The following is a 71420-nucleotide window of genomic DNA, read 5'->3' on the forward strand; positions in this document are numbered from 1 at the left end:
ATATCCACTAAGGGATCCTTTTTTTGGTCTTTTATAGGGATAGGGCATTAGACCAACTTTTCAATCACATTTTGGCATCTCAACCGTTCAGTTTTAGGTCCTAATGTGTAGATCATTTCTGCAAATTTTCAGCCAAATCGGTGATCGTTAAGGTATCAAACTAGAATAAATCAATGAACGAACCAAATCTGTCAAACTTGAACCGTTCATACTTATAATCTTAAGTTGCTGTTTCGAATGCCTTAACGATAATCAATTTGGCTGAAAATTTGCAGAAGTGATCTACACATTTGGACCTAAAATCTGAACGGTTAAGATGTTAAAATATGATCGAAAAGTTGGTCTAATGCCCTATCTCTATAAAAGACCAAAAAAATGGATCACTCACTAGAAGGGCCCTATATATATATATATAAAATTTAGCTTTATTATTCTTGAAAATTCTTCTATGCATCTATTAGGTACATAATCTCAGTTTTTTTATATTTGTAGTTAATTTTTTTAATAACTAAAAAGTGCATGCACTTGATGTTATCTAGCCGGCCATTCTAGCTTATTAGTGTAAGTACATGTCGGTGATCCGAATATCTTTCTTTCTCTCATGATCTTTCGCATGTGTTAGTTAAGTTCTCTCTTATGGTGTTCAAATTTGTTAGCATATAAATATGTATTTGGTTTAGTAACAAAACATTTTCCTCTTATCTCCTCGTTTCCAAGAGATCCTAGGTTCACTTTATTCTTAGGTGGGGTTTGCTAAAAGAAAGACGTGTGGATAGAAGTCATGCAAATGGCAAGGTATAGTGGGACACCAGCAGCATTTTCCTCGTAGCTTCTTCCATTTATTTGATCGAGAGATCAATTTCCAGATGTCATGCCGTACACCAAACAACAACAACAACAAAAATAACAATATATCACTTAGTGGCGGAGCCAGAATTTGATCTCAAATGGGACACTCGCATATTTTGAAAATGGGAAAATCGTCCAAACAGTGTCTGAACTTTTCCAGACTATTAATTTTCATACCTATACTTAAAAAAACCTCAAAATGGTACCTGAAGTTTTGGTCCCGACCCAATTTCCGTACCTAGCAACAGTAAAATCGTTAACAGAGTTAACTTTTGAAGGGTATTTTTGTCCTTTCACTATTCATCTTCTTCCTGGTTCGTGTTCTTCCTCTCCGACCTCAAATCCTCCTCATCTTTCTACCACCACAACCCGAATCGAAACCCCTCTTCTTCTTCTTACTAAGCTCCTTACTGAACTCCTCCTTCCGTGAAAATACAATGACTCTCTCTCTCTCTCTCTCTCATCTTTTCTTTGTTCTCTGTTCTCTCTGCCATCTCTCTCGTCTTCATTCAACGTTCATCAACAACTCCTCCCAATTGGAAACAACAATTGGAAACAACGAAAATCAATTTGGTTCTATATCTTTATGATATGACACAAGACAACGATAAATTGGAAACAAAAATCAAATAATTTTAAACCCAATTTCCTTCTCTTTTGCTCTATTCCCAGAAAATCTGCACAATTTCCTGCATTTTGGGTTTATGCAAGAAGATTATAGTAAAGGCTAAAGCTACCCAATTTCTTTACCACTACTACTGCACAAAAAGAGATAAGATCAGATTGGTAAAGGACTGTAATGGAGTGGACTGGGAGTGAGATTAAGAAAGAGAGGCCTAATATCGAATGGGTTTCTTCTCCGAGCACCAACAGTGAGCCAAAGAAGCTCAGGAAGAAATTGGAATGGTGGGTATCTTTTGATGAAGAGGTGGACTTTCTCAGCGACGTCATCTGCATCGAAGTCGGAGCGGACCTCGAGGTGGAAGAGGCGGGAGAGGAAGAAAAAGCGGCCGAGATGATTGAGGAGCTTGCGGATTTGGTTGGTGCGGACGGACATCAACCGCTTGTTGCCGCCATGCTGGCCATCCTCTTACTCAAAGATGATGCCGGGGACGCGGCCGGCCTTCTGCTCTTTCGCGGCGATGCTTTTGCCGGAGACTAAGCGCGGGACGGCAAGGATGGTCTGGTCGTATTTCGGGTCGAGTCTGGGGAAGGACTCCGGGTTGGAATCGTCGTCGACGAGAGCGGCTGCGGCAGATTAGGTGTAGTGGCGGAGCTGGAGGGGTGCGGAGAGGGCGGAGGCTCAACGCCACTGGAGGAGGAACATTTTGGATTTGGGGTCGGCGAGTAGGACACTGGGAGTGGGAGATAAATGTCAAATGGGGTTTAAGAGGGTAAAACCCTTTTTTCTATATGAAAAATGAAAATTGTGGATGTTAATAACGTAGTATAGGAAGAAAGATGAGGAGGATTTGAGGTCGGAGAGGAAGAACACGAACCAGGAAGAAGATGAATAGTGAAAGGACAAAAATACCCTTCAAAAGTTAACTCTGTTAACGATTTTACTGTTGCTAGGTACGGAAATTGGGTCGGGGCCAAAACTTCAGGTACCATTTTGAGGTTTTTTTTAAGTATAGATATGAAAATTAATAGTCTGGAAAAGTTCAGACACTGTTTGGACGATTTTCCCTTTGAAAAGAAAAAAAAACATTTGAAACATAAACTATATAGCAAAATTTTAATAGGGGGATGTTTTGAAAAAAAAAAAAAATTTATTTGAAACATAAACTATATACCAAAATTTTAATAAACATTAAAATATTATAATAAAATTCCAGTAAAATCATTTTTTTTTAAATTACATATTTTATTAATCAAATATTTTTAAACTTTAGAAAACTTTTCATGATGGGATATAAATTATCTTTGACTTTTAAAATTAAAAGGAAGTATAGTGTTACAAACAAATAAAAAGTATGAAATAATAAACACAAATGTTCCAGATCCAAAAAGAGAAAAAAAAAAACTTTCAATGTTGACAACGAACTTGGGACCAGCCATATAATCAAGTCTAACCGCTACCCCGGATAGGCTAGTAGGAAACACTTAGAAACTTATATGATTGTTAAGTATCGAAATTTTAAAAAAAAAAAATGAAAAATCCAATGGGGCATGGGACCCACTGGGCCCCAACGTGGCACCGCCCATATATGGAACTTTCCCTCTGGTTTCCTGATTATACTGAGTGTTTATGTGTTGGATCATCATCCCCTAACGCGTGGCCGGCCTACAGCATGCATCATATAGTACAGGATACGCCGCTCACACGGTTTTGCAGTGCGAATTGGTACTACTGCAGCTCAACAGATCGACAAGAATATTATTAGCATATAGATCAGCTGATATGGATCGAGGTCGATGATCCGATCCTCCTGCATGATTTTATTCCCAGCTCTGTCTTTTTCTACACATCTGGTATCAAAGGGCTGAAGCTCATTCCTTCCCTCGCTGCTCATAGGCGGCCGGAGAATATTCGATATCGATCTTTGAAGTCACTGTCTTACCCGGCCGGGTCAACTTCACTTTCACCTCCTCAAGTCTGAAGCCGACTGCAGCAATAGGAACTTTCTAGGAAACTTCCTCAGCCCTCACACCTCAGTTGGCTTAAAGCTTTCTCAGTAAGGTAAGCAGCATCTAATACCACTTTAAATCTGCAGATTATATAACATATATATATATATATATATATATATATATATATATATATTAAGTGATGAAGATGATAATAAAACTGAATAAGATAGCTGTACGTCGTGGATGATATCATCTTGCTAATTGGTTCCTTAATTTTTATTTACATATGCTGTCTGGTTGGATTCTTGATTACTCACTAATCCACGGGAAGATCGAATAAACTGATTTATATCCAGGTCCCAAGTCCCGACCCTTCGTATTAATTTGATTCTAGTTAGTTTAAAAAACCTAACTAGGTGGGATGTTCTATACCTATAGTCAACTGATACAGTAGTGCATATTGACTTCTCGACCATCCTCTATTTATTCGCATTCTCCTAGTGATCGATGTCGGGTGACTAAAACTCTTGGTTAGAAAAGAATTGTAGATAAACGATAAGAAAAGATCAGTATCAATTTGTTAGTTCAAAAAAGTAGATCTAAAAAAAAGCTCAAAATCAGTATCAGTTATAGGGACCCTCAAAAGAAAGTAAACTCCGAGTCGACCAACTAGCTGCAAAAGATGGAACAATGGAGTACTTTGGTGCCTACTTGAAGTGACAAAGCTGGGAAAGACGGTCAAAAATTACCTGCAAGACAAAGATCGAGAAAGTAATAGCATGCTATGTACATGCATTTGGTATGATGCCGGCTAGCCGGTCAAAAGTGTTATATGATGCGTAAACCAGGCAGTAAAAAGGAGAACTCAAATTCATCCATGATTCAAAGAGAAATGTGTCATTTGGAAGAGGTTACTATTGCAAGCTAGACAAGGCGGGGTTCAATGTAAGCTAGGAAAAGAAAAAAGAGGGATGGCGGAAATAAACACGCAAAGTAATAGGAGTGAATAAAATAGTTTAGAAAGACAGAACTCAACGAAGTTGGTGGTAGAGTTAGCAAACAGTACAATAATGATTTGTCTTATAGGGTCGTTAGAAAAGTCATTACACAGAGGACACTATACTATCACACCCCTCACACGAGCATACTACACACAACATACCCTTAGCACACCTTTTTTTTTTCTTAATTAAACTCAAAACAAGAAAACTTAGCGCTCCGAAGATGAATTAAATTAACAACAAAGCTACTTTTTTTTTTGTTGATATTCCTCATTCAAACATAAAGATAAATTGTCTAAGCTTCCTCAATTGAGGTAATCACCTCCTCAACTCGATCTGGAATCTCCTCAATTGAAACAATAATCTCTCCAACTGAACCAGGTTCAATTTTAGTTGGTTCATCCACCAGCACTTCCTTAGCAAACATCTAGTCACCCACTTCTGGGTAGGGTGGACTAAGGTTTTTTTTTTTTTTTTTTTTTTTTAAATTCTATTCATCCACTTCTACATCAAGCAGCTTCTCATCCATTGCTTTAGCACGCAATTTCTCCTCTACCAAATCTTCTTCCTCAAGTAACCTAAACAAATGTTTTCTACCCTTCAGCTTAGGGTGAGATTTCACTGCCTTAGAGTTTTTTTTTTTTTTTTTTTTTGGAGAAGCCTTAGAGTTGTTATTGATAAGGGGATATGTTGGAGATTTTGGTCAAGGCCGAGGGGATGTGTCTTAACGGTTTTCTTCAAGTTTGACATATCCTGTTAGTTAAAAAAATATGGTGATTATGAAGAAGAAGAATTTCGACTAATGAAGAGATACTTTAGCAAACTCTCTATATTGGTTACTTAGCAATTTTGGAGAGCGTATTTAGTTTTTTTTTTTAATCCATTTTTGCAACTGCACTAGACTCTTGAGTCATTCTCCAATTTAACTTTACTATCTAGCTTCTAAATATAGAAAGAGAGATGAGACTCTCTATTATTTTTATTGATTTAAAACATTCATTTTAAGTTTTTTTTTTTATTGATTGAAACTGAACATACTTTTTTTTTTTTTTTTTTTTTTTTTTTTTTTTTTTTTTTTTTTTTTTAAACCCCACCCCATTCCCACCCTTGATGGGGCTCGAACTCCTTGTTCCCACCTTGCGCAAGGTGGGAACATACTTAAACCAGATAGGAATACATCAATTAGGGAATAGTTGTTCTCAATAAAGAACCCCGTACTAGCACTATTAGCTTACATCAATAATATCATGAAGCCAAGGAGGCCCAACATCAAGACAAAACATAGCTTGCACCATTAAAGCCCTTTTAGCAAGAGTTTGAGCAATTTGGTTGTTTCTCTTGCGAACATGTTTCCAAGTAACTAGCTCAAGTTCTAACATCAACTGACGAATTGCATGAAGCACTCCCCCAATATCACTTAGGTCAAGCCCAGTTGCACATAAAGCATTAAGCACATTAGCAGCATCTCCTGCAATCACTAACCTATCCACCCCAATCTATCTACAAAACTTCAACCCATTTTGTAAAGCTAATGCCTCAATTGCATGCAGTCTGAGTGATGCAACCATAGGTGTAGCCAATGCCCCTTTCAAACCAGCATTCTCGTCTAAAATCACTGCCCCCATGCCAGTACAACTTACATTTACATCACAAAAAATAACTTTAATTACCTCTTGTGCTTGTCTCGCTTCTTCAATTGATTCGTTTTCCCATCCAAACCTGAGCTGCTCCCTGTTGATACATCATTAGTCCCAAACACTGCACCTTCATATTCATGCTGTCAATCAATGCATTTTTCAATAATGTGCTTTGGCTCCAACCCATTCTTCCCATGAAAGACCTCATTTCTATTCTTTCAGATCCACCTGCAAAGCAAAGAAAAAATCTCTCAACTTCTTTTGACTCACCCACAAGATAAAGAAAATCAGCAAAACAATACACTCTCCAATCTTTGTAATCCTACTCAACCAACTAATTTTCCATATTTTCTTAACCACATGACACTTCCACAAGCTATGAATAATAGTCTCCTTCGGGCCTCCACACTGACCACATCCCCTTTGAGAGCTAATCTTGCGTTTAAACAATTGCTCAGTGCAAGGTAGAAAGGCATGACAAGCTCTCCACAAAAAACCTTGACTTTGTTCGGAACCGAAGATTCCAAATGAGACTCCAATTATATATTGATAGAGTTTGAATTATCATGCCCACTACCACTACTTGATGCCCTCTCCAACTTCTTCAATTCCATCCCAAACCAATATCCAGACTTAACTAAATACCGGCCATCCTCATTAAAATGCCACACAGCCACATCTCCTCGACTACTATCACACAAAGATTGTCACGCCCCTGATTTTTAACACAATTAAAAATCGATATATAACCCCATAATTATACATGCGTGAACGTTCATCCATCAATACCAAATACCTGGAAAACTTTTTCCCTTTATACAATATACATGTTGATGCCCTGAACCCACTATGTCAATATTGACCCACCCACAGAGTCATATATTACATAAGCTTACGAATTAAATTGTCAACAACAAGATAAAACGTAAAAGCTCTTCAGAGTTTACTACAAAGCGGAAGTCATAGCAATGGTAAAGCCAATCAAATTTGCTTCCTACCAGTTCTGCTGCCAACAAGATACCTCAGCTTCAGCCATGATTTCCTGACCCGCAAGGTTAACCCCTACACCGTTTGAATAGTGCACCGGGTTGTCACACAACAAACCCGGTAAGCTTTTGCAAGCCCGTATGAGTAACTCAAAATAACTCACACCAATTCACGGGATAAAAGCCCGCACAACTCACGCCAAACACGAGGAAACCTTTCGACTCGAGAATAAGGAAAACATACCATGCTTCCCAAAACAATACTCTTTTCCAACAAGGAAATCACAAAAGTCACACTGTGACAAAATCATATAAATCGTTAACCTAACAATTCAAATATGATTAATCGATCCAACCTGGATAAAACACATAAGCACATCAATCATACCTATCGTTAACCTAACAATAGCATATGATTCACAAGTCCTCCCAGGACATTTAAAAGAAAGAATCCCCGAAACTCTCTTTTAAAGACACGTACTCATGAGCATCAGATAGCTCCCCGCTACCCCCATGATATACATATGTACACACATAGTCATACACTCAGAAATGTCACTAATACCATCTATAGTCACAGTTAATCCCATAACTCCAAGACAATATGGTAACTAGGCTCGTAACACAGATAAATCATTGGTCACCATCTGCAACCTATCACTATCTGTGACTCTTGGTTTTCAGACCCCGTCTGGTCTTAGAACCAACAGTTGGTCACCATCTGCGACCCATGCTTTTCAGACCCCATCTGGTCTCAAGTCAACGTTAAGTAAATCACACCTGACCTAAAAACGTTACGACCATCTAGTTCCGGCTTTCCCCATCCCTGCTCACCATCTGTGACCCTTGGTACAAGGACCAATACATTTGAAATGAGTCACGCTTGACTCCAAAATGTAACATCAAACTCAATACTTTTCAAACAATAGAAAACATCTTTTTCCACAATATCGTTTCTATGAAAAGTCCCATTCAACAATAATATGAACCCATCATGCATATTATTCATCACACATCATCCACAAGAATATATATATTTCACGTAAATATATATATACGTAGTCATTCGCTCAGGAATGCCTACTAATACCAACTATAGTTTGCAGTTAAATAATTAACGCCAAAACAATAATGGTAATTCCGTTCATAATGAACCTTGTGAGATTACTCACCTTGAAAATCCCGCTGCGTCTTCAATACAGAACAAAGTAGCCAATCACAATAGCCGTCCAAAGAATACTTTGTCAAGTACCTAAGGAAACACAACTCTGATTCAGTTAACGAATCACAAGGAATAACGTTCGAAACCCTAAATCGAACCAAAATTCCCAAGGTGACGCCAATCGAGGCGAAACCACATACGAGACCTCCCAAAGTCTCCGGAACACTTCCACGATCGATGTGTCCAAGCCACAAGTCGATCGGATACTTAAATCCTCAAGGATTTGAATAAATTCACCGATATGAAACGGTGAAAATCATAACAAATCCATACGAACTCCAAAATCTGCATATTATATATCAAAACGCTCGTATCGACGAGTAGAAGATATATAGTACCAGAAACAGTTCCTTACATGGCCGAAACACCGCAGGAACGCCGCCACAGGCGGTGGCGCACCGCCGCCGGCCAAAAACTCATTATTTCACAAAACTCCCAACATCAAAAAGCTTCATCTAAGCATGCTTGTGAATTCTCATAACTAGCTCGAAGTCAGAAAACAAGCATAAAGGGTCGAAAACTACCTCACAACCCGTGGATTACTGTTCAAACCGAGTTGAACCAAGTTCCACGTAAATCGATCCAAAAAACCACCACAGATCGATCAGGGAGCCTCCTCTGAACTCAATCAAGGAATCATGAAGCCACGAAGTCGCCGGAGCTGCATTTTCCGACCGGGTCCGAAAACACCAACTGCGCCGCCTTCTATTGCCATCACCGCCGCGAATCGCCACAAGAGGACACCACAGGAAGGAGCGGATGGCAACGACGAACCGATCTGGAAAGTTTCGTCGCCGGAGACCGCCGGATCTCGCCGGAAAAGCCGGGTCGGGTCGCCGGGTTCGGGTCGGGTCAGTCGAAAAACTCAGACAGTGAAGGTGAGGTCGAGAGAGAAGAGAGAGAGAAAATGAAAGTTTCCGGAAGAGGAAACTAAATGAAAATAGTAAGTTTCTCTTTCGGGAAACTTCTATTTATACCAAAACGGAAACTTCTTCCGCTGGTCATAACTTTCTCATTCGAACTCCGATTTCCGCGTTCCGCATGTCCACGAACTCGTATTGACGCGTTCTACAACTTTCGTGAAGGAGGTTTTCGGAGAATCTCAACGTATCAAAAGTCAACCTTTGCAACCCCCCTAAAGTCATCATTTTCAAATAAAAATTCGTCCGAAACACTTCCGCTCCGTCCACGAGCCACGAAACCTTCCAACAACCACTAATTAAATTCCGGAAAATCCTCGGAAAATAAATACGAATTTCTGGGGCATCACAAAGATACTAATAGAATTTTCTCCACATCCACAAGTAAAAAATGCTGCTTTGTAAAATCTACATTTCACATACTTGGCTCAATCATGAGTTGATTAATTGTAGCATTACCATCCATAAAGTGAGGCGTGATAACTTTGAAAGTCCAAGGAGCTGGTAGTCACTTATCCCACCAAATTTTGATCGTCTCTCCTATGCCAATTTGCCATCTAATGCCAGCACACAATAGATCTTTACCCCACACCAAGCTTCTCCACACAATGACGGGTTTGGTCCCAACCCGATTGTTGCCCAATCTCCTTCACAAACATACTTGGCATGTAGAACCTTATTAACTGTGGATTCTGGGATCAAACAATCCTCTAAATCGTCTTGGCTAGTAATGCTTGATTAAAAACTTCCAAATCTCTTAAACCCAATCGTTCCTCCTTCTTGTTTTGGCAAATTAACTCCCATTTTCACTAATGCAGACCCCTCTTGTTTTCATTCTTGCCCCACCAAAACTTAGCTAGTTTGGGTTCATAAGAGCGACATTTCCTTTAGGAAGCCTCAAAACCGACATAGACTATGAAGGGATGGCATGTGCAACAGTCTTGACAAGCACCGGTTTCCTTGCTTTAGATAACAACTTCGAATATCAGCCTTTCAGATGGTGATCAAGCCTCTCATGTATTTTCTTGAACATATCCTTCCGATTCCTACCTGCCATGGTTGGTAAGCCCAAAGATCACTTATGACACTGAGATATTGGCACCCCCCAACATCTAAGAAAGCTCAATTTTCTACTACTCTGAAATATCCAGGCCAAAAGCAATAGCTGATTTCTGGAAGTTGATTTTTTTGCCCCACAACACTCTCATAAAGCAACAACAACACTCTCATAAAGCAACAAACATTGCTTGACATGTATAACATCTTGTAGAACAGCTCTACCAAACAAAAAGGTATCATCAGCAAACAACAAGTGAGAGATATACGGTGCTCCCTTAACCGGTTGAACCTCATGAATGAAACCACGGGGATAAGCCTTTTGCAATAACCCAGTAAGTCCCTCAGATAAAAGCAAGAACAAGTACGGGGATAAAAGATCGCCTTGCCTTAACCCCCACGTAGGCTTAATCAATCCCACATTCTTTCCTTCCCACAACACACTAAAAGTCACAGATTGTATACAGCGCATTATAAGCTTCACCCATTTCTCGTCGAATCACAACCTTAATAATGAATCCCCCCCCCCCCCCTCAAAAGCAATAGATGATTTCTGGAAGTTGATTTTTTTGCCCCACAACACTCTCATAAAGCAACAAACATTGCTTGACATGTATAACATCTTGTAGAACAGCTCTACCAAACAAAAGGGTATCATCAGCAAACAACAAGTGAGAGATATACGGTGTTCCCTTAACCAATTGAACCCCATGAATGAAACCCCAGGGATAAGCCTTTTGCAATAACCCAGTAAGTCCCTCAGATAGAAGCAAGAACAAGTATGGGGATAAAAGATCGCCTTGCCTTAACCCCCAGCTAGGCTTAATCAATCCCACATTCTTTCCTTCCCACAACACACTAAAAGTCACAGATTGTACACAGCGCATTATAAGCTTCACCCATTTCTCGTCGAATCGCAACCTTAATAATCCCAAACAAACAAAAGATCATAAGCATAAATATAATGCATAAATCTATTTAAACTATTTTTTCGTTATTTAAAAAATAATGTATAATCAAAATAGCTAAACTTGAAAAAACTTATGCATATTTTAAAAGTAGCTAGCTTTTCAACTACTTTAGCTAAAATTTGACTTAAAAATAGTTAGCATTGTTAAATATGCTCTTAGTAAGGGTTTTTCAATAACTTTTTTTTTTCAAAATAAACCTTAACAAAGTGAGGAAATTTTATTAGGAAAAAGAAAGAAAAAAATAGTTGAGACATGGATGAATATCCCTCAATAAAAAAGAAAATGGCGTAAAGCCACCAAATGAGAAAAGAAAGTAATAAGGCAAATACAAAGTAAATAATCATGAAGCTTGAGAAATGTAAGCATACGTAGACCAGGAAAATTCTACAATGTGTTAACGTATGACATGCATACAATTGCCTTAAAAGTGGTAAAATGAGTCCTCAAAATAGTAATATTAGTCCTCAAAGTGGTAACATGAGTCCTTAAAGTGGTAAATTTTCTTAGTTACCACATGAGTCCTCAAAATAGTAATATTAGTTCTCAAAGTGGTAACATGAGTCCTTAAAGTGGTAAATTTTTTTAGTTTACCATATGAGTCCTCAAAATAGTAATATTAGTCCTCAAAGTGGTAACATGAGTCTTTAAAGTGGTAAAAATAGTTGATGTATGAGAAATGTTAACATACCATAGTTTTACCCCGTAGACCAAAAAATCAATACGTATAGTTGCACTCTCTTCTGGATAGGATAATGGTCTCGCATCATAGTTGTGATAGTTTTTTTTTTTTTTTTTTTTAAGTCATTCTTTTGTATTTTCCAATTGAACTCACTAAATCTTTTGTCAATGAACAACTGATCACTCTTTTTCATATAAGCACAAACAATCTCAACCTCTTGCTCTACCCGAAATATTGGTTTATCAATACTCTTAGTAGATGAGCATTCTACAGTTCCCTCAGATGACCTCTCCCTAAGACATTACATCCCAAGTACAATCGGTTTTTTTTTTGGGCCCTAACTATCATATGGACAAGGTAAGGTCGACTTGCTACATATATGTGATGTACCTAATATGTTCTAATTTATATGGAAAGTTCAACTGAAAGTTAGATTTGCGGGTTTTACTGAAATTTGATGTGTGTGTGTGTGTGTGTATTTGTTATTCAACCTATTTTCAATATTCATTCTACTTTGAAGAATGAAAAACAAGGCTAGGCTTGGGCATATATATCCATTGGCCTAGGGTGAATCATATCATGTCAAGATAGATTTCTATATGAGGGTATTAGTGTGTCTAACACTAGTACGTGCGGTGGGAGTTTTTACACAATAGAATAAGAATAAAAAAATTTCATAATAACAAGCTTCTCACTTAAATTATTTTTCGTATGCTCCTTACAAGAAGCAAGATAACAAATTCCATCCGGTAAATCAACACCATGCATATGAGTGTGAATTTCATTGTTGGACAACAGCGGAAGCGTAAATATTGAAAAACTAATTTTGGTAGGGAGATATGATGCATAAATGACCCATAATATGGGAGATGTACAATCCAAAGACATGTATAGAGCTCCTAGAGAGAGATATGGAGAAGACTCTCAAAATATCTGATAAAGGAATTCACTCTTACAATACTTCTACAAAATACTCCTCTACACCTTACTCAACTAAACTAGCCTACTTATATAAGCCTACACTAGATATTGTCATAAATATGACAATTACAACAGACATAAGTATTAGACCGTTACAATAACCTTAAACCTTCCTAACTCCCATAACCTATGAAGCCACTAACTCTCACCATTATTCTCATCATAATTCTACCGTTATTTTCACCATAACTCTCAACATAATTCTAAATTAATGTTATTTCCAACATCCTCCCTTAATTTAGAATTACTCTAACTTCAAGTTCTTCATCATGATTCTTGCCTTCACATCTTCATGGTCACCGTCAATGACTGAATCCCTTTTTTCTTCTCTCTTCAACTTGCTTCATTGTCTATTTGACATGTATCGCCATCATTCTTGTACTTGTCTTCACACAACAAGAAAATTATTGAATTCTTCTTCACACAATACCATCACCTTCATTTACTCGGCTTTAGTGACACTTTTCTAGCCACTTTTCTAGCCCTCCCTCACTACTTAGAAAACTTTCTTTCTCTCCTTTCCGTGTGAGATCATTTCATACCTCACCATTAGTTCAAGGCCTTCATGACTCTTGGAGCTTCCATGAACTCTGACTTGTCTTCGTCTTCATCGACTTTGGCCACCAGGGAGTGCTTTTCTTTGGGACTTTCACCCAATCTTCGTTGCACCATTGTGATTTTAGGGAGTCTTGTCAACTTCTTTGGACCATTGTACCTTTAGGGAGTTTTGTCAACTTGACATCATTGTGCTATCTTCATTTTCATCTTGGAACTTCTGCCAAACATTTTTCTCTTGGCACCTTTGTGACTCTTTTTCGTGGCACCATTTGTACCATGCTTCTTTCAGGGATTTATACCCTTCATTTTTTCTTTCAGAGACATTAACCATTCACCTTCTATTAGGGACATTAACCCTACATTCCTTTAGAGACTTTAACCCTTTCATCTTCTTTACCTTCTTCAGGGACTTTTACCCTTTCACCGAGGACCACATTATCAACTCTTTCTTCTTCTCCATCTACTTTTCTTCTCCCTCATTTTCTTATTTCTCCATATTTTTTACTCCCTTCTATTTTTCTTTCTTTGCTCATCTCTCTCTCCCTTTTTTTTTTTTTTTTTTTTTTTTTCTATTCCTCCCTTTCTTTCTTTCTTTTTTTCTCCCTCATTCTGACTCCCTTTCTTTCTTCTTAGCAATCTTCTCTTCTTCAATTTGTCTTCCTTCCTTTGTTCATCAGCAACAATTGATACACCACCATTTTTTTTTTCTCCACCACCTTGCAACAACATAAGCAAGTCTTGGTATGGTCGCTCACTCTAACTCTTCAACCTCTTTGCAACCTTTGAGTTTCAAGGTTGATGATCTTCATTGAGAATTTTGATTCTCAATTCTTTCAATAGATTTGGAGTAAATATTTTGCTCCAACTATCTCACCGAGACACCATCACGTCTTTCTCATCACACACGATCAACACCTAAGCCAGCACACTTGACATCATAACACTCTTACATGAACAATTTTTTACCATACCCAAAAGATCGAGCCTTGGGCTCTGATACCACTTTGTTGGATAACAGCGAAAGCGTAAATATTGAAAAACTAATTTGGATAGGGAGATATGATGCATGAATGACTCACAATATGGGAGATCTACAGTCCAAAGACATGTACAGAGCTCCTAGAGAAATATATGGAGGAGACTCTCAAAATATCTGATAAAAGAATTTACTCTTACGATACTTCTACAAAATACTCCTCTATACCTTACTCAACTAGACTAGCCTACTTATATAAGTCTACAATAGATATTGCCATAAATATGACAATTACAACAGACATAAGTATTAGACCGTTTTAATAACCTTAAACCTTCCTTAACTCCCATAACCTATGAAGCCACTAACTCTCATCATAATTCTACCGTTATTTTCACCATAACTCTCAACATAATTCTAAATTAATGTTATTTTTCCAACATTCATCACTCTTGCTAGTATTTTTCTTAACTATTACATCCACAATGCCCACATTAGCTACCACTGCTTAAGAGAGAAATGTCCCTATTGACTATAAAATCATTTAGGAGCCTCTATTCAATTATTTTATAGAAGAGCGATTTGGTTTCCGAAAGCAACATTAGTAGTTGACGTAGAACTTTGAGGAATATTTACAGGCACATCATTCTTTTGAACAACACTATTCCTTGCTAATAGTTTTCCTTTGATACTTACAACTAGGGGAGCAAGCTCTTTTTTTTTTTTTTTTTTTCCAACATATTCATCTACTTACACTAATACATAAAATGCTAAACCAAACCATATTGCGTGCAAAAGTTTTCATATATATTATTAATATGAAATTCATATCTTTCATGCTTTATCATAACTAAGGAAGGCGTAGTAAGGTCAACATCAATTAAAATATGAGCATGATATCCGAATTGTTGTTCCTTCATTGCTTGATCTAGATGTACAGGCGTAGTCAATCTTTATTAAGTGTCTTGGATGTTGATAATGCTAACTTAACCCTTATACTATAACTCAAACTTCCGCATTAGACTGAGAAAGAGTGTTACTTGAAAGATAAAATATCGCATTAGGGAGAATACACGTTCTTGTACCCTAATCTTCCACATGACTTCTCTATTTGAAAAATGAATATCTACGTAATTTTCTCAATTACAAGGCTCCAAAAGGAAGATGACTTCCATAAAGCATCTGAGGAGACTTTGAGTGACAGGACCTGCCCCGGATTTCACCCCAAAATCCGAAGTGGCCCTGCGGGGCCCACCTTAGAAGAAATTCTACCAGAAATTTGGCGGAACTTCCCCTAAAATGGACTACCCAAAACCTGTAGAAAGCATATTTAATTACACTTCTAAATCCACCATCCTTATTCTCCTGGAGCCACCCTGCTCCCCAAATCAACATCAACCAGAAATCACATAACACAAATCACAACTTAAATAACATTAATTTCCTTAGGTAATCAGAGCAATTCTAACAGCAAGGGTAATCAAGGAAAACCTAAATCAAATAAAAATGCGGAAGCCATGCTGTTGACTATGCCTCAACTCCAATGTACGCCCGACCTCAACTAATTTCGCCTGCAAACTAGGCATTTGAAACCGAAGGGCCCAGGGGAAAGTAATTGAAAAACACGTTAGAGTGAGTGGACAAAAATAAACGACTAAATAAATAATTTACATAAAGCAAGTTGTATTACTTCCCCACGAATTTAAATTCATAAAACTTCGATGCATGCAACGTTAATAAAACGTATGTCTTTAAAACTCGGAGTCCCGTGAAAACATATCAGTCCCCGCTGGCTAAGAGAATTGGACTAGCCCCGCTAGTCAAGTAACAAATAAAAGGATATGGGGAAGAGATTTCACCATACTGGTAAAGGAGCCCCTCAGGCTCTACCTACCCTCGACTGCCACTCACACATAGATTGTGTGAGGAGGAGAACTAATAACCTCGACTACCACTCACGTGAGGAGGAGAATAAATCACCTCGACTGCCACTCACAAACACAAAGTAAGTGAGGAGCAGAATAAGCTACCTCAACTGCCACTCACAAACACAAAGTAAGTGAGGAGGAGACCTAATCGAATGACCCGAGTATGGTGAGGAAAAACAATCGAAAACCAGTAAATCAGTAAGGCTTCCCCAACCTCGCAACAAAACACGAGTATGAATCCCATCCATACTCGGAAAATCTCAAGAAAATATATACTCCAATGACGTGGCCCCGCACGCCAAAATATTCTAGAATTCATAAACCATTAGGCGAGAAATAATCGATAAAATAATTCAATCGAAAATCCCATTTTCGAAAAATATTCCAAAAAATCTCAATATCGACGAATAAAATATATTAATAAATTCCGGAAATCACCTCGGAAAGTAATTCGTCGAAAATCACTTAAATCATGATTTCAAATAAAAGCCATATATCGGAGATACTTATCAAAGGCTCAAAATCCATTCCCGAATCATAATTGAAAATAAATTATAATTAATCTCCGAAAATTGAATCATATTCCGAAAACAAATCATAAAATCCAAATCTGAGCATAATAGATTCGTATCTGAAATTCATATGGAAAAACAATGCCAAAATTATAATCCAATGCAAAATATTATGCTCGATAATAAAATGATAAATAAATTATTATTTCGGGAAAAATAAATGCATGCATCATTCTTTAAAAATAAAAGTCCACTCACAGTACTATTCAGGTGATCACGCATACGAGTTCATTCGTCGAGCAATCGCTCGGTACGTCACCCTGTACACAATTATATTCCGTGAATAACTATTCAACAAATTAATATGATTCCTAAGATCAATTCCTTATAATTACATCTCCACTTCTTCTCGGATTCAACCCAAATTATACCACTAATACCAATTCGTTAATTTAAAGGTTCCAAGGCAGAACCGAGAGATATCCGACGGTCGGATTCTCGTAATTCGATAATCGAAACCCTAAACTTCAAAAATTCATAATTAATTCCAAGCTTCTCTAAAATTCACCAAATTTCATATACAAGCTCTACAACAATTATAGGATTAAATGCATAGAGTTTTGAGATGGTGCTAACCAACCAATCTAATAGAAGTGATTGTAACTAAAAACTTTCAAATGCAACATGCTTAAGACATTTTTAGGCAGTTAATAATCTTTAAACATTTTCATGTGAGGAAAACATAACATGCTTCACATGACAAGTTTTAAGAATGCATATTCAACTCTTAAACTACTATATGAATATGTTGTTAACAATAAAGCCACTCTCAAATGTAAGAGGTACAAGTTATTGAATATGTGGATCATGAAGAGGTTATTGAATCCACGAGGATTATGGCTCCTATCTCTAGTTAGGGTATGTTCCTAGAGACAAATTATAATGCATATGAAAATATACAATTACAATCCTAGGTTCACAAGGAAACCTAGGCTCGTAGTGAATATCTACAAATGGTGTGTAGTAACGACTTTGGTTGAATTATTGTTTGATTAACTTAAATAAATGCAAGTGAAGTAAATTTAAGACTAAATTGAACTATGGTTATTATGAAATGGATGAGATTTAAGGCATTATGTTCCTCCTTTGTCTTTCATAGAAGCAACAATTCAATTAATTATGAATGATGCAATTCAATTGTCCAATTTTCATCATAGTATTCAACAAGGATATACTATGAACATACTCCTTAAGTTGTATTACTCAATCCAACAAATACAACAAGAGCATTTAATGTTTGTCTTAGATGCTTAAATATCTAGAGATGAGAAAATCAAGCAAACTGCAAATTTTGGTTTTAGTTTACCACCCACACATGCACACAAGGTGTGCTTTCATACTTCTTTGTTCAAAGTTAACTACTCCTCAAACAAATTTCATGCCATGACAAGCACTTTACACTTAATTTCAAGTACAAACATTATCTTCTTAACTTAGCATGTGAAAATGATAACAAGAATTGCATCAAACTATAAACAAAGCATCATTACAAGCAAGTTTGAGCCTAGCCCCAACAAGTTTACTATTACTCATAATCAAGTAAACAAGCTTCAACATACTACAATACATCAAGTAATCACAGACAGAGAGAAAGAGAGAGAGAGAGGTGACTATTGATGATGGTAGAAGTGATGGTGGCGATGGGCCCCAATGTCATGGTGCGGTGTTGATGGTCTTCTCCTATTTGGTCATGAAACCTCCTTGATGATATGAGGTGGTGAAATGTGAAACTAGTATGAGTTTTTAATGGAAGATTGATGGGAATTAGAGATTTGGTGGTAGAAAATGCTATAGAGATGTAAAGAGAAAATAATGTTTTTTAGTGAGACAAGGTGGATCAATGATGTAGAATGAATGAAGATAAAGCTTTATCTCTTTGAGAAATCAACTATGCTAACAGAGGAGCGGTAGATGCACAATAGACTAAGAGGCATGCTAATGTCCAATGAACAAGAGATTGATAGGGTATTTTGAAACCAAAGTTGAAGAATGAGATGAAACTTCCCACCACCATCCCCCTCCATTGTTGTAGTGGTGCTCTTGTATGGGTGGGGGCTCGCCTGAATTCTCACTGAAAAAGTTGATTGAATTTGATTTTTTCTTTCTTCGTCTCAATCTCCATGTCTTATTTTTCTTTATTCATGACAGGACCTGCCCCGGATTTCATCCTGAAATCCAAAATGGTCCCGCGGGGCTCACCTTAAGAGAAATTATACTAAAAATTTGGCATAATTTCCCCTAAAAATGGACTAGCTAAACCTGTAAAATAAACTCTACACTTCTATTACACAAATCCAACCTCCAACTCCTAGAGTCTACCTGCTCCCATAATAACAACCAGCTCTAACCAAAAATACATACGGGTCACTGGCCTTAAATCTCGATCATCAAATTACAATACAAAACAAGTAATCTGTTTTAAACCCGAAATCAATAATACGAAATAAAGCTCTAGCACCTAACTCGTAGCTCTCACAAAGTGGTTACTAGCTAAGTTACCTCAGTCGTAGCAGTCACCAAATGACCACTAGGATCATGTCAGCAGTTGTACTCATCAGACGGTCACTCGGATCATGTCACCAGTAGCACTCATCAAACGATCACTAGGATCATGTCACCAGTAACACTCATTAGACGGTCACTAGGATCATATCACCCGTAGCACTCACAAGACGACTACTAGGATTAGTTCGTCAGTAGTACTCACTAGGCGGCCACTAAATGGAAGATGCCGGAGGGATGAATTACACTATATAACTACTCACTTTAGCTAAAATATCCATAGTTTAGTGCTGATTGACATCTTGTGCCATCTAGAGTGTACTGCCAACAAGATGACTCATTGGAGGGTATTCCCGACCGGAATACTCTTCTCACTCTATCTGAAATATCTGAATAACATATGACTAACCATCTCATGCTAGCTGGAGGGTATTGCAGATGACGCATAAGAGGGTACTACCGACCGGAATATGAGGAGGCGATGGCTAGACAGTACTGTCGACTAACCATCTCATGTCATCTGGAGGATACTGCCAACCAAATGACGTATCGGAGGGTACTGCTGACCAGATTACTAGGAGGTAATAGTTAGAGAGTACTGCCGACTAACCATTTCATGTCATCTAGGGGATACTGCTAACTAGATGACGCATCGGAGGGTACTGCTGACCAGATTACTAGGAGGTAATAGTTAGAGAGTACTGTCGACTAACCGTTTCATGTTATCTAGGGGATACTGCTAACTAGATGACGCATCGGAGGGTATTGCCGACCAGATGGAGCATCAGAGGGTACTGCCGATCAGACATATATTCTGAAGGGTACTACCGACCAAGTAAGACATGCATGCACTTGATGATATAATTAACCTCCTTAAATAACCTTTTTAATAACATTCAATCATAAGCCTAAATTATCGACTCCCCACAGCTAATCTCTTACATCTTAATGGGAGAACTACATTTATAATCTACATCACATATTCAGTATTTCTCAAACCTCATTTTCAGAATATTTATCGAAAACCGTACTTCATAATAAAAATTAAATCCGCGACTTATGTCGGAATTAAATTTAATACTCGCCTAAAAATATACTTATTTCTTAAATCGTAAATAGTACTAAAATCTGACATTCCAGTCGGAAATAAACTATAATCCATAAACTTGAATTCAATACGAAGCTCCGAAACGCCATTAAATAAATCCATCATAAATTCTGAAAATCCGATCTCATATCGGAATCGGTTCAAACTTTATGTTTTTGTAAACTCAACATTTCTAACATCTTCATGAAAAATCACGACAATCCAACGGTCAGATTGTCACAAATCGAAACCCGAAATTCTGAATTTCAAAATTTCTGATCGATTACTAAACGTTCACCAAATTCAATTAAAGTTATATCAACATGCTCATAAGGTTAAGTTCTATCTAACAAGTTAAAAGACGATACTAGAAACAGCAGCACGTACCCCTACGCGCCACAGGAAGCAGGAGCGCGTGCGCTCCACGCATCACCACCTCAACCACCAAATCGGGTAGCGAAACCTACATCAAAATAATCCTTGCAACAATTACATTATCTTTACTAACCATCACAAAGTCAAACTCTAATCGAGCGAGCCGGAATTCACCTCTCAATTTGAAATCTGAATTCTTCAAACTCTCGATTCTCACTCCTCGCTGTGATTCGACAAGCAAGCTTAGATGGTTGGAACGAGAATGTCAAGGGCTTCAAAATCGGGTGGTGGTGCGTTCTGTGGTGGCTGGAATCAGGAGCTCCAATTGGGTTGAGCTGACAGACCTGAGGTGAGGATCAAAGCTTTGATTCTCCCTCTCAGGTAGAAATTGGAGCAGATGAAGGGTAAAGGCTAGGTCAGCATGGAACGACGGTCCAAACTTGACCGGTGCGACGATCTGGATCAGCCTTATGGCGGAGTACCAGCCGGGTTCCAGTTTCGAGTCGGGTCGACCCGATTAGTGGTGCCTCTCTCTCTCACTCAGGGCATACGGCCCAAGACAAGGAGGGTTCCCCCCCCCCCCCCCCCCCAAAACGCTAGGGTTCCCTCCTAAATATAAAAATGATGGTGAAATGATGATATTGCCCCTATAATAAGCCTCCAAAAACTCCGACGAAATAATTCAACTTTCGTAGACCATATTTTACTTATACAAACTCCAATTTTGACGTACCATATGTCTATGGACTTGGTTTAATGTGCTTTACATCTTTTAAGAAGGAAGTTTCCTCAATAGACAAACAGAAAAAAGTTAACTTTTTGGAGCCCCCTAAAAGCTTGAAATGAATGTAAAAGTAAAGATAATTGTCGTTTACCATCCAAATGACCAGTAAATGGTTATCTCCAGATATGAGTCGTTACAATTCAACTCCAGGATTTCGATCCTTGATTTGATCATTTTTCTTCTCTTGCGACATTTCTTAATACGATAAAGAAATAGCTAGGTTAATGAAGGGTAAAATGGAATCAAAGTCAAGTTATTTTCATGATTTTGGGGCACAATTGCATATAATATTTTGGCTCAACATGTGCTAATAATAAGCATATCATATTTTTTTTCCTAAAATATCACTTGGTTTGTACATTGGAAAATCATTAAGACGGGTCAAGTCCCTTTTTTTTTTTTTTTTTTTGAAATTTCATCAACTATAACTGATGAATTCAAAACACATCAGCCAACCAGGGCTTTTTTAATGAAACTATTAAACTAGATTCAACTAATGAATTCTTAGCAAGAATATGAGATTGATTAGTAGCTTTCTATACTTTAACGACGTGGATGACCCTATTCATTTGCCACTCTCTCTTTCTATTCATTTGCCACTCTCTCTTTTGTTGGTTAACGGTTCTTCATCAATGCTTTATTTTAATAGGATTTGCCAATTTCAAATTTTGCCCAAGTTGGATTAGGTCTTCATTTGCGTTCTTTTTCTTAGTCAGGGTGTAGACTTGCATTGGTACTAATTAATTGTCAAGCGGCATAGTGCATGTCAATATGTTGTTGATGGTTTGGGACCCATGACATGTTTGGTGTAACGTTATGCATGTGCATGTGTTGTTTACTACTATACAATAACGGTAATTGACTTGTTGGACTTAGGTGTCGTAAGATATGTTCCAGACTATGATTTTTTCTTAGCAAGTGTGGTGTGAGTTTATTGTACCAGGTCTAGTTTGCCCTATCCTAGCCTTGCTTGATAACCATGGTTTGCTAGTTTTCAATATGGCTTCTGCTTTGTAGGCGAGGGTGGTTCTCTGGTTTCATTTTTGTTATTGTTTCTTTGTTGGTGTTTGGCATAGAGTCCGCATCGAGTTCGAGTAACGACTTGGATTGAATTTGGGTGAGGTCTATATTTAAATTTGAAATTCATGAGGTGGGTTCTAGATTTGAATTTGGGACTCGGGTCATTTTGGTAGGGTTGCTCTTTAACGTTTGACTCATTCTAAACTTTTGTACCTCACGTTCAGATAATATTAAAACGGTACATGAGGTTCTGACTCCAACCGAAGATTTGGAGCCGTTAACTCCGTTACAAAAACTAACAGCTGAAGGATATTTTCGTCTTTTCATATTTTAATCCATTATTTTTTTTATCCAATTCATTTTTTTCTATTCTCTCTCTCTCTCTCTCGTCCCCATTCAAACCTAGCAAACCCAGAAACAATTTTTTTCAGAATCTAGAAGAACCCTTCCCTGCAATCTACATCATGTCTCCTCTTTTTCTTCCTTAATCTCTCATTGACTCGTCCCCATTCAAACCTAGCAAACCCAGAAACAATTTTTTTCAGAATCTAGAAGAACCCTTCCCTGCAATCTACAGCATGTCTCCTCTTTCTCCTCCTTAATCTCTCATTGATGAGAGCCCTCTCCAGCTGCTCCACCCTTTGAGACAGCGACCTAGCAGTTGGGTTTGTTTTTCCGGTGAACCAGCTCTGTCACCAGACCCATCATCCTCTCATTCTCCTCCACCATCTTCTCTAGTAGCTCCTCTTTCTTCTTGCTCTGAGTTGAATCAGAGTCGGACCCAACTTTAATCCCGGCCAAGGAGTAAACCCAATGATTTGCTCAAGGACTTGGCTTTGTCTGGGTTTCGGGAAATCGGAGCGATTGACATGGAAATCTTCTCAGGTTGTTTTCCCTTAACCACTTTGGTGGTGTTTTGGGTTGAAATTTGCTACGGGTGTTATTTGAATCACAAAGTTTGGGGACTGGGTCGGGTGGTTGTGGTGGTGGTGGTTGATGGATTATGGATTTCCAATTCCTCCGCCGCCTCGTAACGAAGCTAGCCACTTCCGCTTCTAGAGCGACTCTGCTGGAATGCTGTTGTGCTGCTGCGCCGCCTTGAAATTGCTGGTGCCCGACCAATACTTAAGCCTTGCCGCCGTCGCCGCCGCTTGAGCCTTTTTCACCTATGACCCTCCTGAGTCCTGACCCTTTCACTTTGGCATTCCTGTAAAAAAAAAAAAAATTGTTTTTTTTATTATATGAGAAAAAAGAAATAGAAAAAAAAAGGGTTATTAAAAAAAGAGAGGGTAAATTGGTCATTTAATGATCAAAATATGCGAGCTGTTAGTTTTTGTAACGGAGCTAACGGTTCCAGGTACCAATCTTTGATCGGGGTCAGAATCTCAGGTACTGTGGATGTGATCAGGTATAGGAGTTTAGAATGAACAGGTACCGTATGGACGATTTTTCCTTAACAAATTAATGTACTTGCACATGTTAGGATAAGACTTCAATCTAATCTTACAGATAGAAAAATTACTTACTTCCTGAGTCAGGTCATTTTGTAGTCACAAGTGAGGTTGTTGATAGTCTAGGTTACTATCTTTCTTTCTTTTCTTCAAAATTATTATTAAAAAGTTCATGACTGCAAGCGCATATATTAGCTTTCCAAGCTTAAGCGAAGAATTTGAGGGCCAAACATACAACTAAACCTTACAAACACAATTTATTTTGTCCTACGAAACAATTTCTAGATGAACATTGAACCGCCTAAGCACTTAATTGTGGTGTAATTGAAAAATGATAGAATCAAATAATTAAACAACATATAAATAATTACATATTAAGTACATGCAAAAATAAAAAATAAAACAGAGTAAAGTAATAAATGAGGATGTCAAGGTGTCAAGGCAACTCGCTTATAGCCGAGGCTAACATGGGTACGAAGGCTAGAGGTAGGCCAAAACGCCCAACCCCACACCCAAAAAGGAAACCATACAGCCGAGATGGCCCGGCCGTCATCTTTATCTTTTCTAACCAGAATGCCAGAACTGGCGGTAGGCTATTCCAGCAAAACACGCTATTTTGATAAAAATGATCACACACTCCTTGAACTTCCGAGAACATGAGAAGAGCTTGGAAATTGCAATCCTTACCTACTCTAAACCGTTAGGTTTAAAATGCACAGGTAGGAAGACGAGGTCAACGGCAACTTTGTGTGAACTTCAATCATAAGCACTGCAGCAGTCACGCTATGAGAGCGCGACTTAGAGAAAACACAGTGGAAAAACTACCACTGGGTCGACCAAGAAAATCCCGTAAAGAAAATCAACGATGAACCTCTACTAGGATCGGCCACTAGCACTTACTGAGCTTGGCAACTAGCAACTAGCACATCTGCAAAATGGTGCTAGATCGGGAACGGAAGCAGTTGGGATCAACTTCGCCGTTGGGAGACTTGCGGTGCGAGGGTTTATTGCTTGTTTTTAAGTTGTTAGAAAAATATTATCGAAGGCTTTATCACTACTTCATCATGGTACATCGCACATGCTTGACATTGTAGTTTTCTTCCTCTTAAATGTAATTTGTTCTCTATCACAAAAAAAAGAAGAAGAAGTTAATAATAGGTAAACTACCTATAACATTATTAAAAAAAAAAAAATTAAGGAAGAACGGAGAAAAAGACCTAGACCCCTTATGAACCAACAACCAGCCTGCAATCGTTCTTCCCTCGTCTTTACAATTGCGGAGTCGAGCCCCTTATGTCTCCACGACCCCGAATTGCCAACCCCATGCCATCTCCTACATTATCTTTCTCCATCATCTCAGATCTCAAACAATTATCACCAAAAAGATAACCCCAGAATATAATTTATTTAATTCTTTGTTCCGAGCTCCTACTCTTTTAAGATCTAGTTTAGTTGTCATTTCAAAGTATGCTGTACTAACAAATGGTGTCCTGTAATTAAAGCTTATATATAATTCCAAAACCAATTGGAAGGTTTGCTTAGATCAATTTTTTATCGTGGTTTAATTCGCCTGCCAGTATATTATATGTACTGTCCAGCTCAAGGTGCTAAAACTATATAGGAAGCAAAGGGGTAAAGGCTTGAAGCATATCACAAGGGATACATTGCATTAAAAAAGCTCTTTCTTCTGCATAGAAGTTACTAAGATCAATTGACTATAAGACCAGAAATAGAAAAGATGAAAAGCTTGCCAAAAAAAGAACAAAAAAAAGGTGGGGAATGACAGAACTACTACTCATCCTTTTCTGGTTTAGTGGTATGACTCTGTTGAAGATCCATTAGATAATAGTTTCTCTATTGCCACATAAGGCATTATGAAAAATGCAGTGTTACGTTTTGGAGGATACCTTCTTCTCCAAGCTTCAGAAAGCCAAATAGATCCCATGATCGATTTGTAGAATGAAAAAGTAGACACCAACTTGCGCTCAAGTACTGATTTAGGTATTGATTTGCTGAAGGGTTTCCTTTATTGATTCATATTCGATCCATTTTTGGTATAGCTCAGAGAAAGTTATTCGTTAATTGACTAAACACCTGCTTATACTTTCAGAATATATATTTTTCTGTTTGGAGTTACTGGTTGAAATATATCATTTAAACCATAAATTTCTGCTCATACGTGTCATTTCTGCTAGCTCATACGTGTCATAAATATATCAAAGTATATATAAAGTGTTTCGTCGATATCATTAAAAGACTAGCTAAGCTTTTCACATCACGAAATCATCCATAAGTCGCTTCCATTCTTATTTCAGACGACTGTCTTTCATGCTAGAGATCGAGCAGCACCTGGCCGGAGTAATATATTATCTGAAAGTTGAAACAACAAGCAGTTTGATAGAATTCAAATTCGATCTCATATATATGTAAGTAAACATATGATCGATCTCATTGTTGTCGGTGATATATATTGATCGACATACATCATCTGAAGATATACAGCCGGAGAGAGCAAAGAGGAACACCAGCTGGTACAAGTTCCAGGTACGCACCGAATCACTCATCTTTTTACAGCATTCAATCATTCCGAATATATTAGTGATCTTTCCTTTTCTAGTCATTCCATGGTTTCTTATTCTGGTTTCAAGACTTCGATCATGGCCTTTCATTATTGTTAAATTTTTATTTTACTTCATTCATGCTGGAGATGATGATGGTTAGGCTCTAGCTGTTCACTGATAGCCGCATTAATTTACTCGATTGATCGTTCTGGTCGAATTCATTTCTTCCACAATCATCGTTGAAATATATAATCAATGATGGTCCGACTTATCAAAACATAAAATACTTAATTACTTCCATATAGTGTTCGATCATCCGAGCAAAACTTGACGTGAAATTCTGCATTTGCATGAGAGCTAGCTAATTAATTAACTAAGCAGTAGTCCGTCAGAACCAAGAAAGATGCCGTACGTCGTCAATTGATCTTCTTCTTCTTTTGACGGTTACTAAGATTATTGTCGGATGATGATCTCCGTATATACTGGTAAGTGGTAATAATAGACTGTTGTCGTTGGTCAGTCATGTCGATCAATTAATATTCGCTGGCCAACTCTGATATCCTGTTTCCATTTGGAAGTTGGGGCATCTTTCACATTTCTTCATTCGGCAGTAGGCCAATAGGCCATATAATAATCAAAATGATAATAATAACAAAGCGTTATATTGGATTCTCTCTTAAAAGAAAAAGAGAAAGCTTGCTTGGATCATATTCCAAAGCAAAGTAGCTGGAATAATAATAGTATTTATCACGAAACCAACTCTATAATCTCGATCAATTAGTTACCATATTTAATCATAGTCGGTCAATCAGTAATCACTCCCATTTCTAGCTAAACGGTAACCTCACCAACAACCCCCCCACATAAAGTAGCAAATTAAGGGATCGAACGTGGCAACTGACACCAATACTTTGCGTGAGAGATACCTAAACTCTTTAGAATTGAAACCCTATTCTCTGGACAGCCATGGAATTGATACTTCACCTCAAAACTCCCATTCCTTTGCTTACACATGTACCAGAAAAAACATTGAGAAAAGTCCGGAAACAATTGGAACTAGAATTATGTACATACATATCATAAAGGGAACATGATTACCCCAGTTTAAGAAGACGGTTCGGCTAACATCTGTGTGTTTTGTTTCGTTAGAGGCCAATTTACCAGTCTAAGCTTCTGACGTGGGGATTGAGTTTGTTAATGTACGTAATTATCGGAGGATGATAAGGTTGGCTATAGGTCTTAAGAGTTCTCTCAGATCTTCTATGTTGCGAGCTATTGCGATGATGAATTGCACGCCACGCACCCCAAATTGCTATACCGACCTCTCTGTTTCCACTCAACAAATTGGGCAGTACTGACACGAGTCTGCATATGTGCAACCAAAATATCTTTTTTCCTTTTTTTGAGAAGGACTGCAACGAAAATATCTGTAACCTTTATATGTGAAGACCAATCTAGCTAAGTTTGTTAGTCAAAAGAGATGATTTTCTTAATTACATGTCTTTTAAACTTTTCTTTGCCTTTTAATTTGTTTTTCATTCTGTGTATCAAAAAAATAAAAATCTTTTCTTTTTAGATCGAAAATTTATCCATTCATTCATTAAAAGAAAGATTACAAATGATCAATGTCAATATTGATCAATTCATATTTTTTTTCCGATTCCATACACTAGAAATTATGCTTTTGCTATTCTTTCGGATGTGAATTTCCTCTTCTTATACCCCGGGTTAATGAACTCTTGTCTGGATTAAACTAATTTCCAAAACCTTGCCAAAAAAGAAAAATTAATTCCCAAAATAGGTGGGAATTTTTCATTCTACTGCTTGTGTTTTCAAATATTTCTTTAGCTTTAATAAAGATTGTTTATTTCATTCCTCTTCACCACTGATCAAGCACGTTGTACCAGAAGTGTAGTCCACAGGAAAGAAAAAAAAAAAAAAAAAAAAGTTCTATCATCTATATAAGACTATAAGTAAAGGGACCGCATTACCCCACGAACCACGACCTGCCACGCCCAGTGTTTGTTGGTCCGGCCCAACAATCTTGCCGAAAGAACCGACCGCTTCAATTGGACTCTCCAGCCGACTATAAAGTTTCAACACGGTTTCACCGTAGCGGAAAAAAAAAAAAAAAAACTGTTTGTTTGGACTTTGGACAGACAACCGCTTCTCTAGTTTCCGCGTGGCTTCTACAGTTCTAGGAAAGTTCAAGAGTTGAATGTCGACACTATCTCTGATATTTATAGATATTTATTTTAATAATAAAAAAATATATTTAATGTTGCACTAAATACTCTCTGATTTTGTCCGAATTAAAACTCACCTATATAAAACCACATTTTACGCGGTCTTGTCATGATATAACTAGGGTTTTATGCATTATGCTCTCAACCACTACAGCTACATAATTCTTCACTGTCTTGAAGAAGACAGCCGGTCGGCCACTAAGGTATAGGGTGGATTTCACCGCCCGTTTTTTACTAAATACAGTAAAGCGCCTACGGCTGTGATGCTGCGATACGTAGCATCTTTGTTATAATGCCCTAGGCTTTTTTTGTCTCTTCTAAAATCGGATTTGTGGAGTACGGAAGGGCACAGTAGGAGTGAGCTAGAACTCAGAGAGAATAGTCGAGATTGTATAGAAGTGAAAATTTAGTGAGATTTGAAGTGTATTGTGTTGGTAGAGGGATAATCGGAGTCTGAAGAAAGCGAGGGTTTCTGTGTGTGTGTGAGAGGTTTTGATATGAGTGAGGACTACGGAGCGGTTTGAGAAAAACTGACGGTGCCATCTCTCCTGCGACAGGTTACTGAAGGATGAGTCATTCAACGGGCTCGCCGAACCACAAAAACTATGATGAGGAAGCCGGAATCAACCGTTCCGGCGACGACGAGGACTGCTCGAATGTCTTTGAGATTACCAGAACTAAGCATGCTTCCGTCGAGCGTCTCCGCCGTTGGAGGGTATGGATTCTCATCTCTAATATTTTTTGCTTTCTATTTCTGTTCGAGATTATCTCTTTTCCATTTTCGGTGTTGTTTTGTTATGATTTTTGTGTGGCTATTTAGTCAGATGTCTAGAGTCTAATTCTCTGCCATGCCATGCCATGCCATGTGTGTGTGTTCTTCAATTGGTTTATTCTTTAGTTTCAATTGTTTTAGATTTCCGCTGCAGTGGGCAACCTTTTATGGCAGTATGATGTTTCAATTGTTTCGCTACCAATTCGTCATATATTCCACTTTTGTTATTGAAGACCAAAACGCCGGATTTCAGAGATGGTGTGATGTCTCTTTTGAACTATACCTGCATCTCAATGACCACTGAGTTCTCAACAAGTAAATAATCTGTCATATAACGATATAATCGTAGGCTTGTTCTCAGAATAAATACAGAGTATTCCTTTTAAAAAAAATAGCGAGCCCATCTTGTTAGGTAGGGGGAGAGTCAGTGTCCTTGAAGTAACCAAGAGCCCTTTTGAAATCAACTGGGTTAAGAGAAGCAGCAACCACCTTGATCAGCACCTGATCCTCTTTAGTTTCCGGAACAGCCACACTAGGATCAAACTTGAGAACGTCAGAAGTTTTTCCATACTCTGAATAGACCCAAGCCCCCATTAGAGAGGGTATGGAGTCACTTGGAGCTGCAGCCATTGATGAATGGTGTAGTGCAAAAAGTAAAGCTTGCAGGGGAAGAGGTTTATAAACAGGGACCAAATTAATGAGTGACTCAATTAGTGAGTGCAATTTATAGAGTTGGGTGGTTGATGATTAGAAGTATGTGGAAGCTTGCCCATTTATGAGTTATGGCAAACTTGGAAGTACATGTAGATGGATTATTATCCAAACAAACTAGTGAACTGCATTTGGCGGATAGATTTTCAACTTAGGTTCGTTGTAACCACTTCAGCGTGTATCTTGAGAACTCCTACCTGTATAAAAATAGCGAGCCCATCTTGTTAGGCTGAAACTGCAAAGTGGGAACTCCTACCTGGTCCTTACTATCAACAATGGAAGTGGATGGGTTATCTTGTGGGATTCTTCTTTTCCTGAGCTGAACGATATATCAAGTGTGGATGAGATTGACATTGACATCTTGTGGGGTAAATTTTGTTTCTGGGCAGCTTTATGGGCATCGGGCTCTTCAGTTTCTAAGAATAGCTCATTTTCTTTGCTTTTCATTTAGATTGGACTGCTGAGGTTAGGTAACTAACCTTGGTGTTTTTGTTTGTCGTGGTGTTTCTGTGTGTTAATTATAGTGGGTATCTTGCCCACTTTTTGCAAGTTTTCTTTTATTAAATCAATAAAATTTTGTTTATTATAAAAGACAAAGTATAGGTCCATCTTTTTAAGTTGTACAGTGTCTGTCTTTTCTAATATAAACTATGGAGAAAGTCATTGTCTAGTCTTAAAAATCAATATTGAAATAGCAGGCATATGCGTTTGTATTGTTTTTCCTCGTGTGATGCATCTAGTCAGAGGCCATTGTGATGATCTATGTGTTTATTCTGCATGGAAATGCATTATTTTCTCATCATTTGCACCTCAATGCATTAGTACATGCAATCTTGCTATATGTGTCCACAATGCTCTGTCTTATTTTACGGCCAGTCTCTGTATTCTGCTTAGCTAATGTTAAAAGTTTCTGTTGGTTGCTCAATTTACCATGCTTGCAAATAAATTTATCTGTTTCATTTAATCAAGGCCTGGGCTAAACTGAGTTTTATTTCTCTGTAGCAAGCGGCACTTGTGCTAAATGCTTCTCGTCGATTCCGGTATACCTTAGACTTGAAAAGGGAGGAAGAAAAAAAGAAGACGTTAAGCAAGATTAGAGCACATGCACAAGCCATACGAGTAATTTGTCTGAAAAGAAAAGCATTTAATGTTTTGTCATTTGCAATTCGTATTATAATGCTTGTTTTTTGCTGTATTAGGCTGCATTTCTTTTCAAGGAATCCGTACCACAGGAAAATGGTACTTCCCATCTGGATTTTCTTTCATCTATTTTTGTAATACAATTTAATGTGATACTGTTACTTCTATAACTGATTTGATACTTCATATTTTCAGGAAATGTGCCACCAAAACGAAGTTCTGCTGGTGAATTTCAAATTGGACAAGAAGAACTAGCTTCAATTTCAAGGGATCATAATTTTACTACTCTGCAGCAATATGGGGGGGCAAGTCTACCAAGGAACCTCTTTTGTTATTTGACTTTGTATATTAATGAGTTTTCTTATTCTTTTGTTGTTTCTTTACATCAGGTCAAAGGCCTCGGAGAATTATTGAAAACAAGTTTAGAAAAGGGAATTCCTGGAAGTGATGATGATTTACTAAAACGAAAAACTGCATATGGATCCAACACATATCCCCGGAAAAAACCAAGGAGTTTCTGGGTACAGTTTGTTACTGATTGTGAATTTTTGCAGTTATTGTATGTAAAATTAGCCTAATGTACAGATTTAATGCATATTGTTATATTTATTTTTTCTTTCTTTTTCTCTTTGATAGAGATTTCTCTGGGAAGCTTGCCAAGATCTTACTCTTATCATTTTGATGGTAGCTGCTGTGGCTTCTTTAGCGCTGGGTATAAAAACAGAGGTGAGCTTGGTCGGGCCATCTAAAAAATAAATAAATTAAAAATAAGGAACACTTGTAAATAACAGTGTGTTTTGGACATCATTGAGTGTTTAGCTTTTGTTTCTTTGTTTGTGATAGGGTATAAAGGAGGGATGGTATGATGGGGGCAGCATTGCTTTTGCAGTTCTCCTAGTCATTGTCGTGACAGGTACTAAATGAACATATGTGTCAAAGGATGTGTGTAAAATCTGTCTACTTTGATGCCATTTTTGTTTACCACATATTCATTTATTTGCTAGTAGGTGAAATTTGTGTTGCATGTACTTTAAGCTTGCTCAAATGTTAAGCATTTTTGATATTTAATGGTTTTTTTTTTTTTTGGCTATGATTCTGTTGGGAGTAATATTACTTGAATCCTGCTTTAAATACATTGGGGGATCTACTCTTTGAAGTGATGGACAACAGTCTAATCAAACTCAACTGCATGTTTTTTCTTTACCTGCAGCCATTAGTGACTACAAACAATCTCTGCAGTTCCAGAATCTAAATGAGGAAAAGAGAAATATACAAATTGAGGTGTGTTTTCATTGTCTCATTATATCATACCTTGATGTCTTCTTTTCTGTGTCATTTCATTTTTTTGGTTATGTGCAGGTTATCAGAGGTGGTAGACGTGTTGAGGTTTCAATTTATGACCTTGTTGTAGGTGATGTTATACCCCTTAACATTGGTGATCAGGTATTTGTAGCTGACAGTCTTATTTTGTTGTATATATGACCATTGCTGTTCAAAATTCATCATCTATCTGATTCTATTTTTCAGGTTCCTGCTGATGGGGTTTTAATCATTGGTCATTCACTTTCAATTGATGAGTCTAGCATGACTGGCGAGTCCAAGATTGTGAGCCTTTATGCCTGTTCTGTTCCCTTTTTTAGTAACCTTTTCACTTTTGTAAAGTTGTATTTTATTTCTTTTGCAGGTTCGCAAGGACTCCAAAGAACCATTTCTAATGTCTGGCTGCAAAGTAGCGGATGGAAATGGTATAATGCTGGTAAGGATTCTAATGTCTCATTTCCTTTTTCTCATAGTGAACATTCTAGTTTTCTCTTCCTCTAGTGCACTATATTATCCCAAGTTCCCAACGTTGTTTAGTATCATGTCTGATTGGAATACTATCATGGGAGGTTCATAAAGAAAAATGCGCAGTTGTTTAGCAGGTTTTCTCTATATTTGAGTTTGATTGAAACTTTTAAGTCACGGGATTCTGTTCTGATTGTGTGGAAAGATAATTTTCAGGTCAACTATTGTTTGTTTATTCGTTATGTGTTTGGTTTTACAATTTATTGTTTATGTTTTCTTTTCGTTGTTCGTATTTATGTTGAACGTCAAGAGGTCATTTGAAATTCCTTGTCCGAGTTGGTTCTCTGTTTTCAATTGCCTTCTATTTCACATAGTAGTACTCAGAAGAACTTTCAATATCTTGTTATTTGTTATTATTCCATCTTCAGGTAACCAGTGTTGGGATTAATACTGAATGGGGATTACTCATGGCTAGCATCTCGGAAGACACTGGTGAAGAAACACCCTTGCAGGTCAGTTTTGATAAACTATTATTCAAAAGTGTTTTGTACATAGTATGTTGTACTAAACTATATTTGACTCTTATTAGGTGCGCTTGAATGGGGTTGCTACCTTCATTGGTATTGTGGGGCTCACAGTAGCGTTCCTCGTCTTATGTGTCCTTTTGGTCAGGTGAATACATCTTAAATATGAATAAAATTTGTCATGATGTGTCCCAGTCATATCCTTTACAGATATGTCTCCGATACGGAATGGACCAAGCTAAATATCTGTGGACTTTTCTGTGAAGTTGACTATTGGATATTCAATTATTATTGAATTTTAAATCATTCATGCTAAATTTGTGTGGATTTGATGACTATGATTTGTTGTGATAATATTAACATTTACCAAGCTACATATATTTGAGGCTGTATTCGGTATCTTTGTGACTGTGTTAGTACACAGAGACTGACAATTTATGATCATATCATAAATTATCTGCAGATACTTTACTGGCCATACAACAAATGATGATGGAACTCCTCAGTTTGTTGCCGGAAAGACAAAATTTGGGAAAGCCATAGATGGAGCCATCAAAATTGTCACTATTGCAGTATGTCAATATCTACGACTTATTTTCTCCTGCTAATTATTTAACAATACGTGTTCTTGTGCGTGTTACTGACTAATGGGAAAAATATTATAGGTCACCATTGTAGTGGTTGCTGTTCCTGAAGGCCTCCCCTTAGCTGTTACCTTAACGTAAGTAAGCTCAATCTATGATGCTAAAACTAATTAAAAATATTTTTGGTCGTGAGTCTTCTAATTCCAAATTTGAGCCAAGTATGCAACTCAGGTAGTCGAACCTCATCAAACAAGTTATAGAACTCTATGTGCATTTTCTGTGTACTATGTATTCTACTATTCATTCATCTTTCATCATTCCTTGTTTTTTCCCCTTGGCAGACTTGCGTACTCAATGAGAAAAATGATGGCAGATAAGGCCTTGGTATGTGTATTTTTCCTTTTATATGTATACCTTCATTGATTCTGAAGTAGATCTTATGTAACTAAAATGGAATTTAAAAATGTAGGTACGTAGGCTTTCTGCATGTGAAACAATGGGCTCGGCCACTACTATATGCAGTGATAAGACTGGTACCTTAACCTTGAACCAGGTGGGTTATATTAGACTCTATTTCTTTTCCTTGTATTATTCATATTTTTTGGGAAGTTTTGGACCTCCTATTAGTTAAATTACTGTAGATGATGAGCTAAATGTCAACCCTATTGGATGATTTTTATTTGTTTGAGTGTAGATGACTGTGGTCGAGTCTTGTGCATGTTTGAAGAAAGTCAATAACTCTGATGGCAAGCCAGACTTGTCGCCAAAAATATCGTCTTTGATTATTGAAGGCGTAGCTCAGAATACAACTGGCAATGTTTATGTGCCTGAGGTATGCACTGCTTCTCTGTGTACAATTAGTCTCTGGTAGGATGTTAAGCTTTTCCGACTGTAGTGAAATAATTTATGTTTTGTGGCCGTTACTTTTTTTTGTTAGACTGGTGGTGATGTAGAGGTTACTGGATCACCAACAGAGAAGGCAATTCTGCAGTGGGCACTCAAGGTTTTTTTTTGTTCAGTCTTTCAATTTCATGTCATGTCAGTTCTTGTGGGTAACTTTTAAAAACTGTTTGATATTGAACCTTATTTGCAGCTTGGGATGAATTTTGAAGCCACCAGGTCTCAATCTTCAATTCTTCATGTGTTCCCATTCAACTCTGAGAAAAAACGAGGCGGTGTAGCAGTTAAATTGGTAGAGTTGACTGATTATTCTTATTCACAGTCACTCGATTGAGTTTCTGCATCAGATTTCTTAAGGATACTTGTTGTATGCTAGTTGTTGTTGTGCTTGCACTTTAGATAATATATTTTCAGTTCTATAATAATTTCACAACCTGAGCATTGTTGTGCCTCTTGGGCATCTCATAAAGTGAAAGACTTATATATTAGAATTTCATCACATTAGACGGAAAAGGATGGCATTTTAATTATTTCCATTAACTGTTGTGTGATTCTCTCTCTGGATATACAGCCAAACAATGAAGTTCATATACACTGGAAAGGGGCTGCTGAAATAATCTTGGCCTCATGCACAAGATACATTGACGACAATGATCAGGTGGCAGCAATGGACGACGACAAGGTTGGCTTTTACAGAAACAATGTAGTTGTTAACACACACACACACACACACACACACACACACTAAATATACACCATTGTGATTATTTGTTTATATTTTAATTTTTCCCAGCTGAGTGGTTTTCACATGTCAACTTAATTTTTCAATTTTCCTTGAGCCAAAAAAAATTGTAACTGGCCCAGAATTTAAACCATTTCAAAGAGTATCACAAATAAGAACTTATTTGTTTGTGTTTTAAATAGTGGGTTTGTCTACTTGTTTATACTTCATAAATTTTGTTAAATGCTCCTTCTTATAAGATATGCCTTTGTTTGCAGCTTATGTTTTTCAGGAAATCTATTGAGGATATGGCTGTTGGTAGTTTGCGTTGTGTTGCTATAGCATATTTACCATATGAATTTGAAAATGTTCCAACTGGTGAACACCAATTAGCTGATTGGGCCATGCCTGCAGATGACCTTGTTTTACTTGCTATTGTTGGTATAAAGGTAGTGCCTCCACAAGTTGACACATGCACATGGACACATAGATTATGCATTGCTACTTTTTGAAAGCTAATTGGGAGTCCTACTGTGATATACAATTATTTTGCTAGGTTTACACCTCTAGCTTGTTTTCCTCTATTTTGCAAATTGATTGGTTCAGGTGAGGGTTATGGACGGATAGCTGTCGTTTTATCCTAGTTTTCATTCTGGTTTGATGTTCCACTTGATTGTATCTGATATATTTTTATGCAATTATAATGCTTCCTACAAAACAAAACAGCTATGCTTTTGGTGGTAGGCAGTCTAATATTGTTTTCTTGGCTCCTATGTTTGGCTGTTATTTCCATACTGATTTTTTTTTGTCTTTCCAAATATATTTCAGCAAGTTTAACTTGTGTATCCACTCTATATTGAAAAAAATGCAGGATCCTTGTCGACCAGGAGTCGCAGATGCAGTGAGACTATGCCAAAAGGCTGGCGTCAAGGTATACTTCAACTCATTCCAAATATACTGTAAATTTTTATTCTTCAAATGAAGGGATGTTTACATCTGATTAAGATAGGGTTCAGGGACCAGATTTTCTCAGCTTTGTTTAGCGTCTCTTGCTCCGAAAATTAGTTCAACTTTCACACTTGAAACATTCCGTGCATTCTTTTGGGGTGGTTTCCTGGTTCTTATTTATCATTGAAATCCAATGGGCCATTTTCCCTTTGTTAACCAATCATTTATACGGTTTCCATAACTACTTAGCGGGGATTTCTTTTAATTAGACATGCTATAAAAGCAGCACTTGGATGTTGGGTTGGAGTTTTATGTTTCCCTTCCAATTTTATATATGTGATAGGTACGCATGGTTACTGGAGACAATGTTCAGACTGCAAAGGCAATAGCATTGGAATGTGGTATACTGCGTGCTGATTCAGATCTTAGAGAGCTTCTAATTGAAGGGAAAGACTTCCGTGAGCTTTCTGATAGGCAGAGAGAAGAGGTTGCTGAGAAAATCTCGGTAAGATCGGAGTAATGGATTATCTACTTGTTTATTCTCTTGGATCAACTGATGCTTGCGCGTATATAAAACGATTTATTTATTATTTATTTTATGTATAGGTAATGGGACGATCCTCTCCTAATGATAAGCTTCTGCTTGTGCAAGCGCTAAGGAGAAGGGGACATGTTGTTGCTGTTACTGGAGATGGCACTAATGATGCTCCTGCACTACATGAGGTTTGATTCTTTTTTTACTTTTATTTTAATTATGTTTTTCGATTCTTTGGTAAGTTGTATTGTCATTTTTACTTTAGTGTTCTAGGTTATAATGGTTTTGTTTTGTTTTTTTTTTTTTGACCAGGCGGACATTGGTCTTGCTATGGGTATTCAAGGTACTGAGGTTGCCAAAGAGAGTTCTGATATCATTATCTTGGATGACAATTTTGCTTCAGTTGTGAAGGTTAGTATTTATATTTAACCTTTTGTTTTCAAGTTTATGTTGCTCTTTAGTTTCAGTGGTCATAACTTCTCTAGTTAAAAAGTTAAAACTGTCTATTTAGCAATGTAGTGATCATGAGTGATCATGAGATTTGATATGCGTGAGGCCTGCAATTCCAATCTAAGACCTTGAGTATGGGAGAGTTGGATATGAACAGTGTTGTTTTTTGTTGCTGTCGTAATTATTATTATTGTTGTTATCTTTATTGTGATTCTTAATCTTATTCTCTAATGCTGATTCATATATAATTGAAATTTGCTTGATTGGTGTAGGTTGTCAGATGGGGACGTTCTGTATATGCAAATATTCAGAAATTTATCCAATTCCAACTCACTGTCAATGTTGCCGCACTTGTTATCAATGTTGTGGCCGCGATTTCCTCTGGTGAAGTACCACTAAATGCTGTTCAGGTTCTCTCCCTCTCTCTCTCTCTCACACACACACATTTATATCTCCATTTGTGCACCTGTTGATGTGTCTTTGCTTCTGGTTTGTCTAGCTTCTGTGGGTGAATCTTATAATGGATACTCTTGGAGCACTAGCATTGGCTACTGAGCCTCCTACGAATCATCTGATGGACAGACAACCTGTTGGTCGAAGGTAAGACTTCTTTGAGGGTGTTCACCTTTTATACTCGGTTACTTACAGTGGTTGAAGGACATACCACTGTAATTGGCCTGTATTGATTGAAACTTCATGTCCTTCAAGCAAAGCTAAATTTGGCTGGGCTGTTCACCTCTCTGATTGTAACGTTATGGTTTTACAGGGAACCACTGATAACTAATATAATGTGGAGGAACTTATTGATTCAGGTACATGTTTTTTTCTTGATTTCCACTGCAGAATATGCCATAATGCCATAATGGTTTATGTTTTTTGGTTATTCCAACACAGGCTATCTACCAAATTACGGTCCTCCTTATCTTCAATTTCCGAGGGAAAAGTATTCTTAAACTGGAACATGATTCTACTGACCATGCAGACAAAGTGAAGAACACACTGATATTCAATACCTTTGTCCTCTGTCAAGTAAGTCTTTACCTGTTACTGAAAAGTAGTTTATATTTCCGTTGTATTCTGGCTTCCACACATGCATTCTGTTGAATTCTTTCTTTATGACCACAAAAGATCCATTATAATGGCTTATATCTCTGTTTCAACAAGGGCACATTTTGTGGCTTGTTTTGGGAGTATACCTGTATAATCGAGTTTTAGTCGTATTTTTCACTTGTTCTTTCTGCTATGGTATGTTACTACTTAAATAAAATTTCTTTGTGCAATTGCAGATTTTCAATGAATTCAATGCCAGGAAGCCGGATGAATTCAACATATTCAAAGGAATTACCAAAAATTATCTCTTTATGGGAATAATTGCAGTGACACTTGTACTTCAGGTGAGACCTTTATCCTCTTGTTTTTGTTATGGGGCCTTAATGGTACTGGCAGTGGTTTAAAATTTTCTTGTTTTTTTTATAGATTCTCATTGTCGAGTTTCTGGGGAAGTTTACTACAACAGTCCGGCTTAACTGGAAGCATTGGTTGATTTCTGTTGTCATCGCTTTTATCAGGTAACTCCATAATGAAACTGGTATTGACTGAAAGTCTGATCTGTGCTATTGTTATCATTAAACTAACATAAACGTGTTAGCTGTCTCACTCTATATTTACATAATTTTGAAATTCATAGTACTATTTTTTCTTTTCTTGCAGTTGGCCTCTTGCTGTTGTTGGGAAGTTTATTCCGGTATCCGAAACTCCTTTCCACAGATATTTCACTAGGAGTCCTCTCTTTAAGTTTATAAAACGAATATTCCGTCGGCGAAGAGAGAGAACAGAGGTGAGAACATTCAGCCATGTACATGTTTTTGAGCTTCAAATTATATTGTATATCCGTATTTACCAGCTTCTGATACTTTTTTTTTTTTGGAATTGTTCAGGTCAGTCAGTAGGAAGTGTGGGGTGTTAAGCATCACGGTTTTTGTGGATTTCCGGCCTCTTTTGTTTTTGGCTAACATGGCTAAGCATACGAATATCGATCTTTTGTTGAGTAGATTTTATTTGGGATCATTTACTGCAGTTGTCAAAACAAAAGCAATAGTTAGTTTGGTTACTTGTGCGGTTGAAAACTACAGTTTGGTTTGTGGTTTTCATTCATACTGATATTGTTAATGTTGGTTTGTTAATACAATATATATGTAGATGATGTGCAGCTTTGCTTTGAATCATGTCATTGTTTCAATCACTGCAAGTTTAATTTTCTGCGGCATTTTGGAGGATGGCAATGCCTCGTTGCCCTATTAAAGTTTGATAGGGATGCTAGTAAGAGAAACTTTAATATTTAAATGCCCTTTATTATCAAAAGGCGGGGTGATTTGAATTTGCGACAACTTCGCTCCAGACCAGGCTAGCTAGTCAAGTGATGGCTTTTTTTTTTTTTTTTTTTTGGGTGAAAAAGTGATGGCCTTATTAATTGGCGAAAACCAGAACTTCAAAATAGCTTGTGACACAAATGGTTGGGGCAAATAGGTTTTACCATGCTCTCATGAAGCAGAGTGTGACAATGGTGCATTACTTCTTCAAACTTTGGAACGTATCTGTCAACATTGTATCCGGGCGATTCAAGATCTCTTTGAACACCTTCAGACAGCATGATATCTTCTATCTGGTACATTATCAACCAACCAGTTATGCATTAGGCGTATAATGAGGAGATTGAAATCGGCAATGCTCGACGAGAACTAATGAAACCGATTATGATTTGATTACCTGTACTTTGTCGCTGTCTTTCAAACTCCTCTCTATATAATCTTTGTCATCCTGAGAACCCGCAAAAGAAATTAAACACTAACGGGAACAGTAAGATTTCAAATGTACAATTTTATGTTCAGTTGTGGGTTCTAATTATTTATTGGGATATCCAATAGTGGTTGCCCTATACTGGCACTCTCTTCCTAATTAAACTAATTTGCAAAAGAAATTTGGAATTTTCTCAAGGGTTCTAGATTGATTCACATACTGGCACCAGTCGCATTCAGAGAAGAAACTAGGTATTACCTTGACAGAAGCTTCAAGAAAGTAATCAAATATCACTCGACATTTCCTATGTCCAAGGAGGGATTACTAGATTGGTGTCCAGCCACGGTCCGTACCTATTGGACACCACAGAAAGTTCAATAATAATAACTGCAACAATATAGAGGAGAATTAACGTATAGATGCAACTACTGATTCACTCGTTTTGTCATTTTTTCCAATGCTTAGAGCAAGTTCACCCGTTGGGTCACCAGGTCACCCACTATTCACTACTTTTTAGTGTTAATTTCACCCTCTGGGTCACGAGCACAGTGTATTTCGTGCCCTGGGTCACCCTGTACAGTGTTCTGGGTCACCATGGTGACCTGCACAGTGTATTTCGTGTCCTGCGTCACGGGCACAGTGTATTTCGTGACCCAGAGAATGAAAATATACACTAAAAAGCAGTGAATAGTAGGTGACCTGGTGACCCAACGGGTGAACTTGCTCTTAGTTACCTATTAATCATGAAATTGGGATAAACGAAAGCATAAAAGGACTTTTGATCCCAGCCGATCATCATTTCCCCCCTCTTTTGAACCAGCTTCACACTCTTGAATGCTGACCTTTTCTTTTTTTTTGAAAGGAAGGGGATAAACCCCTAAAAAACTAACATTCAAATGAAAGAAACAACAGACCTCGGAGGGGACATTAGGCCTACACTCCGGTTTACAAATAAAGCTTTAGTAATATCTTCTACAAGAACATCCTGAATAATAGCAGGACTCTCGTCAACCCAATACTCATCAACACATGAATAACTAGCAACATGCGCTAACCTAATGGCTACGCCGTTTGCTTCTCTGAAAATATGTCGCAATTGAAAAGAATTGAAAGTTTGAATGTAATCCTTACAATCGTCCACAATGCGACCAGTTTCTGAAAAATCGTCATTTGTTCGTGCAATAGCCGCTGCAAGCACCGAGCAATCACACTCTACAACCACATCAGTCCAACCTTGGTGAATAGCGATGAGAAGCCCTGCTCTCAGTGCCTCAGCCTCCATCTGCAACACAGAGGACACATGAGAGAACGGCCGAGCTAGAGCTGCCATACAAGTCCCCCTCTCATCCCTAACCACCACACCAATTCCACCTTTTCCCCGGTCCACCTGAAAAGCCCCATCTATATTGATCTTGAGGCGTCCACTGGGTGGAAATCTCCAGTAGACTCTTGGCCGCTTTTCCTTTCGTCGAGCAATGGTGTGAACTTTCTGGTAGTCTTCAAGCCAACGTACCGCCCAGCACACTGAACTCCAGCTGTGGAAAACACCATTCTGCCACATGACACTGTTTCTTTCCTTCCAAATTACCCAAAGAAGCACAAAGAAAAGCTCTCTTTGTTGTGCGGTGAACTTATCCATCATATCAAAAATCCAATCCATTAAAGAATGAGCAGGGTGACTATAAGAATGCAGATTTAAAGGCGAACAAACCCACAACGGCACCACCAACTTGCAATTCTTGAAAACATGAAGCTCACCCTCAATAACCTTATGACAGAAAACACACATACTATCTGGCAAAGGAACACGTCGTTGTAGTAAGTTCCTTCTAGTTGGAACAATGCCTTTCAACAGTCGCCAAACAAAGATGCGGACCTTAGGTGGAACATTGCTTTGCCAAAGAAGTTTCCAGTACTTGCCAAGGTTGTTTCCAGCAGAAGAAGACGCTGCCAACACACTCCCCGACAATGCTAAATTCCGTGCAGCATGGTAGCAGCTCTTGACTGTAAAACACCCTCTCCGTTCGAAATGCCATACATATCGATCATCAGGACCCCTAAGTGAGATAGGAATCTTAGTAATAAGCTCTGCCTTTGTTCGCCTTTAAATCTGCATTCTTATATGAATGCTGACCTTTTCATATACCTATATTTATCAGCAACAAGTAAGATGTGAGACAACCCGACACTTCAATTGTATAATCTCTCGTCAAGAAACAGTAAATGAATTATACATCCAAAAGTAAGTATACTTTGGTAGAGTAACTATCGAGCTTGAGACCAGATGCTAGGTCTTTATGTGCGTAAGGCACATGATATCCTCCATCCAAGTAGTTGTCACAAACTCACAATAGACCTGAAAGAAGATTATAACAGAGAAACTTCTAACTTAAGTTTGAAAGAGATATCAAATAGGGAGGTAATTTCCAATGAGACAAGTGTAGAACTACACCTTCCAGTTACATTCAATCGTATATTCACGTCTACAAATAAAACTTAATGATGAATCAACCCCATATTTAATCAGTACATCTGAAGAGCTCCCAAGCCATTCGCTCGCAGAAACCGCTGCATCACTGTCAACCTCTGGCTCCATATTTGCAAGAACAAACGGTCCCCAAGTAGCTACTTTTATTGGTGTAAGCCCAAACTCCTACCTTCCATGGTCAGACAAATCAACTAGATTATCCCCCCATTTAGACAGTAACTGTTCAATAGAAGAATGCGATTGCAGTTAAAAAAAAAAAAGGTTAGAGCATACATGTTTATTGAAGTTCTGTATTCCTGTTATCCTAGGTGCCTTAAGAAGGGCACCGTCTAACCCATATGTCCATGCCTGCAAGAAATAATTTCAAATGAGTTCCTAATAAAAATACCAGCAACCTGCCCAATCCTCTTTTGAGGAAAAAAAAAAAAAAACGTTAAAAGCGAAAACTAGGTGTTGCTGCTACTGAAAAGTTGTATAGAGGAGGATAAAAGTGAACTTGTTTTGTTACAAACTCCTAAACACAACAAGTATGCATACAAGGTAAAAGTTTTGTAATGCAATCGTGAGGAACAACGCACTGTAATTCATGCAAGTCACCGAAGTAGATTCTAGGAATCAACATGGAGCAATCTCCAATGTAAAAAAAGTAAAACTAACATGATAAGGGCACTCAAAGCACGACTTTCGGCCACTTCCATAGGCAACAAGTGTGGCATGATGACGACAAACATTGTGGAAAGCTTGAAGCTTGCCGTGCTCATCTCGACACACAACAAACTATACATCCCCCAATCTGCGAATTCAACCAAGTAATTGGAACCCGAAAATCTAAACACAACTCATAAAAGTCATTAGTATCAGTCATCAAAAAGCAGACCTGCCGGTGAAAAAGGAGCTGACCTACAGCTTGCCAGCCACGGTAGAAAATGGAGTCGAGTTCTTGAGCGTAAAGGGCAGGGTCGGTGTACCATGAGCTGGGCGGATGTACGGCTCGCTCTACTGGGATCGTCGGGTCGAATTGATCCAGCAGTGTCGGGGCTCCCACTGAAGGACTGGTGAGAGACAAGGACTTGAAGAATCTTGTCGAGTTCAATGAATGAGGAAGGTAAGGGCATCTGGGTGGCATCGGTTTGGGTTTGAGACTCGCCATTGTCACAGTCATAGTCATTGTCATCGTCGACTCCATGAAGCACTCAGCCTGTGTTGAACAAAACTGATCTTTGATAGCTAGTAAACAAGTGACTGAGAATGAACTTCATTCATTATTCAGTAGTCTTTAAAAAGGGGAATACATCAACTAACAGGTGAGAAAAATCAGCAACACTACACTAATTCCATGATTAACAGTCTAAACTGTTGGAATTCTCCTAAGGAATAGATAAACAAACAACTACGACTTGTTCAAACTTACAGCAAACAAAAGAAGCAATACTACACATTTGCCCCTTAACAGTCTCCTAAGATGTTGCTGCTGCAAACTCTGCTTCTGTTGTCGACAAGGTCACAATTTGTTTTTTACAACCCCATGATACAACTCCCGACCCTAAAAAGAAGACATACCCACAATTGCTCTTCCTATCATCAATGTCACCGGCATAATCGCTGTCAGTGAATCCATGTAAGCCAATAATCATTGAGGTCTCTCTTTAGTACCACATTCCAAAATCAATGGTATCCTTCAAATACCGAAAAGTTCTTTTCGCAGCAAAGAGATGAAACTCAGTGGGAATAATCGCGGTGACAGTTAACATGGCAAAGCATACGTTTTACGGAAATACAAATATTTTGTTGCGTAGGTGATTATATTTGGGATTTTTAACTGCAGTTGTCTGAGCCCCCATTCTAACAAAATAAAAGCAATGGTTAGTTTGGTTACTTGTGCAGTTGATGAAAATGTAGTATTTTGGTTCGTGGTTTTCATACTGATATTGTTAGTGATTGTTCGTTAATACAAAATATATGTCGATGATGTGCGGCTATGCTTTGAATCATGTCATTGTTCCAATCATTGCAAGTTCAATTTTCTGCTGCATTTTGGAAACGGCAAATGCCCTGTAGCCCTACTAAAGTTTGATAGGCTTTTTCCAAAAAAAAAAACAAAAGTTTGTCCATGCTTGGTGTATGAATTTATAAAATAAGCCCTCTATTATCAGAAGACAGGGTTGTTTGATTTTGGGACAACTTTGATACAGACCAGCCTAGCTAGTATCACTAATTGGCGAAAACCAAAACTTTAAAATATCTCCCGACAGAAATGGTTGGGGCAAATAGATCATTTTCTTATGCTCTCATGTAGCAGACAGTGAAAATGGTGCATTGCATTTTCAACCGTTGGAGCGTATCTACCAATATTGTATGCGGGTGATTCAAGACCTCTTTGAACACCTTCACACAGCATGACATCTTCCATCTGTACATCATCAACCAACCAGTTATGCTATATAATAAGGAGATTGAAATTGGCAATGCCCCCCCATAATATGGATGAGAAATAATGTACCGGTTATGATTTTAATTACCTGTACTTTTTCACTCTCTTTCAAACTCCTCTCTATGTAATCTCTGTCATCCTGAGAACCCGGAAAAGAAATTAGACACACTGATGGAATCAGTAAGGTTTCAAATGTACAATAGCCTGGTTCAGTTGTGGGTTTTATTTATTTATTGGGATATCCAATAATGGTTGTTATACACAAGATAGCAGATGTTGGGTATGAGCCACTCTCTTCCTAATAAACTAAATTGCAAAAGAAATTTTGAATTTTCTCAAGGGTTCTAGATAGAGTGACATACTGGCACCACTATATACAGAGCATATCGATATACTAGTATAATCCATTCATAGAAGAAACTAATATTACCTTGACTGAAGCTTCAAGGAAGTAATCAAATATCACCTGACATTTCCTAGGTCCAAGAGGGATTACTAGATTGGTGTCCATCCATGGTCCATACCTATTGGAAACCACAGAAAGTTCAGTAATAATAACTGCAACAACAATATAAAGGAGAATTAACATATAGACGCAACTACTGATTCACTTGTTTTGCCATTTTAGCCATTGCTTAGTCACCTATTAATCATGAAATTGGGATAAATGAAAGCATAAAGGGCTTTTGATCCAAGCCGATCATAGTCATTTTTCCTCGCTGTTGAACCACCTTCACACTTTTGAATGCTGACCTTTTCATATACCTATATTTATCAGCGACAAGTAAGATGTGAGACAACCGACACTTCAATTGTATAATCTTTGGTAAAGAAACAGTAAATGAAGTACACATCCAAAAGTAAGCATACTGTGGTAGAGTAACCATCAAGGTTAAGACCAGATGCTAGGCCTTTATGTGCATAAGGCACATGATATCCCCCATCTAAGTAGTTGTCACAAAAGACCTGAAAAAAGATTATAGCAGAGAAACTTTTTTCACTCAGGTTTGAAAGAGATGATCAAATAGGGTGGAAATTTTAAATGAGACAAGTACAGAACTGTACCTTCCAGTTACATTCAATCGTATATTCACGTCTACAAACATAACTTAATGATGAATCAACCCTATTTGTACTCAGTACATCTGAAGAGCTCCCAAGCCATTCGCTGTCCACGATTTCTACATCACTGTCAACCTCTGGCTCCATATTTGCAAGAACAAACGGTCCCCAAGTAGCTACTTTTACTGGTGTAAGCCCAAACTCCTACCCTTCATGGTCAGACATATCAACTAGATTATCCCCCCATTTAGACAGTAACTGTTCAGTAGTGGAATGCGATTGAAAAAAATGTTAAAGCATACATGTTTATTGAAGTTCTGTATTCCTGTTATCCTAGTTGCCTTGAGAAGTGCGCCGTCTAATCCATATGTCCACCCCTGCAATATGGTTAGCATGTTTGTGTGATCATGTCAAAGAAATAATTTACAAAACAAGTTCCTAAGTAGAAGCTAGCAATCAACACGGAGCAATCACAATGTAAAAGTAAAACTAACATGATAAGGGCACACAAAACACGACTTTCGGCCACTTCCGTAGGCAAGAATTGAGGCATGATGACGACAAACATTGTGGAAAGCTTGAAGCTTGCCATGCTCATCTCGACACACAACAAACTCTACATTCCCCAATCTGCCACTTCAACAAAAGTCATTAGAACCCAAAAATCCAAACACAACTCAACTACTAATAACTCATCAAAAAGCTTCAATCTTGAAAAGCAGACCTGCCGGTGAAAAAGTCCCCAGGATTCTTTATCTGTTCGGTATATCCTGAAATTTTGAAAACAATTTCAAAAGCTCATAGACTGAATGTTGTAATCATTAGAGAGATGAGTCAAATAGGAGCTGACCTACGGCTTGCCATCCACGGTAGAAAACGGAGTCGAGTTCTTGAGCGTAAAAGGAAGGGTCTGTGTACCATGAGCTGGGTGGAGTCACGGCTCGCTCTATTGGGATTGTCGGGTCGAATTGGTCCACTAGTGTCGGGGCTCCGACTGAAGGTTTGGGGAGAGACAAGGAATTGAAGATTCTTCTTGAGTTTAATGAATGGGGAAGGTAAGGGCTTTTGAGTCGCATCGGTTTGGGTTTGAGACTTGCCATAGTCATAGTCATCGTCGTTTCCATGCTTCTGTTCTTTTGACTTTTTTTGCTTTTCCCCTGTAACTGCAACAGCCCCGTTCCGTCTGGTCGTTGGAATGAAAACCATCTAAAACTGCAGTTTCAATATATATAGAGGCCCTTCTACTGATTCTATGGGACTCACTTTTAATCACATTTCGGCATCTGTTCAGTTTTTTTATTACAATGTATGGATCAAATCTGTAAATTTGGGTTAATTACATATAAGTGCATCATAGAATGTTTTTTTAGCCATAAGGCCACAAACTAATTTTTTCCTTCATAAGGCCACTAGATTAAAAAAGGTCTTATATTTTGGATATTAAAAACTAATATATTTACATAAATGCCACTAGAGTACAAAATCAACATTCATTTTCTCTCTCCTCTCCGGCGAGGTCTCCGGTCAACTCCGGTGGGTCTCCGGCCGACTTCCGGGGAACTCCTGCCAACTTCCGGTCAACTCCGGCGACCACAAAAGCTACTGTCATTGACACCAAAAGCTACTGTAGCTAGCAACAAAAGCTACTCTGAAGAAATTTCCGGCAATCTCCGGCGAGGTCACAAAAGCTACTATCACTAGCAACAAAAGCTACTGTCACTAGCAACAAAAACTACTCTAGTAAGATTTCCGACAACTCCGATGAGATAACAAAAGCTACTATCAACAACAATAAAAGCCACTGCTTACCAAATAACCTATGCTCCCCAAAACGAAAAGCTATTATCCCCACCAACAAAAGCTACTGTCACAAATACCAAAAGCTACTCTCACCAGCAACAAATGTTACTCTCACCAACAGCAAAAGCTGCTTTCACCAACAACAAAAGCTACTCTCACCAACAACAAAAGTTACTGTCACTAACACCAACGAGCTACTCTCACTAACATTAGAGAGTTACTCTTGTATCAAAAACTACTCTCACCATCAACAAAAGCTACTCTCACCACCACAAAAAACTACTACCACCACTGAAAAAACTACTCTCACCACTAGGGCTGGCCTGGCGAACCGAAAAACCGAAGGAACCGCACCGAAAAACCCGGTTCGGTTCGGTTTTAGGGTATATATATTCACATTTTGCTCGGTTCGGTTCCTAATGAAGTGTTATCGGTTCGGTTCCGGTTCTTGTTTTTAAAACACCCTTGGAACCGAAATACATATGTCAGTGTATAAGTGGATATAAGGGCCGAGCTTATTTCTCTAAAATAAACCCATTCTCATTTGATCAGGCGCCGATGATTCAGATCTATCCATTCGATCAAAAGTTGAAAACCCTAAAATTTCTCTAGTTCTCTGACTCTAATCTCTATCGCTCACTGCCTCTCTCTATCGCTAACTGCCTCTCAAAACCCCAACTCTCCATTCTCTAACCCAGACGACCAAGACGATCAAAAGATTCAAAACCCAGACGACCAAGACGATCGCCCTCAAAGATCGGATGCAGTCCCGACGAGCAAGACGATCGCGTCTTCGATTTGTGTTGGGCTGTTAGCCATCTGCGATTTGGTTGATGCATCCCCGTCTTCGACCTCCATCAATGTAAGTCTGGACCCCAGTCTAATGCTTTTCTTTCACTCCCTCTCTTATCCTTCTCCTTCATCTTCTTCTTCTTCTTCTCTCTTCAAGTTTCAGTCTTTGATCTTTCAGCCGTCTTCTTGAAGTCCGAGGCCGACCCGGAAAGCAGGTGCAGGCGTGCAGCTATTGGTATAAAAATTCAAACTTTGTTCTTGTTTGTTTCAAAGTTTCAATTTTTGATGGTTTTTGCTTACTGGGTTTTGTTTGCTTGGTTGAATTTGGAATCCTATGTGGTTAATTTGGCAACCCATTTATTCGATTTGATTAGGCAATTACTTGGCAACTCTTGCCTTTTTTTAATTTTGCTGTGACCAAACGCTGGCTCTTAATGTGTGATTGAATTTGGCTATTGATTTCTGTGTTCTCGTTTTGATGTGTGGAAATTAAGGTTTATAGTTTACTGATGTATGAAATTAAGGTTCTCGTTTTGATGTATGAAATTAAGGTTTTGATTTCTGTGGTTTATAGTTTACTGATCAAACTTCTATACCTTGGGCAGTTGGTTTTGCATTGAATATTCAGGAGGGCCTAAATTGATTATGACAATGAATTTGTTTTGCAGTCTTCATTACTATCTAAGGATGATCTTGCAAAGTGCCAAGTATGTATCATATTTCATTTTCCCTCGTTTCTATCTCTTCATTATCCTTCTACAGTTAGTGATATATCACTCATGTGACATCAAATTCCATCTAGTTGGAAAATCTAATGCTTACTAGTGTGTAATTTTAAAAATCATGTCAAATGTAATTCCTTCTAGTCACATGCTTGATTCATGGCACCTCTTGATGCATGCACCACCATTATATGTGTTATATGGTTGTACCTACATTCTAATTCTTCTCTCATATATTAAATTATGATCTTCTTGGTTACAGATGGAATATGATGCTGCAAAATCTGAGGTTCAGAAGTGGCATTCTGCATTTCAGAATGAACCCTTTATAAATCCGGAGACTTCTCCTGGTTAGTTTCACAATATCATCAGTGTTTTCCTTCTTTGCATACCATTATATTATGTAATTTACATTATACTTGTTATTCTATGAGAATCAACTTACCTTTTGATATTCAACATGTATCTTCAGACCCTGAAAAACTCCGAGGAGTCACTGAAAGAACAGGTTTGTGTTCATCGTTCCTTTATTAGTCATCAGTAATCTCCAGCTTTTGTGCATCTTTTAATTTTTAATTTTTAATTTTTAATTTTTAATTTTTAATTTTTAATTTTTAATTTTTAATTTTTAATTTTTAATTTTTAATTTTTAATTTTTTTTTCCCACCAGTTGGAGAAAGCAAAGAAAAAGGAAGCTGCATTCATAGTTACATTTGCAAAACGGGATCTTAGAGCTCAACTCAAGCCACCATCATTGCAGGTAGCTAAGCTCATCCATTGTTTTTTATGATTTTGAAAATTTTGGTTTGGTTGTACTTAAGAAATTGTTTTTATTAATTCAAAATATATTGCATCTGTTTTGCTCAGTTTTGTTGTTTGTTAACTGTTAATGAAAAAAATATATTGCATCTGTTTTGCTCAGTTTTGTTGTTTGTTAACTGTTAATGAAAAAAATATATTGCATCTGTTTTGCTCAGTTTTTTTGTTTGTTAACTGTTAATGAAAAAAATATATTGCATCTGTTTTGCTCAGTTAGGATGTTTGTTAACTGTTAATGAAAAAAATATATTGCATCTGTTTTGCTCAGTTTTTTTGTTTGTTAACTGTTAATGAAAAAAATATATTGCATCTGTTTTGAGGCCAGGAAATATTGCTTAACAAAATTGCTTGGTGTCTTCATTTCAGGCTAGAAGGTATTGAGGTTGTACATACGCTTGCAGCTTGCTACCTTTGAGATCTACTTCCATGTCCGAAACATCTGCTGATTTGGTATTGAATCTATTGATGGAAGGCTGGAAGCCTTGTTGCATTGATGAAGAGGAACTGAGGAAGCCATGCTGGAAATGTTTGATTGTTTGCAGTAATGCACTTTGATGAAATATTGATCATTCATGAACTTTTTCTATTTTAGTTGGTTTGTTTCAATTTTAGTTGGTTTGTTTCAGTTTGGTTTGTTTCAGTTTGTTTCAATTTTAGTTGGTTTGTTTCAGTATTTTAGTTTGCTGCAAATTGATGCAGTTTCAATATTTTGTGTGTTTGATGGTTTAATGCTTTGATCAGTTTCATGCTTTGAGAGTTTGGGAGTTTGCTAGAAATTTCTAATTTGTTATGTTGATGTTGATTGTTGAGTTTTATGAGTGAATGGTATTTGCAATATTGAATCATTTGAATGTATGTATGGAAATCAGGAAACTGGAAGCTGCAGACTAGAAAATGCTGAAAAACAGTTTTTCTGTATGGAAAAACCGAGGAACCGAATTTGGACCCGAACCGAACTTGGAAACCTTCACAGGACCCGAACTGATCTTGGAACCGAAAAACCGAGAAACCGACCCGAATATGGTCGGTTCGGTTCCATATCGGTTCTTGATAAAAAAAACAGCATACCCGAACCGATTATGTCATCTCGGTTCCGGTTCCGGTTTCTGGACTTGAAAGTGTAGAACCGACTCAGGCCAGCCCTACTCACCACCAACAAAAACTACGACCACCACCACAAAAAGCTACAATCATCACCACCAAAAATTACTCTCACAAACAACAAAATATATTCTCATCAACATCAAAAATTCTTCTCACCAACAACAAAACGCTACTTTCACCAAAACCAATAGCTACTCTCACCAACATTGAAAACCGCTTCAACTTGCCCTCTTTTGCCAGAATTCAACCACAAAAACAAAAGTACAAACCAGAATAAAACACCATCAGAAACAATGAGACATAAAATTAAGATCCAATTTCATTACCATAACTCAAAACAATACAAAAGCTACTCAGAAATCAAAACAATTGTAAAATTCATAGTAATTACCCAAATCAAAACCAAAACTATCAAACTGAATGAAAAAAACAATACAGGAGTTTCTGCCATTTCCAAAAACAGTAGCAATTCATGATTCAAACCACAAATCTATAAGAAAATCAAAAACTTAGCACAACGAAAACATAGACCGATCAATTCCAAATGCAGCCGAAGTTACCCAGGTCGAGATCGTATTGTACGAGTCGGAGTGAGCCGGGAACAAAGTCTCCACAACCACAGCAGCCACGCCCTCCCTAATGTGCTCGTCGGCGACCTCTTCTCCATAGGCGGCAGCCGCCGTCAGAGCCTGCTGAAAATCCAGGACTCCGACTAAACCCAGCCGCGCCAATTCGTTCACGTACATCCTCACGCATGCAGGATCTTCTCAGAGGACTCGGAAATCGCCTGGAGGACCTTGCCCAGTGGCCGGAGCCGATTTCCAAGAAGAAGAAGAAGAAGAGCAGGCGATTAGTCGGACACCAATCTGGAATCCTCTCAGGCTGAATTAGAGGACACCAACGACCTGGTATCTCAATGAGGAGAGCAAGGTCGCCGGAGTTGAACGACGCGGCGATATCGAAGACACCGATCAGATTAGCTTCATCTTGAAAGGATGGCCGGAGCCTTAATCGGCGATGGGGTGGCTGGGCTTTAGTCGGGTTTGTGTTGTGGTTCAATTGATGGTGACGGTGATGAGAGATGGTGGCTTTCCGGTGATTGCAGAGGGAGGAGAAGAAGAAGAGAGATCGGGGAAGAGAGAGAGTTTCTTTTTGTTTTGGCCAGAGACAGATCTTTTTCTTACACGAAAGGTAAAATTGTCAGGGTATAAATAATTTAAACATACAAGTGGCCTTATGTGTACAATAAAACTTTGGTGGCCTTATAACTAATTTAAGTTTCAAACTGACACTTATGTGTAATTTTCTATTTTTTAAATTAATAGACGAACCGAATCTGTCTAACATGAACCGTTCATATTTATAATTTTATATCACAGTTTTAAATGCCTTAATGATTATCAATTTGGTTGAAAATTTACAGAAGTGATATACTTATATAGACCTACAAACTTAGCGGTAGATATGTAGATATGTGATCGAAAAGTGGGTCTAATAAGATATCCCTTAAAATGACAAAAAACAAGAATCCCTCACTATATATATATATATATATATATATATATATATATATATATGCATGTATTGTCTAATATCTATACTATTATTAAGAGAATAGAGTTTGTTAACCAAAATAAAAAATTTTGACGGAAATGACCCTAGAAGATTAAAAAACTTTGAGAATTAATTAAATCATGAGGACAATTATGACATTTACAAAATATATTTTTATTAAAAAAATAAACAAAAAAAAGCCACAATCCACTTTTCTCTCCAATGATCTTATGTTTGCAATAACCGTTTTCTTTATTATTTTCTGCAAAAAAAATATAAATAAATAAAAAATACTTGCACATGCAGAGCATGTGTGGAGAAATGCTAGTATTTTACTAGCAGTGCCCACCCACTATGTGTGTGGAGAGAAATTAAAGGTAGTGGAAAAACTTCTCGTACAACTACTACATTTTCTGCTTTTTAAATTTTTTTCTATTTTACAATTTACCATATTATCCTTATTGATTAATAATATTTCATAGTTTTTTAATATATAAAGGTTAAATTGGTAAAAAATTTCAGTTTTGGAGAGCAAGCTATCTTCTCTTAATAATAGTATAGATATTGGATGTGTGTGTGTCTATATATATATAGGGAAAATGATCATTTACCCAATTTTGAGGTTAATTAACCCCACTTACCCAAATACTCTAAGAGATTGCCCACTTAAACAACAGTTTTCATTTTTAAACCCCAATTACCCAATAGTTTCAAAACGTTCCTGTTTTATCCATTTTTCCTGACCGTTTTGCCCTTTCATAACTGAAACGCTTTCAAATTGTAACAGAAACGGGATTTAGGGAGCGAAGCTCTCCGATTTGAGAGAGAGAGAGGATCGGCTAGATTTGTAGAGAGAGAAGCTCCCTGGTTTTTTAGAGTGGAGCTCTGCCATTTTAGAGAGAGAGAGAGAGAGGAGCTGTGCGATTTCTAGAGATAGGAGAGAGGAGCCGTGCGTATTCTGTGTGTGAAGCTCTGCGGCGATTTCAGTGTGTGAAGTTCTGTGATTTTTGTAGTTAGAGCTAGTGATGGAAGATCTGCGATTCCTAGAGAGAGAAGTTCTGCTGCGATTTTCACATGGAGCGAGATGGAGATCCTCTACGTGTTCCTCCATTGCGGTTTGTTTATTTTCCTCATCGATCTTTTCCTGTTTGATTTTAGCTCGATTTAATATGTTTGATTTTAGGTCTTTTTGTGTACGAATTGTTGTGTTAACTTCGTACTGATTTTGCTGAGTATGAGCTTTGTGTAATGTTTGTACTGGTTTTGAATTGTTTTTGCAGTTCTGATTTTAAATTTCCAGGTCTTCTTGAGTGCATTGTGTTAGTTTTGAATTTATGTGTTAACTTTGTGCTTTTGTTTGTGGATTCATTCTTCGTGTTGGTTATGTAGTGTTTTTGTCGTTCTGATTATATTATTGGGGGGCAATAATCATTCCATTGGGGGGCAATAATGTGTTTTAATCGGTAGTTAGCATATCTAATTGTTGTGTAATTATCTTTTTATTTGTTTGAATTGCGATTTGTCACATTTTCCGCAGTGTTTTTGTTGTTTTGAATATATTATTGGGCCCCAGTAATGTCTGTATCGGGGGGCAGTAATATGTATTATGTGTCAGTATGTTGTTGTAATTGTTTTCTAGTTTTTTTTTTATGTTATTTTAAAAGCAATTTGATACTGATTACGATTTGTTTAGGTAGTTTTAATTACATTATTGGGTGACAATAATATTTTCATTGGGGGGCAATAATAGATTCGTTCTCCTTTTTTTTTTCCCCCAGGATTGTCGCTGATCCTTTGGTTGCTAGGTGCATTTACTCTGGTAAAGGTTATGTACCTACATGTGCATTTGCAAGCATAATTAGCTATAATGAGCCACACTCATAGTACCGCCAGCGGTACCGACTCCCGCCAAAGGAGTGACCTACTGAAACACAGCCAGGCGGGCTACCGCCTGAGCCCCGGATTGCCCCCAGATCACCGCTGACGCGCCGCGCCAAGATAGCATCAGAAGGTCCAGACGCTGGGAATTGAAGCACATCAATCCCACATCGAAAACAAGGAGAAGATCAGCTCTCTCCTCACCTATAAAAGGTTCTCTCATCTCTCCTAATTAATTACGCATTTACTACTCATTTATTGTTATGCTGTCTATATGCATTGACTGACTTAGGCATCGGAGAAGAGAAGACCGCCCAACGCGGTCTCCCTCTGACGCTCTGTCTTTCGTTTGACAGCTAGCGAAGATTACCAAGTCCTCAGAATTGCGGTCTGCCCACCAGACCCGCGTTAAATGAAGGTTCGGCTACCGCCGAACTTTGAGTATTAACATTGGCGCCGTCTGTGGGAATCCTTGAACAAAAGGTCATCCCACCACAATTACCATGACTAACGGTAGCGGGGGAAACGCTGAAGAGCAGGCAGACCAGTCCGCCATTCCCCAACCCACCAACCCAGCGGTAGGCATTAACCGCACACTATTCAGCACCCCAGCCAACCCCGGTGGTGAGGTAAATCCAAGTAGCAGCCGCCCACCGGGCCAAGATCTCACCGCTCTGTATGAACTGGCACTGGCGGACCTTCACAAGGAAAACAGAGAGCGTGAACAGGAGCGCAAAGAAAAGGCCGAGGCCCAAAAGCAGGTGGCCACATTGATGTCACGGTTCGATGAACTAAAAAGGACGCTGGAGGTAAACGCCAACCCAGCGCAAAGCGAACAATCACGGAGCACCAGGCACAGCCGGCCTAATACCGGCATATTGGTACCAGCACCAATCGTGCAGATGCAGGTCCCGCTGAACCCACCAGAGCTATTGGGAATGGGGCCGCCCCCCGTGCCCCAGCTAGTGATGGAGCAGGAGGCAGAATCATTGCCGCACACCTACCGCTCGGGGACTAGGGCTAGGACTGAGGGAAATCCACCTGCCCCTAGGCGAGGACCAGTCCAGCGGAATATCCGGCCAGTCCCCGCTGGCGACGCAACCGCCCAAATACTGGAAAGGATGCAACAGTTGGAGCAAAGGTTAATCCGGGCGGAGTCGGGCGCCAATTTCAAATCCGCTTTTCGCGTCCAGGCCAGGACCATTCACCGCTACGATCTTGCAGGCTGTCAGGTCGGCGCATGCAAAGACTCCAAAAATGTCACATTACAGCGGTAGGTCCGATCCCTTCGTCCATATGGACACCTTCAAGAAGGTCACCAACAACAAGGGATTTGATGACGCCACCCTGTGCCACTTATTCAGCGAAACGCTGGACAGTGAGGCAATGAGCTGGTTCTTTGAATGTCCGCCGGGATCCATCGACTCATTCCACGCATTATCACACGCCTTCCTTTCTCGGTTCATCCTACTGCCCGCCGAACACCACAACACAAGTCAGTTGTTCAACGTCAAGCAGGGTACGGAAGAGACACTGAAGGCATTTGTCACAAGGTGGCGGGCGACAGCATCTCAATGCCGCGATCTTGATAAAACAATGGCTTCGGCGGCCTTCAAGCAGGGACTCCTCAAAGGGCCATTCCTCTATCACCTCAATTACAATCATCCAAATGCCGTGTACGACCACGTCATGAGTGAGGCGGTCATTCATGCCCAGGCAGAATTCATCACATATGGAGAAACCCCACCTCCACCACCAACACCAGCAAAGTCAACACAGCCTTCCTCCAGTCATCAGGAAACCGCTAGCAAGACCCCTGCTGCGCCGCCAACTGATAAGAAGAGAGAATGGCAACAGGGCCACTACCAGAACAAGTGGCAGAAGGACCAACATTATAATAAGGGCAACCGCCCACCACACGGGGATAACCGTAACAAACAGACAGAGTCCTCTCAGTGGTATGCAGTGTTTACAGTTCTCACGGCCTCGTATGAGGAAATATACGATCAGTGCAAGGATCAGATCCCACCGCCACCCCCAGGAAGGTACCCAAAGACAGGAAAACCTAGAAACACCGGCAGGTGGTGCAAATACCACGAGGACAGCGGTCACAACACCAATAACTGCAATGCTCTCAAAACGGCCATTGAGACCTTGTACCGTGACGGCAAGATGGAGCAATTCAAGGTGTGCCAACCGCCACTTGTGATCGCCAACATTGAGCCCTTGGGCCGCATCAACACCATTTTGTATGATGTTCGGAACTGAAGCCGTCCTACCTATTGAGGTAACTCAACCTACCGCTAGGGTCGAAGGCTACTGCCCAGAGACCAACGGCGACGACGTCAACCTTGACAAGGACCTCCTAGAGGAAAAACGACACAAGGCCCATTTGCACAATCTGCAAAACAAGCAGCGGGTATCGCGTTTCTACAACGCCAGGGTCAAGGCCCGAAACCTCCAATTGGGGGACTGGGTAATGAAGGAAGTCATTCCACCGCCAACTTGGGAAGGTCCATACAAAATTGTGGAAGTCATTAGCCCCGGCACCTTCTACTTAATGGACAAGGATGGCGTCACAACGACCCACCCTTGGAATACCGAGCACCTTCGGTACTACTACAAATAGTCATGCCGCTACCCAAGAGCATTGTAAGACCCCGGAAATTCGTTATTAATTTCTAATGGTTTCCGGGAATTAATAAAGTATTCGTGTACGATTTCGTGGTTCGAGGGTGGAGTGGAATTATTTTCGGACGAATAATTATTCGAAGTGCACATTTTAGGGGGTTCACAAAGGTTGACTTTTTATACGTTGGGATTCTCCGAAATCCTCCTTCACGAAAGTCGTAGAACGCGTCGATACGAGTTCGTGGACATGTGGAACTCGAAAATCGGAGTTTGTATGAAGAAGTTATGGCCTTCGGAAAACGTTTCCATTTTGGGATATATAGGAAAAATCCGAAAAAAAATATCAGAAAATCAGAATTTCCGAAAAGTGAAACTTTTTCTCTCTCCTCTCTCTCGAGCCTTTCCCGAGCAGCCGACTTCGACCGGCGATTTCTCTCTCGTCCGGCCACCAATCGACGAGCCGTTTGTTCCTATCTCTTCGTCTCACTCCCATCTTGCACCCTATGAAGTTTCATTGTGTGGGTAGACCTGTGCACGACGCAGCAACTCCGGGAAGTTTGGCACCCGAATTGCAAATCGCCGAGATCGGAGATGGCGTTTCCGGCCACCTCAGGCGGTGATGCTTGGGGGCTTTTGAAGCCCAGAGGACTTAGATGTTTCCCTCCAAGGGGCTTGCAACAATTTAACCTGTGGAGCTCAAATTTGGAAGATTGGGAATCTAGGGTTCTTCGAATTTCTGAACTTGCGAGGTAAATTCCGGCCAAATGGCTTTGATTCTGACTTTGTGCTAGTTATGAATATTTCAATTGGAGTTGAGATGAAGAACTTTGATGTTGGAAGGTTTGTCAAATTTTGACTTTGGTTTGGTGGCGGTGCCGCCACTGTGGTGGTGGGTTCCGGCGGCTTCCGGCCACCTCTGGGGAAGTTTCTGCTTCTCAGTGTAATCTACTCGTCGATACGAGCATTTCGATATATAGTTTTTAATTTTTGGAAATCGTATGAGCATGTTATGAATTTTCCAAGTTTTAGGGTTTTCGGTTCGATCGGTTTTCGATCCGTGAGGATTCGGCCGTCCAATTGACTTGTAGTTTTGTTATATTGATCGTATAAGTATTCCGGAGGCCTCAGGTGGTCTCGGATGAAGTTTCGCCTCGATTGGCATTACTTTTGGGGATTTTAGTTCAACGGGGGTTTGAACTTTAATCGTTTTTGATCCGTATACTAAGTTGTGATGCATTTTACTTAGGTGATTGATGGAGTGTGTTCTGTACTTTATCTCGGCTGTAAGAGAAGACGCAGCGGGATTTAGAGGTGAGTAAATCTCACGGTGTTTCGGTTGATAAATTAGTTATGTTTAATTTAGTAGATTTAATTGTTAGCATGCAAAATCATATTTATCAAAATAAATTATTTGTTTTAAAATATATGAACTTGATCGACAACGGTTCATGGGTAAGTTAAAACAATGTTTTGATATAAAATGATTTTCCAGAAGTATAATTTATAAAACTATAGTTGGTATTAGTGGTCATTCCTGCGTGAATGATTACGTATATATATATTTACGTGGTATATATATATATATATATGGACAGTGTGACATTGTGATGTGCGTATGAACTGTGAATTATTCAGAATGTGGTTTTGTGCGTTTACTCTTTGTGGAAAATTCGTTATATCAGGGACTTGTTGATTTGTCGTGTTGAAAGAGTAATTGAGTTGGGGTAACATTTTGAGTCATGTGGGATTCTTTGTAAATGTTTGCTGATCTTCGGATCTGGAGTCACTGTGGGTGACCGTTTGCTGATCTTCGGATCTGGTGTTTATTTGGAGTTGATGGGTGAACATCGACTATCGACTTTAGTTTGGAGTTGATGGGTGATTATTGACTTTAGTGTGAGTGTTTGACTTCTTCATTTATTTTACTTTTCCTTCTAATTGTTGAATTTTATGTAATCTCCTGAACTAAGTTATATGCAGGGATTACTGTCTTTTGAATTGTTTGTTTTTATGTAATCTCCTGAACTAAGTTATATGCAGGGATTACTGTCTTTTGAATTGTTTGTTTTTATGTAATCTCCTGAACTAAGTTATATGCAGGGATTACTGCCTTTTGTATTGTTTGCTTTATTGTAATCTCCTGAACTAAGTTATATGTAGGGATTACTGCCTTTTGTATTGTTTGCTTTATTGTAATCTCCTGAACTAAGTTATATGCAGGGATTACTGCTTTATGTATTGTTTGTTTTAATGTAAATTCCTGAACTAAACTCTATGCAGGGATTTATATGATTTCTTTTGTTTGTTTTCATGTGATCTCCTGAACTAAGTTTCTATGCAGGGATTATTGATTTTGCTAAATTCTTATTGTGGGAACAGTTGTGGGTTGTGATCTGTAGTGATTGATAAATGAGTTGGGATGACATGATTTTGGTAACCGCGTTATGTTGAGGGAAATGAGTATGATTTCCTGGTTGTGCCGTTGAGGCAAAGGAATAGTGATCTAATAGATTGTGGGGACGTAAAATGAATTGAGAGACAGAGCATGTGGGTTTTTAGTTGGGTTGAAATTGTTGAGCATGTTATTGATTAATTTGAACTTGACGTTTTGTTGTGATAATTGCATATTGTTTTTGTTAAGCTAAGATGGTGAAAGCATGTATTTTGTGGAATTAAATGTTGTTGCTTTAATTATCTCACGAGCTGAGAAATTATAAGCATGAGTGACGTGAGTCACTTCAATTGAGTTTACTCATACAGGCTGAAAAGCTTACCGGGTTTGTTTTGTTCATTCCCGGTGCACTATTCTATGGTGTATGGTTTATTGTGCAGGTTAGAAAATCGAGTGATCGTTATCGAAGCTGAGGTGGACTTTCCGTCACGTGGGTGTAGAAGGGCGCTCATACTTGTAATCTTCCGTTGTGTAGTGAGTTGTGGTGGGTGTGTTTACTTATTGAATTGTCATTCAGTTTAATTTGTAAACTATGGTAATGTAATATGTGACTCTAAAGAACGAGTCGGTATTGACATTGTGAGTTCAGTTTGTTTGTTGCTTAGTTTTAATGAAAAATCTTCTATGTGTTTTTCTTATGCTTGTTAAGTTATCGCGTTTCGGATTTGAATATAATTATTCAAAATTCGGGGCGTGACAAGCATCTTGACTTAGCTAAATTTTTGTTCAATATTTAGCTAAGGGAAGCTACCCAACAGGTACTACCCCGCTTTTGTAAACTCTCATCAGTCAGCTATCAATGAAACGAGGAATTATTCAAACTATTGTTACCAAGTCTAGCATAGAGGGCAATTGGCAACGCCAGCAAAAGTCAGCGGACATCGTCCGCTACATTGTGCACTTGGACCAATTTTAATTCCTTTAATGTTTCATTGATTGGCAAAAGAAAACTCTAAGTCAAAACTCTAGCGGTACAGACATATCATGACAAACACAAAACAAATTTCAAAACTTCACTTCATATATTCAGGGCTGGGACTCCCCACCCAAAAGTATTCAATACACAATTTTTTACGCCTCAGCGGCTACAAAAAAAGGTTCAGCACCATCATCTTCAGGGATTGGCACGACTGCCATCAGCACCCTCGCCTTCAGCATGCGGCGGCGGATGTAGGCGACTTGTCTGGTCAGACCCTTGAGCAGTGGGACTTGGGGTCTCTACAGTACCATCCGCCCGGGTATGGGCTGCCAGAAATCTAGCACAAGAGACCTCCGACTGAGTAGGAGGTGGGGTCCGCTGAGAGTCATCGACCGGACGCGCGCCGCTTTCTCCGCTACCCGAGCGAGCACTTTCAGCCTGAGAGGGAGCCACACCCTTCGCTGGCGGGGCGTTCTGAGCTGGCGGCACGGCGGGCTAGGATGCCTTCACCCAGTCAATGGCGCCCTTCTGCTTCAGCATCTCCACGTTGGCAACGGCACCGGCCTTCGCCGCCTCAGTTAGCGCCTTCTTATATTTCGCTGACTGCTTGAATACCTCCACAGCGGCGGCCGAAGCGCGGTTTCCCTCAGCTCCCAGGCGAGCAACCTCACCCTCCAGCCTCTTCACCTCTGCTAGTCTGGCGGCAGACTCCCGCTGAAGGATCTCAATTTTCTTATCCTTAGCAGCCACCCGATCCTGCAGCAGAGAGATGTCTTGCTCCAGCTTGGAGACATGATCATTCCGCTCCAGGTCCCGCTCAACGGTGACGGCCAACTTGCCGCGGGCATCCACGACATCACAGTCTACCTTGGTCAGGCGCCGCTCCACGTCCGCCAGCCTGTCCTTGGCCTCCCCCAGCTCCTTCTGGATACCCTTTATCTCCTCCTTGAGCTGCCGCTCGACCCGGGGCTGTCTCAACGCCGCCAGGAACATCTCGTGCAGTCCAACCGAGAGATGTCCAAAGGCCGTACTGAAGGGCGATTGGTCAACGGCGGTTGAGCGCACAATCCCCTCTGGGCCACCAAACCCGAGCCACTCGCAGAGATGGTAAAGAAATTCCCGCTCATCGGCATTCAGGAACTCTGCGTACGCAGCGAACGAGTCCAGGTCGCTCGCGGGCACCTCTCTCCCGGGCATCTCTCTCTCAGCAACCACAGGCACCTTGAGCGGAGCCTGTCTTGCCCTCTTCTGCTGGCGGGCCCCAATGGTCTCCACATCTTCCCCTTCCTCTTCCCCGCCGGAGTCATTTTGGCAGCGCCTTCGCTGAAGCACCCGTGTGCTTCCAGCGGGAGCAGGCCTCGATCCCTTCAGCGGCGGCTCCAACCCCGCAATGGTGACGATCTCCGTCGACGGCACCACTCTCTCCTTATGTGCCCCACGCCGAGTGGCGGGCACTCTCTCTTTCTGTGGCACGGTTGCAGAAGGGCCCTTACTCCCGCCGACAGCCCCACTACCCATGCCAGTCCCCGCCTGAACGACCGGCGAGCCGTCGCTACCAAGATGAGAGTGGTGCGGCATAGGTAGCACCACGGGAATCTCGGATTGGCTTAGCGCCAGTGTTTCAGGATTAACGACCGTCTGCTGAGCCGCCAGCCCGGAGGCGTACATGCTCTCCAAAAAATTATCGATCTCAGCACGATCCATAGCCATAGCAAAAGCGTCGCGGCTCGCTTTGTTACCTGGCGGAGATTCTAAAAAAAAAAAAAAAAAAAAAAAAAACGACATAGCCTGAAACAAACTTAACTAAGGCACCAGATAGCGGAGATTGCTTATCAACGGCACGAGTCAATTGTTGATCGACCAACAACTCCCAACCAGTAAGGAGACGAAGGTCCAGCAGGTTGCAATTCCGCCAGCAGCCTCTGATACGTGCCACGCGATACTCTTCTTCACGAGTCAGGTTATAGCGCAGGCCCGCTACAAAAAAAGAAGTAACCATTAGTACAAACTACAAGGACTATCACAAGAAAAATCGCCAACTTTGGTCAGCGGAGACCGACAAACAACCTCGGATAGGCTGAAACTCCGACTTAATCCTAAACGTCGGCTCCCCCTCATTGGACCCCGCTTGGTATTCCCACCCCGCCGTGGCAATACAGAAGGTACCCCGCCAGTAGGACATGGAATCCTTCAGGTTCTTAACTAGCTTGGGCGCCCCCTGGCGGCGACTCAAGTTCACCTGCCCTCGGCAACCTTGGCGCTTCACGTACACCAGCTCGTAGAAGTGTAGCACCTCCGCCACAGTTGGCCCCTCACAACCGGATAGGCGCCATAACGAGTTCAGCGCCATCATCAACCGCCACATGTTGGGACAAATCTGCCCAAAGGCGAGGCCAAACTCGCACACCAGGATTTGGAGATTTGGCAGTAGCGGGAACGACACTCCTTGGCGGAAGATCGCCTCGTGCACGGCAGAATACCCCGCTGGCAGGATCGAAGCCTTTTCGTCCGTCGTCGGCGGGCGCAACTTCACTACACCTGGCAACCGAAACATCCGCTTCACTACACCGGTTGACGGCAGCAACGGTCATCGGCCCTCCTGCTTCGTCAACAGGGGTGCCGTCACGGAGGACCCACGCTGACTCGGTATCCTCCCCATCCACCTCTCCCCCATCAGCGGAGCCGCTAGCAGCACTATTACTTGCCAACCGCTCCTCACGCCTATTTCGGGCAGCGGCAGCCTCACCCGCCCTAGAACTCTCTAGACCCGGAGCACGACCCATAGCTACTTCCCAGGGTATGGTTTGTAGAGGCTCGATCTCTAGCGGTTCTGGCAGTGAGGTTCCTGCACGGGCAGACGGACGAAACGAGTCAATAAAAATTCTATCCGCCACGCTGAACGACACGTCAGACCCGGAGTCCTCACTGCTTGAAATTTCTACGATGTTAGCCATCCCAAACCCTAAAACCCAAATCAGTCAGTTCACACAAGATCTAACCTATCCCTATATTAGTCGCATCAAAGAACATCAAGAACAATTACCCAGAAAATGCCAAAACAAGAACAAAATGCACACTCAACCCAGATTCGACCATCTAGCAAATCCCTAAACACCAACTCTCTGCCAAAGACCATAACCCACCCCCAAAGTTCACTTTACACCCTCAGAACACACCGGGGGAGAACATATCATACCCCAAAACAAAAACAACAAAACCCAGAAACTGGCAGTAGACAACACAAATCCAATGAAATAGGAATGGGATTCGAGATACCAACCTCAAAGCAAACTCTGGTGTGATCGAGAGCACTTGTCTTCACCGCTGAAGATTTCGTCCCCCCAGGTTTGATAACTCCACAGAATCGTAGTAGTCTTCTTCACAAATAGCAGACGAACAGAGCTTGAAGACGACGACTCAGGTTTGAAGTTTTCGCAGAAGTGTCAAATCTCGCTAAGTTCCCCTCCTTTTATGTCAACGTCAAAGAATTCTAGGTCGTCCGCTGAAAAACGACATCACGCACCAGCCGTACACGTGTCCCACGTCTGCACTTACTCTCCGGATTAACCGAGGCGTCGTCTCGGTTACAAAATCCATAATTACTCGCATTAATGGCGAGAAGACGGGCAGGCTGAGGAGGCACGCCTCCACACGCTAACCCTTTAGAAGTCGGCCACGTGTCGACCACCATCAGACGAAGCGTCTAATGGAAGTAACCACTTAGGAAGAGACCACCAATCGTCGGAAGTCTCCGCTAAGCGAAACTCCGCTAGCGGAACTTCACCCTTGTCACATTCCAAGTGACGAAGTCTCCGCTAAGCGAAACCTCGCCAGCGGAACTTCTCCCTTATCACCCTACAAGAGAGGCAGCTTCCGCTACACGACACACCGCTAGCGGAACTCCCTTTCCATCTTGCAAACTGCGTACTTTGCTAAGCACAACACCGCTCACTAAGATACCGCCAAGCACGTCCCCGCGACGCTGCTTCCTGCTTACTACCAGCGGGGGGACTTCTGCCAGAGGCGGCTCCCGAGGCAACGCCTCATTCTGACCACGACCGCCACGCGGCGTTGCGGTCAGATTACGTCCCTCCTGGACAGGGGGACTAGTCAACAGTCTACGACGGCCCTGATCAGGCACGTTGACCCCCGTCACTTGGGTACCAAAGATTGGGCTCGCTACCCAACACCCTCTGCTCCGCGCAGCTCCCCTCAACAAACAATATACAGACCATCCGGAGGTCTATCTTAGCCGGGGAGTGGGGGACTCCCTGGGGGGCCTAGCAGGGGCCCACCCGAAAGGGTACAAAGCGTTCGCTCAGTAAATCCATGGTTGACAACGCACTGACGCTAATTATGCTGTTGCAAGTCTAGCGAAGGCAACGCTTCAAACCGCTGAGCAACTCCCCAACCAAGATTGCCCTCCTTGACTGGGGACTTGGGGGACTTGTACCTACATGTGCATTTGCAAGCATAATTAGCTATAATGAGCCACACTCATAGTACCGCCAGCGGTACCGACTCCCGCCAAAGGAGTGACCTACGGAAACACATCCAGGCGGGCTTCCGCCTGAGCCCTGGATTGCCCCCAGATCACCGCTGACGCGCCGCCACGCGCCGCGCCAAGATAGCATCAGAAGCTCCAGACGCTGGGAATTGAAGCACATCAATCCCACATCGAAAACAAGGAGAAGATCAGCTCTCTCCTCACCTGTAAAAGGTTCTTTGATCTCTCCTCATTAATTACGCATTTACTACTCATTTATTGTTATGCTGTCTATATGCATTGACTGACTTAGGCATCAGAGAAGAGAAGACCGCCCAACGCGGTCTCCCTCTGACGCTCTGTCTTTCGTTTGACAGCTAGTGAAGATTACCAAGTCCTCAGAGTAGCGGTCCGCCCACTGGACCCGCGTTAAACGAAGGTTCGTCTACCGCCGAACTTTGGGCATTAACAGGTTATATGATTCCTTTGAATCAATGTATGAGCTATTCTGACTTGTATGAAGACATTTTCCGTACATTCCAGTTTTTGCCAAGTCATGTTATTGAGCTTCAGTATTCAGTTCCTGGCTGTAAAGTTTGTTTTCTTCGTAACGATCGTGATTTCCAAATGCTGTTCTGCGCTGCTAGAATACATAAGTTAGATTGTGTTGAGATTTCTGTTTTAAAGATTGGTGGAAGCTGCAGCAGAACTTGTTCAGTGGATAGTTGTTCGGCAGTTATTGATGAAGACGATTATTTGGGAGAGACCTTTAGGAATGAAGTTCACAAGACATATTTGTCTGATGAGTGGAGTTCTTATATTCATCATGTTGGGGAGAAGTTTCATGGTGCAGCTGAGCTCTGTGAGAAGCTCAGGAAGTATGCAATTGCAGTTGGTTTCGAGTTTGTAATTTTGAGAAATGATGTGGACCGTATTCATGCAGTCTGTTCAAATGTTGGTACCGAAGGTTGTGATTGGCATCTTCGCGCTCTGTCATCATCTGCCAATGGTTGCCTTTATATAACAGAGTTGAATAATATTCACACTTGCAAGGGTGTAGTCAAGACTCAAAATAACAAGCTTTTGGGATCCAAGGCTGTCAAGACTTGCATTGCTGCCGATGTTAGCTATAATCTTTCATTGAAGCCAAGGGAGATTATGAGTAAGTTCAAGTCAACATATGGGTTTGATATTTCCTACAAGGTTGCCTTGAAAGCAAAGCATAGGGCTAAGGAAGCGATTTATGGTTTAGATGCAGATTCATTCAGCAAGTTATCTTGGTATAAGGAAGCTGTTTTGCAGAGTAACCCGGGCTCTTCTTTTGTGTTGGAAGTTGACCCATCTACTAATCGTTTTCAACGGCTTTTCGTGGCTTACGGAGGTTGTGTTCAAGGCTTCCAATTCTGTTTGCTTGTGTTGTATGTTGATGGAACGTTTGGTAAAAGCATTTACAAGGGTCAGATTCTTTCTGCAACTGGAATGAATGGAAATCAAGATAGCTGTATACTTTATTGCCCCCCCCCCCCCCCCCATAATTTTATTATTGGCCCCCAGTAATTTTGGCTTTTGTTTTAGTTTCTTCATCTGTGTGTTTAATATTTCTTGTTTTAGTTTCTTTTATTGTTATTGATTTCATTTTCTCTGTGCAGTGGAAGGCTGCAATAGTTTACTGCCCTGCAATAAGAACATTATTGGCCCCCAGTAGATTGAGTTTTTGGTGCTCTGGTTTATGCAGGTTTCTACCCTCTAGCCATATGTTTCTGTGATTCTGAGACAGATGCAAATTGGACATTCTTTTTCAAACATTTGAAGAGTTTGCTTGAACCTCAAGGAAGAGTCATCACATTTATTAATGATCGGGGTACTGGATTGTTGAGTGCTTTCGATAAGGTATTTGCTGGTCATCCTTATCTGTTTTGTTACAAGCATTTGGTGGCGAACCTTGCCGGTAAATATAGGGGTAAAGGTAATTCTGTCTTGATAGAAGATGTTAAGTAGAAGTTTTTTAAGGTTGCATATTCCTCTACTGAGAAGGAATACCGTTTCAACTTGCGGTTGCTTAGAGAAGTTGGTGGTGCCGATATTATTGACCCTTTTCTTGCTGAAATCCCTGTGCAAAATTGGTTCCGTGCATTTTATACTAGCTGCCGATATGGAATTATGGCTAATGGGATTGCTGAATCATTTAACTCTTGGATTGCAATTGAGCGTTTGATGCATGTATATTGTATGTTGGATCAGACCAGAATAAAACAAATGGAGCTGATGGGTGAGAGGAGGGATGAGGCACAACGTTGGACCACAGAACTAACGCCCAAAATGGAGGAAAGGTTGAAGGTGCAGATGGAGAAATCTCGTCGTTTCAGTGTCCATTATTCTAGCCCTGGAGTTTATGAGGTTCGATCTGACTTTTCTTATGTAGTTAACATTTGCGAGCGTTCATGTTCATGTGTGAAATGGTAGATCAATTGTTTTCCTTGTCCTCACGGCCTTGCTGCAATACAAGCTGCCTCTGAAAATGTCTATGATTATATTGATAAGTACTTTTGTGTTGATATGTTCAAGAAGAGCTACAGTTTTCCTATCCGGCCGATAACCAATGTTGATACGTCTTCTTCTGAATCTGCTACTGACTGTATATTAGCTCCTCTTGCGAAGAGGCCACCTGGGAGGCCTAGCTAGGGTGAAGCGGTTCAAGTCTGTTGGAGAGGTTGAAAAGAAGCTGATCCGGTGGGACCGTTGTGGCAAAATGGGCACTCATAACAAGTTGAGTTGCACTGAACCTCTCGTGCAGCAGTAGTATATGTTTATGTAAAGGATTGATAGGTTTTTCTTTTTTCTATTGGGGCCCAGTAATGGGTTTATTGGGGGCCAGTAATTGTTTATATACAGGCTCTAATAATCATTATTCTTTTCGGGTTGGCCCGGCTCGGTTTTGGGCCGAACCCGACTTCGACCCGGAGTCCTCGGTTGGGCCTAAATTTGGACCGACAACTGTTTCTAAATGGGCTGGGCCGAAATATTCGGTGACCCGAATTTTCAGTTCGGCCCGGGTCGGGTTCGGTTCTAAATGGGCTTTTTTTATTTATTCAGTATTCACGGCCCAATTACAAATCCATTAATACACAAATATTAAGTTAAAGCAAATCCATGAATAATTTGCAGCAAGCATAAACATGCAAAACACAACCTGCCCATGAAATGCTCAATACAACAAGCATAAACAGGAAAAAATGCAGTTCAATACACAGTTTCATAAAGTCCGAAAAGGAAAAAAGGCAGAAAAATCCGACAAGCTTAAAAGTCATAAACCATAAACCATAGAGCAAAGTTCATAACAACCAGTTAACCACAAGTCCAGAAACAGATAGCTAGTCCATTAGTTATTACAGACCCAAATTTAACTAACAAAGGAGTTTCAAACTGAAAAACAGTTCATGAAAACATAAAAAGGCAGATATGCAAATCTGCAGCCAACACCAAAACAGCAGCATAACATGCATCTCTCGATTTTAAAGCATCATTCATTCTTCTGCAGAAACATCCACCTGAGTTATGACACTCCCTACCAATCAAAACAGCAACAAATTGTCAAATTCCTATTAGTTTGACACTTGAAATTCAACAACACAGAAAATAACAAACGGATTTTATAACAAATTTACCTGATTCAAGCTTTTCAAGTTCACCATAAAGCTCCAGCTCCGACCTAGTAGGCTCCTTGTATTCATTAAACTCCAAGTTAAAAACAGCCTACCATGAACAAGTTAACAACAGACTCCAAGCTAACAACAAGTTAACCAGAAACCCTAATTTGATTTCCAGAAACCCCAAATTAAAACCCTAATTTGATTTGCCGAAACCCTAATTCAAAATCCTAATTTGATTTGCATCAAAATTGAACAGAATGAGAGAGTCCAGAGACTCGAGAGAGTGAAAGTATCTGAAAGTTTAAATCAAATCAAGAACAATGAAGATTTTAACCCGAACCCTAAAATCCAAAGTTTCACAAGTTCAATCCGAATCCTCACAAGTTTTACAGAAAACCTATCACAATAGAGAGTCCATGAAGATCGAAGTGAAAACAGAGAAGCGAATTACCGAGTCCATGTCAGAGAGGCGAAAAAACTGCAGATCGATGTGAAGATCGGCGTGGTCGGGCTCGGCTTAAAGATCGGCGGGCAGCAAGCAAGGTTCTGCAGCTAGATCGGGCTCGACGTGAAGATCGACGGCCAGCTAGCAGCGTTCTGCAGCAAGATCGGGCTCGGCGTGAAGATCGGCGGCCAGCCAGCAGCGTTCTGCAGCAAGATCGGGCTCGGCGTGAAGATCGGCGACCAGCCAGCAGCGTTCTGCAGCAAGATCGGGCTCGGCGTGAAGCGTTGTGGCTGTCGTTGCGGCGGTGTGCAGTCGGGCTCGGTGTGGAGTCGAGAGAGAGAGAATGAGATGGGAGGCCGAGTGTGAGAGTGAATGAGATCGTACTCGGTTAGGGTTACTTAGGTTTAGGCGTGATCGGGTGCGAGTGTTCTACGTGCAACCAAATGTCCACCAGTCATAAATTGACACATAAGAAAACTAATAAAAATATATAAAAATATAATAAACAGGCCGGTTCGGTTTCAATCCGGTCGGTTCAGAGTATTAACCCGGTTCCGACCCGGTTCAATCTGGTCCGGTTCGAAAGCTGAAGATTTTTGCACTGCTTTTCCCGGTTCGGTAACCGCCACCATATTTTCGGCCCGGTTCGGCCGGTTTTGCCCTCCCGGTTCGGTTTCTGCCCGCCCCTACTGGCTGCCAAAAAATTTAAATACCAACTGAGATACTTCTGGCCATCTTCTTAAATATTAGTGGGGCCCAATACTATTCTGACCAAAATTATAAAGATTATTGGGGGGGGCAATAAACATGTCTATTTTGGAGCATGAATCGGATACTGCATGTAATGTTACCATAATTTGTGTAAAGGACTTGCTACTAATTGAAGTCAGCAACAGTATATTATATCATCCAATACTGCAGTTCATGTCACCATAGTTTGAAGCTAAGGCTAGTACGAGAACTTTACAATCCCTACTCTTCGAATACGAAAACTAAATTTCTACATATGTTATCTCTAATCTCGCTCCTCACTTTCTGCCCAATAGAAGGTGCATGAACCTCTCAAGCAATCTTTTCCTCATGTTGTCCCCACCTTCCTTGGTTGGTTTTACGCCATTTACTATGCTCTCCATGAAATGGAGCATAAAGGGCCCGCAATCACCACTGCAAAGAAGTAAAAATAATTTATGTTAACTTTTTTGGGGGGCAATAAACAGATAGATTGTTTTGCAGCATTTAGGAATGTAGTCAGCAACGACAAATGTTTCGCAACTATAACGACAAATAGTTTGGTTTAATGTACTTACGATGATGGTTTCTATTACGGGCAGTCAAAGTCTTCATAGAGTTCATAGTCTGTCTCCACAACGTTATTCTGCAAGATC

The 71420-nt window shown here is 39.8% G+C and overlaps 4 protein-coding genes and 1 long non-coding RNA gene across 7 annotated transcripts; 3 read left to right on the plus strand and 2 right to left on the minus strand.

Moving 5' to 3' along the window:
• The first annotated feature begins 3019 nt into the window (after positions 1-3019).
• LOC133708800 (uncharacterized) lies at positions 3020-20072 on the plus strand. The gene is made up of 3 exons (XR_009846053.1): positions 3020-3532; positions 19835-19993; positions 20040-20072. It is a non-coding gene; the product is annotated as an uncharacterized LOC133708800 (long non-coding RNA).
• A 9178-nt stretch (positions 20073-29250) lies between these two features.
• Positions 29251-40231, plus strand: LOC133708795 (calcium-transporting ATPase 10, plasma membrane-type-like). Of its 2 annotated transcripts, XM_062134328.1 has the most exons (34): positions 29252-29651; positions 31422-31538; positions 31619-31658; positions 31755-31864; positions 31949-32080; positions 32196-32285; positions 32403-32472; positions 32770-32840; positions 32919-33002; positions 33087-33164; positions 33244-33315; positions 33773-33856; positions 33934-34016; positions 34332-34440; positions 34534-34589; positions 34794-34836; positions 34922-35005; positions 35147-35284; positions 35390-35455; positions 35546-35644; positions 35924-36034; positions 36352-36522; positions 36945-37004; positions 37365-37526; positions 37628-37744; positions 37869-37967; positions 38279-38416; positions 38506-38606; positions 38773-38818; positions 38901-39035; positions 39293-39400; positions 39483-39574; positions 39717-39843; positions 39944-40231. In XM_062134328.1, the coding sequence occupies exons 1-34, from the start codon at positions 29505-29507 to the stop codon at positions 39953-39955; spliced, it is 3252 nt and encodes a 1083-aa protein (XP_061990312.1). In that variant the 5' UTR covers positions 29252-29504; the 3' UTR covers positions 39956-40231. The 2 variants fall into 2 exon arrangements, with proteins under 2 accessions (XP_061990311.1, XP_061990312.1); XM_062134327.1 differs by having other exon boundaries at positions 29251-29651; positions 31755-32080.
• Positions 40232-42808: 2577 nt separating this feature from the next.
• On the minus strand, positions 42809-44673 carry LOC133708798 (choline monooxygenase, chloroplastic-like). The gene is made up of 5 exons (XM_062134331.1): positions 44168-44673; positions 43564-43638; positions 43255-43455; positions 43055-43158; positions 42809-42948 (listed from the first exon to the last, which is right to left on the minus strand). The coding sequence occupies exons 1-4, from the start codon at positions 44474-44476 to the stop codon at positions 43090-43092; spliced, it is 654 nt and encodes a 217-aa protein (XP_061990315.1). The 5' UTR covers positions 44477-44673; the 3' UTR covers positions 42809-42948; positions 43055-43089.
• A 739-nt stretch (positions 44674-45412) lies between these two features.
• LOC133708796 (choline monooxygenase, chloroplastic-like) lies at positions 45413-47996 on the minus strand. 2 transcript variants are annotated; one of them, XM_062134330.1, is made up of 10 exons: positions 47634-47996; positions 47508-47553; positions 47278-47413; positions 47086-47160; positions 46787-46987; positions 46592-46687; positions 46365-46486; positions 46188-46245; positions 45810-45860; positions 45413-45700 (listed from the first exon to the last, which is right to left on the minus strand). In XM_062134330.1, exons 1-10 carry the CDS (start codon positions 47905-47907, stop codon positions 45563-45565), a joined length of 1197 nt encoding a protein of 398 aa, XP_061990314.1. In that variant the 5' UTR covers positions 47908-47996; the 3' UTR covers positions 45413-45562. The 2 variants fall into 2 exon arrangements, with proteins under 2 accessions (XP_061990314.1, XP_061990313.1); XM_062134329.1 differs by having other exon boundaries at positions 46152-46245; positions 47634-47993.
• An 18421-nt stretch (positions 47997-66417) lies between these two features.
• On the plus strand, positions 66418-68622 carry LOC133711709 (uncharacterized). Its single transcript, XM_062137811.1, has 4 exons — positions 66418-67441; positions 67676-67830; positions 67951-68337; positions 68404-68622. The coding sequence occupies exons 1-4, from the start codon at positions 66418-66420 to the stop codon at positions 68620-68622; spliced, it is 1785 nt and encodes a 594-aa protein (XP_061993795.1).
• The last annotated feature ends 2798 nt before the right edge of the window (positions 68623-71420 follow it).

The sequence above is a fragment of the Rosa rugosa genome, chromosome 5 (genome assembly GCF_958449725.1).
Source record: "Rosa rugosa chromosome 5, drRosRugo1.1, whole genome shotgun sequence".
Taxonomy (NCBI): domain Eukaryota; kingdom Viridiplantae; phylum Streptophyta; class Magnoliopsida; order Rosales; family Rosaceae; genus Rosa; species Rosa rugosa.

Excerpts from the sequence above, each read along its gene's own strand:
- LOC133708795 (XM_062134327.1), top strand. The coding sequence starts at position 29,505 with ATGAGTCATTCAACGGGCTCGCCGAACCACAAAAACTATGATGAGGAA. Across the intron at positions 32,841-32,918 it reads AGAGAAATATACAAATTGAG|GTTATCAGAGGTGGTAGACG; the intron begins GTGTGTTTTCAT and ends GGTTATGTGCAG. Across the intron at positions 36,523-36,944 it reads TTGCTATTGTTGGTATAAAG|GATCCTTGTCGACCAGGAGT; the intron begins GTAGTGCCTCCA and ends AAAAAAATGCAG.
- LOC133708798 (XM_062134331.1), bottom strand. The coding sequence starts at position 44,476 with ATGGAGTCGACGATGACAATGACTATGACTGTGACAATGGCGAGTCTC. Across the intron at positions 43,456-43,563 it reads TACAGAACTTCAATAAACAT|GAGTTTGGGCTTACACCAAT; the intron begins GTATGCTCTAAC and ends CATGGAAGGTAG. Across the intron at positions 43,159-43,254 it reads CGATTGAATGTAACTGGAAG|GTCTATTGTGAGTTTGTGAC; the intron begins GTGTAGTTCTAC and ends ATCTTCTTTCAG.
- LOC133711709 (XM_062137811.1), top strand. The coding sequence starts at position 66,418 with ATGATTCCTTTGAATCAATGTATGAGCTATTCTGACTTGTATGAAGAC. Across the intron at positions 67,442-67,675 it reads GAATGGAAATCAAGATAGCT|GTTTCTACCCTCTAGCCATA; the intron begins GTATACTTTATT and ends TGGTTTATGCAG. Across the intron at positions 67,831-67,950 it reads TGTTGAGTGCTTTCGATAAG|GTTGCATATTCCTCTACTGA; the intron begins GTATTTGCTGGT and ends AAGTTTTTTAAG.
- LOC133708796 (XM_062134329.1), bottom strand. The coding sequence starts at position 47,907 with ATGGAAACGACGATGACTATGACTATGGCAAGTCTCAAACCCAAACCG. Across the intron at positions 47,414-47,507 it reads GGGGACTTTTTCACCGGCAG|ATTGGGGAATGTAGAGTTTG; the intron begins GTCTGCTTTTCA and ends TTGAAGTGGCAG. Across the intron at positions 47,161-47,277 it reads GTTTTGTGTGCCCTTATCAT|GGGTGGACATATGGATTAGA; the intron begins GTTAGTTTTACT and ends ACCATATTGCAG.